Here is a 72,089-nt window from a genome sequence, read left to right as displayed (position 1 = left end):
TATATCCATTTCCACCCGGCCAATCTTCTTTCAATTTTTTCTAACACCCCATCCCAAATAGATTTTGTCTTGAAAGCAGCTCCAACGGAAGATCAAGGTATTTCAAGGGCAGGGAAGCAACCTTACAGCCCAAGATATTCGTCAAACCCTGAATATTGTTCACACCACCCACAGGAACCATTTCAGACTTCGAGAGATTTACCTCCAAGCCTAAAACCGCTTCAAAGCAAAGTAATACAACCGTACTGCATATGATCACGGTTCGGCTCACGAAAAATTGGTGTGTCATCAACAAATAGAAGGTGAGATAGATTAAACACCTCCCATAGAAAATCCAGCAAGGAAGCCTCCATTAACAGCTGCTCTCAACATACGACTCGATGCTCCCATAATAATGACAAACAACAAAGGGAAGAGGGTATATCTTTGTCTTAATCCCCTAGGGCTGTTAAAGAATTCTTATGGTGCTCCAATCACCAAAACCGAATAACAAACCGTAGTTATACAATGCCTAATTCAAGAAATCCATATATCCCCAAAACGGCACCTCCCAAGTAAATAACACAGAAAATCCCAATTAACATGGCCATAAGCCTTCTCCATGTCTAGCTTGCACAAGGGCCCGGGTTTACCCTCCTCGATTCTACAATCTAGGCAATCAACACTGAATCCAAAATTTGCCGCCTCCTCACAAATGCATTTTGAGATTTTGATATAATATTACTCATAACAGTACTCATTCGATTGGCAAGAACCTTTGAGATAATCTTATACGCCACATTAATGAGACAAATAGGTCGAAAATCTTTCACCTCCACTGCCTCAACTTTCTTAGGGATAAGAGCAATAAAAGACGCATTAATGATTTTTTCGAATTTACCAAAGGTGTATAGCTCTTGAAAAACCTGCATGATATCCTCCCCCACCACATCCCAACAATCATGATTAAAGGCCATCAAGAACCCATCTGGACCTGGGGCTTTATCCTTAGTCATCCCACGAATCACCCGAAGAACCTCCTCTGCTTCAAAAGGTCTTTGTAACCACATAGAGTTTAACTGATCAATAGTCCCAAAAGGCATACCATCAAGTTTGGGTCTCCAAGGGGATTTTTTCAGCAAGAAGGTCTTTGTGGAAATTGAAAATGTGGTTCTTAACAGCATCATAATCGAAGCGAACCTGTCCCTCAACCTGAAGCACCTTGATAGCATTATTCCTAGGATAAGAATTAGCCACCCGGTGGAAAAATTTAGTACACCGGTCCCCTTCCTTCAACCAAAGTGCACGTGACTTTTGTCTCCACAAAATTTCCTCAATAAGTAGCACCTTCTCCAGCTCCAAAGTGATAGCTAATTTCCTACAAGAGTCCTCGGAAAGAGGAGCGCTCACCTCCCTTTTCTCCAAATCCTTTAATTCCTCCATAAGGGGCCGTTTTTTACTATTAATGTGCCCAAAGACTTTAGCATTCCACCTCTTCAAATCCCTCTTCAATGCTTTCAATTTCCCAGCTAATATAAAGCTTGGTGAACCCTCTAAAGGATACGAAGACCACCACAACCTGACTTTCTCCACAAAACCCTCAACTTTCAGCCACATAATTTCAAATGTAAAGTATCTTCTACCCTCGTGAATGCCTCCAATTCGAAAGCCCTAGCCAGTGATGAATCCCCAATATGATTGGAGTATTGAATTCCTCCTCCCTTCTGTCTAGTTTGATCGAAAGTGAGCACCCGAAGTAGAGACAACGAAAGCGAGGCTGATAGTCAGTAAATAAGAGCTACTCGAGTAAAAGACGAGAGGAAGTGAGTGAAAAGTAATGATAGGGATAGGAAGATGACTATCTAAAGCCGATAGCCCAGTAGTTCCTTGTATGTACTAGTCTGAGCAAACTCAATCAAATCTCCTGTAGCAAGGTAGAGGCCATGAAAGAGACCAAAAATCTGGCCAAACGAGACCAAAACCAATTATTAGACGAAGTGTGCACGCCACGAACAAGGGGAAATCCAGCAGATCCGTATCAAAGATAAATTTAGAAAACTCATTCATTGTCTAGCTATACCGGACTTCTCCTGATCTTTCACTAGGGAACTAAGTGATATTAAAGTCACCACCAATACACCACGGTAAGTTCCACCAACCGCCCAAACTTGCAAGCTCCTCCCATAAAACCTTCCTATGTGTATCCACATTTGGCCCATACACACCTGCGAAAGTCCAACAAAAACCTTCCTCCACATTTTTAAACGAACATGCCACCGTATAATTTCCAGCACACTGCTCAATAGACTCAACCACCCTCAAGTCCCACATAATAAGGATACCCTCAGATACTCCTTCAGAAGCAAGGTACACCCATCTCACAAATGGATAGCCACAAATGCTAGTGATGATGCTACGACTCATAAATTCCATCTTGGTTTCCTACAAACAAACAATATCGAACTTCCAATGGTGTAAAAGATTCATCACCCGCAAACGCTTATTGGGATCATTAAGATCCCGAATGTTCCAAGAAAGAATTCTCGGATTTATGGGGAGAACCAACATTTCCCTTGGATCTTCCTTTGCTAGTACTCCCCTCCCATCCATCATAATTGATTGAACAAGTGAGATGCTTCAGCTCCCTCTTTTTCCTAGAAGCAAATTTAGGGGATTGAAAACGACCGCCTCAATAGCAATAAGTAATGCCTTGAATTGCTCCTCGAACCCATCACAAGAAATCCCCACACAATCCTGAATATCTTTCACTTTCTGAGTCACCCAATCCGTTGGTGAGCCTCCCGTTGTAAGCAAGGGAGATGAGGTGCATAACGGCTTTGGATCCACCTCGGCCTCCTTATACACCAACTAATGAGTATAATTCACGTCCTCTAACTTAGACAAGAAATCAAGAGGCATTGACTTCTCCTCACCGATTTCCATACTACTCTCTGCCAAGCTACCGCCCCTTGAACTAGCTGCCCAAAGACCTTTGCCGGAGAGAAAACCACCTGAGCCTCTTCCTTGCTATCCATTGGCCCTGTCTATGTATGCTACGCCAAATATCCCACTTCCACTGGTGAGAAAATGTTGAGATCCATCTCTAGATCAGCTGTCAGCGACTCCACGATCACCTTCTGAGCTACCGACTACTGTCGATGATTCCTTGGCCACTTGAGATCCCGATGGGTTGATTGGCTTGTGAACTATGGTCCTTGGCACCTCGGCTCCTTCATCACCTTCTCATGGGTCCTCCGTCATCGTCGATGAACTCAATACCATCGTCACCTTCTCACAAGTCCGATGGTGACTCACAAATCCGATGGGTACCTTGGCACCTTCTCCGGCAAGGTTGATTGACTCCCACCAGTAGAAGGCCTAGCCTCTCCACCCTCCCTAACTCTCCACATGGGCTAGGTTCTAGCCCTAAGCTTTTCTTTCTTTTGCCCCACGTCCTGAAGCCCAGCCGAATGGCCTATTTGATTTGGACCTAGCCCAGCCTCTTTTAGGCCTAGTTTGGATATCGAAGTCCTCTCAACTCATCCTATCTTATCTCATTTCATCACATCTCATCTCAATATCCAAACACCATAGGCACAAATACAAATACTTTTCAATTTCAAATCTTCAACTTTTTCATCTAATCATTACAACTTTCCCAAACTTCCAAACAAAATACAAAAAACAATCCAACTTTTTCAAATTTCAAAAACCATTTTACTACTATTCACAGATCATCTCATCTCACTATCCAAACGAGACCTTAATTGCCCTATCGAACGGCCCATTTGCTTATAGCCTAGCCCAGACTCCTTTAATTGCTTGCCTGTTACAACAAACTTCTTTAATTGCCCTCAAACCTCTTAGCTCTGGCCCATCTTATAGTCCTCCTCAACGCACCATAGTAGAGCATCAACCTTTTCTTGCATAGCTGATAACTGCATTTTCACGTCTAGCAAGATATAGTGCACATCCTCCTTTGCCAAACCCACAACAAGCCTGCCTCCTCCACCTATCCACTCTGCACTTCTTGTCACAGAGGTAGGTGGAGCCTTTCCACCCCTGTCGGCACCGTTTGCTGCACCAGAGCCGTGCGTCGGCACGTTTTGCTGCACCAAAACCTCTCTATATGAATACTCTATGGGTGGTTCACCGCCACCAATGGCCTCCGCACTACCCCTCTCCTTTGCCTTGAAACTCTTGCCCTCCCTCCATAACGGCCTCCCACAGTGCATTGGTCATTCTCCTCCAGCCCTTACCTCCCAACTCTTCAGGTATGAAAATGAAACTTCGTAGGCCACCACCACCATACTCCACCAGAGCAATGTAACGGTCATGAACGTTTGAACACCTCTGCGCGATGAAGCTTATGGTACCCTCCCTTGACGCTGTGTAAAAATCCTTCTTTTCTCCCATCACACAATCCTCCAATGTTTTGGCAAAACAGTAGGAATTCCCAACCTCATCTCCTTCACCACCCTCCTACTCCTCTCAGTAATGACAAGAACTTCCCATCCTTCAACAAGGCAAATGCCTTTGATTCTATCACCATAATCCCCCTAATCTCACTTAAAAACACTCAACTCAGCACTAACATCACCATTGCAACCCAAATAACCTCATCAGTAACAAGTTGTATGGAGAGAAAAACCAATCCTTAGGGAGTGAATTTGATAATTATACACTTTTCAGTATTTATTTTGTTTCTGCTCTCTCTAAAAGATTTATCTTCTTTTTTCCCCAGAAACAAATGATATTTTTCTCGTTGCTGCGAAGGTATATTAGTAATTTTATCAAGTATTGCCTTTGATCTTCCTGGTTATCTTCCCGAATCGTATTTTTGTATGAGCATTGCGTAGAATTAACCTAGCTACTTCATCTGTGCCACTTCCCAAGAAGTTGGAATATAACCTTATACCTCAAATCTTATTCTCAGGTTATCTCTTCCACCATACTAATGTATAGGAAACTGAAAGCAACTCGTCTTAAGGAAAACGAGAAGTGTGCCACACCTAATGTTTTGGACCATTCTGATATATCTTTACTGTTGGAGGCATGGAAGCCAATTTCAATGGGACACAAGAGAAGGTAGTTGTGAATCATGTTTCCTTTCTAATATTTTATCTTGAAAGAAAGATATTTAGGACAACACAAGGCTGTAATCGAGCCGAGCCGAGCCGAGCCAGTCTTTGGCTTGCCGAGCTCGACTCAACTCAAAATACTCAAGCTCGATATTTGTTTTTATTCTTTGTTCGAGCTCGACTCGATAAACTAAACTCTGAACTCGAGCTCGTCCCACAAACGAGTTCGAGTTGAGCCGAGCTCGAACTATTTATTTTTTTATTTTTTGAATAAGATTTAATAATTAATAAATTAAATAAATAAAAAAATAAAAAATCTAATATTAAATTTATACAACTAACAAGTAGAACCTCTACTGAATTATAAAATTTTAAAAAATCTATAAATAATTAATATCTAACTAGTTGATATTTATTCAAAATAACAATATATTAAATGCCTACATATATTATTAATACATACACTTAATATGATAGCATATATCTATTTCATATATGATTCACACATACTAGTATATGAAATTATTAAATTTTATCGATTAATTATTATACAAATTATAAAATATACTTATGAAGTATATTCACTATATAGACACAAGTAATTAGATTAATATTATATATTTAATTATAAAAGTGGTATGCTTATATTATTAGTTACCACATATATATATATGTGTGTGTGTGTGTGTATACATAGGTGTATGTATATATTTATCAATATATGAATGAGTTTTAATCGACTCGAGCTAATGAGTCGACTCGAGCATAAACGAGCAAGTCTTAACGAGCCTTAGCCGAGTCGAGTCGAGTTTTGTCGGGTATGTGTCATTTACAATTCAAGCAGGTATCTACTTTCACAAACGAGCTTTTTTTTTCAAGAGTCGAGTTCGATTTGAGTTTAACCGAGCGACTGCCGAGCAGGCTATCAAACAGACTGGCTCATTTACAGCCCTAAACACAGTGCATGTAGACATCAATAAAGAATGTATTTGAATATCAGAGAATTTATAATCCCCCTTCGAGATTCATGATGTTTGCCCTAGGAATTTGCAGTTTCTATAGTATATACAATATACCATTGGATGCATGGCTCCTATTGCATGTTAGTTCAGTATTACTTTTATCTTTGTGTGGACCTGAGAGGCTCCAGGACATGAATTAAGAGTTGTATAATAAGATTGTGGTAGAGTATCACAATTCCACTTGCAGACTCTTGCTTTCTAATTACTCACATTAAATCAGATTACATAAAGAGATTGAAGTATTCTTTTGAGGAAAAAAACTTACACATTGTCAAGGAATTTTTTTAAAGTAACTTTAGATATTTATTGAGGTAACAAATGTAGAATTTTCTTGCTCTGCAATCATTATAGGATATGCTTGATCTTTTTGTGATATCCAATTCACAACAAAGATGCTTGTAATGCTTGGCAAAAAGTTAGATGTCTTATGAACATTTATATTTGATTTGTTACAGCATAGCCTGATGTTTTGGTCAGAGATCTTATTGTTCTAAACATTAATTTCTGTTTTCTTTGGCATAGCCCTTTTGGTATCTCTCCTTTTTTCTATTGTTAAGACTGCATAGGAAGATACTTTGTTATTTGAAGTATATTGCTAGAATCAGTCAGATCTGTGTATAGGTGGTGGGACTGCATTGCATTGCCAGATGATGTTGATTCTTCTGATGAATCTGCTTTCAGGATGCAGATAAGAGAGCTGGCATTCACGGTAAAACTTCCTCGCATAACTTGGTGTATGTTACTTGTGAACATTCTCAATTTATGTTTAAGTGATTTGGTTGCATCCATAGACAGTAATCACCTAGGGCATCAAATGGAGAGATAATAAAGGAAAACAATCACTCAATATATTGAATCAGCACAACCTTCAATAATTTGAATTTCAGAAAACGAATAAATAAATAAATAATAAAGGAGTAATCTTGAAAATACCTGTAGCTGCACAATCAGTCTATCCATAACTAGATCGCATATCTCAATTGGTCCTCATGTAAAGGTTTTCATGACATAACCTTCAGGTCAGAACGACTCAAAATATCCTCTAAGAAGCTCTTCCAAAAATGCTCCTGTCTTTGGATAACTACCCTGCATGTCAGAAACTTTGTTACTAGATCAGAATCTGCCCACCAAGGTCATAAAGTCCCTTAGTTCAATACCTTTCTCTCCCACCTCAATATATGGGCATTTCTAGGTCCTACCCAAGATGCCTCTGAAGATCCAGTCTATTGGACCATTTTAATTTTAGTTTGGTTGAGGAAGTAGCTTTCTAGATCAGATGGATAGGGAACTTTGAGTCTAGAATTGTTCAGGTCGCTTGGGCGTTTGGATTCACAAAATTTTCAGAAGCTTTTTCATATATTTTTGCCTTTCAATCTAAAGATCTGAAGTTAAGAAAAAAATTTCAATCTCTCTTAAAGAAAAGAAAATCATCTAATCATTTACCTTGGCTTTTATGACAAATGAAAAAACAAACACAAAAACTTAAAGAAGTTTGACAAAACCCAATACAAAGCACATCAAAACAAATTTTCATCCAAAATACTTTTCAATTCTCTTTCCATTTTGACAAAACCAAATACAAAAGACATCTCAGGAAGTTTTTCAAAAATTCTAAAAAATTAGAGAACTTTTCACGCACCAAACGATTTAAACTTTGGATTAAATCATACTGACCAGTGGTTCATAAATACTTGGAGCACTTGTGATCTGAAAATATTAATAGTTATCTTACTTTAGAAGTGGCATTGCATAGCATCATTCCTATGAAATGGAATCTTTATGACTAAGTCCTATCACTTTGTCCAAAAGGTAAACTTTATTGAGAACACAAGCTTAATGCACTGTCCACTGATTAGGCTTTGTTTCATGAACACACCATATAATGGTGGGGAACTCTTTCCAGTGGAGTTCCAAATAGTAAATGCTCATCTTTGATTAGAAATTATAATGCAGACCTATTATGCTGCTATGTTGAATCCTAAATATTCAAATTGTATCTTGTATCATTTCAGTCACTGCAACTTCTCAAGGCAGCCATATTTGACAAGGAATGTGAGCCATGTATCCTTTTAAATGTAGAGTCTATATACTTTTGCTTTTCATTGTAACTATGCTTATCTATCAATGTTCAGCCAGCTCCCTTTTAGATAACAAGGCAGAAAACCCTGACCCAACATTCATTATTTGTGACACTCACAAGTTGAAGGCCTTAACTCTACCAAGTGTTTTCCCTGGAGACCTATGGGCACATTATTGGCATGTTTGAGCTGAATAATCTGTAAGAGTCATGCTCTCTCAAGGCTGTTTCTCTCATTATTCCAGCCACTTACATGCAGTGCTTCGAAATGATGCAGTGTGCCACTGTGTGACACTATTTAAATTAATTTATGTTTCAGTGATTTGGTTGTAGCATCCCCAGTGGAAGATTACTTTTTATACATCGATGATCTTCCATATACGGAAAAGGTTAGAATTCTGACCTTGTAGCTACTTTTTGTTCTTTATTTCTCTAAATTGTAATGTCATTACCTTATCACTGATGACAGCAAGAAGCAGAGCAAGTTACGCAACCATTTCTTGATGCTCTTGGAGATGACTATTCAGTTTGTTGCCAGGGTAAGATGATATTAAATGCAGAATCTGTCGATACGTTCAAACAAGTTCGTTACTTTCTCTTGCTTGTTATCCTTCTTATTTTTATTTTCCATTTTATCATTTGTTTGTAACTTTGTATTCTTATTCTCTAAGAACCAGAGCAAGATAATATGCTTCTGCAAAAGGTGTTGAACTAATCTATTCTGGCTTCTAAATGTTATTTTGCAGATTGCTTCAGAATTGGTTTTTCATTAACTCCCAGATTTTGATCATAGTATCATATTTCCTTCAACGTTAAGCAATTAGAAAAATTATAGGCTTTGATATGTCCTCTGAAAAAAGTGTCTTACACAGACAGGAACAGAACAATGCATTGAACTGCATTCCTTGTCGAAATTAAAAATCCATTAGTATTACATGGAATTGATACCTACTTTACTGCTTTGGGTTTTCTTCAATCTATATAAGCTTATAATTGAGGTTTATGATTCCCCTAAGATGATGTTTTCTATCCTATAGGAACTTTTATATCTAAGTCAAATAAGATTAGCTAAAGCTACTCAGATATTGTAATATCGTGGTGCTTGTAAATATCTGCATCTTACATAGAATTTTTTTCTTTTTTTTTTTTTCTTTTAGGGAACGCGGCGGGGGGTGGGGTGGGGGTTTTTGGTTAAATGTGCTTGACTAACATAAGTTTATTTATTTTAGGCACCGGCTTTTTTCCTTTGCAAAGTTGTATGAACCATTCCTGTTGTCCTAATGCGAAAGCATTTAAACGAGAAGAGGTATGTAAACCAGTGGTTACTTTTTTGTAGCTTATGAGAGGTCGCAAATTCTGGTGCTTTTTTTCTTTCAATTTTCTGGTTGTAGCTTTTGGAGATATGCCTGTTTTAGATATAAATTTATACAGAAAAATGAAGCTTGTTTTGTCTCCAAGTTCCAACTGTCCAGCTAACATGCTGTCATGTGGAGGCCAATGAATTAACATCTTAAACTTCCGAGAATTCTTTATTTTATTCATTGGTTATTGGCATCCATGCTCTGTCTGTCTCTTTTCTCCTGGAATTGTTCAATCTGATCCTGTATACAATGGTAGTACACACCTCAGCAACCTCCAAACAACCTGTATTTTTTTGGTATTATTCTTGTTTTTTATGCTGAATTTCATATAGGTCAGATGTTGCAGGATTATGATCCAGGCAGGTTCAGGTTAAGCTGCCAGGATTAGCACGAACGTTTGTGTTTAGACAAGTCTATCACAGGCACAAATGCCTAACAAAAAAAGGAAAAGGAATACCTTCGCCAACCTATTTAAGACCAGCAAAGATATATAGCCATCAGTTAATGTTTTTTCTATGTATTTTCTAAAATTCATATTTTATTTCACCTAGCTGGTTTCTGACAAGTTGAATTAGTGTCTTTAATTATGTTGGGACCTAGTCAGCTATAAATACTTCAATAACACAAGTTAGACTTGATTGAGCAACATGTTAACAGCCAGCCCATCCTTTTTTTACCATTGAGGTGGGAGCAATCTAGTTTATAGACAACACATGCTTAAATCATGCCATAGCATCTCCGTTTATGTGACACTCATGGGCTGGACATTAGTATGTGTAGAATTAAGAAACCACCTAGGATGATGTGTGATTATTGCATGTTTACAGTTATAGACTTGGGGTATACTTTTTTATCGGTAAAATAAGATTTGGGGTATTTTATTTTAGCATTCATGTGGTAGATGGAGTCATGAGTTGTTTCGTTGATCAAGAAATGTTAAAGTCCATAAGTATAGTCATGCTAGAAATTGACTTCATGCGCAAATGTACATTGGTAGCATATGAACAAATCAAGCATGGTTCAGCAAAGTCCATGGTAGTTTATACTTGGCAAGAAAGTTCAGTTTCCCTTCATGATTTTGTGCCTCTGTCATTCGTGTTTGTTCTCCATTGCAGGATAGAGATGGTCAAGCAACATTAATTGCACTTTGTCCCATCAGCAAAGGAGAAGAGGTAATTCATTTAAGCAACCTGGGCTGTTGTAGTTTTCACTCCTGCAATCAATTTAAAGTTACCTGAAATGGAAACCCCCATCTGTATATTTTTGTGCAAGAACTATTTAACATTTTGGAGCATTTTCAGGTTACCATTTCATATGTAGATGAGGACCTTCCATTTGAAGAGAGGCAGGCATTGCTTGCTGATTATGGTTTCAAATGCAAGTGCCCCAAGTGTTTACAAGAAGAGACGTGATCAAGACATTCCCAAATTTCAATCCTAGGATTCAGTCTTGACACTTGTACTGGAAACAATATTAATGACACTGCATTAAGCTGTCAAGAAGATTATTCTCTGATAATACATATGAAACCATATTTTTGTCAAGAAGATTAGGGTAGTTCATAGGTTTTTTGTGGCATCTTTTAACTTGTTTCTTCACTAATTTTGTCTTCTTTTTATAAGGTGCAACTTTTGAATTGAAAAATAGCTTGGAGACAATACAACGAGACTATATTTTTGTTATGAGAATACTACATACAGTTGTGGAATGTGCAAGCGTCGTGCAGTCACTTTGAAAAAGAGTAGGTTCCATTATTTAAAAATTAATTTTTTTCATGTGTCTCATATTTATCTATTTTTTTCAAAGTGATTACACGGCGCTTACGCATTCACGACTGCAAGTATTATTTCTCTTTTGTTATCTTGCTTTTTAGTATTGTTAGTTGTTTCGAAAACTGGTTTATAATTTGTTGCAGCTCATGTTTAGTTTATATTGGCATATTTATTTTTATTTTTTAAAGAATAGGGACAGTACTCCTAATTTTATTAATAATTCTCACTTTTAAAGGAGGAATTCCTTTTATAAGAAAAACTTGGGGGTTACAAAAATTTCAAAACCAAGGTTTAACAAAAACTCTTATCTATATATTATGCTAATTACAATCAAAATCTACACTTAAAAGAACAAAGTTAAAATCCACAACCATCTAATTATATTTTGCCTAAATTAAGGTAATCTAAAAACCTCCATTCTATACCCCCAAAACCAATGATGGCAATTGAATAGTTAAATAATAAGTGGCCGAAACACCTATTGCACCTTTTTTCAAGTTGATCATCATCAAAATTACCCCTTCTATATGAATGTTGAATAGAAAAAGATAAAACTTGTTGGAAAGTAAGAATGTCCTAATGTTATAAAACTGCCATGGTTGGAGAATGTAACACATGCCGCCGCTGATGGTGGAGAAAGAAGTGGACGGCGCATGGGAGAGGGGGAAGAGAGGAATCAATGGAACCCTAGCTTGAAGACAACTTACCTAAGTGAACTGAAGTGATCGAATTGGGAAACCAAAGCAGTTCGACCTTTTGGAAAGAAGAAGTACAAGTCGCGGGCTGGGCTTGAGAGGCATGAGTTGGTCTCCGGTTATTTACTTTGGTCTTATGTTTAATTTACTTGTTGGGTCTGGGTGTAATGGGTCGTAGCCCTTAATCTTTTATTTAATCCATGTCTTTAGTCTTTATTTCCATGCGGTCTAAGTTAGTCTGTAAAGCCCAATAGGGCCCAGTAATTTCCCTTTAATTCTGAGTACCTAAAACCTGTTGAGGTACTTGAAAGTTTAATCAAAGAAACCTTATTTTCTCATCTATATTCTCTAGAGGGGCCAACCCTTGAAGGAGGCATTTCATATGGTTATTGTTCCATTTCTTACATTATTTTCAGTAGTGTTACAAGTGGTATCTAGATACACTTTCCCTGTTCTCAAACATTACAAGAAAATGGCTAAAGGCACAAGAATAAACCAATTACAAGATGGTTTAAATGCTGTGAAAAAAAAAAAACAAACGAAGTACTGGAAATTGAAGTAATGACTATCAAGAGGTAGCTTGATGTTGTTGTACAACAGCTCATAGCTTTGAACTCAGAACTTTAGAAACATAACAGCGATAAAGCATCATCTTCAAACATTCACAACAACAAGAATGGTGGTCCACAACAAGGAGAGATCCATACCCGCACCATCAGACTTGATTTTCCTGTCTTTAATGGTGAACAGCATGTAGGTTGGATTTATAAGTTTAATCAATTTTTTAGTTTTCATAATACAATGCCCCAACACCGTTTAATGCTAGTATCATTCCACATGGAGGGTAAAGCCCTAACTTGGTTCCAAGATTTAGAAGAATCTATACACCTTATTGATTGAGACTCTTTCATTAAAGCCCTTTTAGTAAGATTTGGCCCTAATGCTTATGATGATCCTATAGAGACACTCACTAAGCTAAGATAAAGTAGCACTGTTGATGAATATAAGGCCAGTTTTGAGACCATGTCTAATTGGCTTAAGGGATTGTCTGATACCTACAAACTGAGCTGCTTCCTAAGTGGCCTTCAGGATGACATTCGTTTACTTGTCCGAATGTTTAACCCTCAAAACTTAACCTCAGCCTATAGTTTGGCCAAGATACAAGAGGAAACCATTAACTTAACCAGAAAAAACCAGAGACTCATCCCAAGCTACTCCCCTGACCCAGGTATACTTAAAAAGCCCAACCTGCCACCCTTCCACCAATCCAAACAACCAACTGAAACCAACAAAAATTTTTCCAAACCATCCCTGCCCATACAGAGAATTAGCCAACAACAAATGAAGGAGAGGAGGGAAAAAGGGCTTTGTTACTATTGCAATTCCAAGTGGAACCTGGGCCATAAGTGTGAGAGGCCCAAATTGTATGTGCTAGAAGATGTGATGCTGGAATGTGATATTGAAGTGTTGTGTGATGATGAACAGCGTGCTAATTCAACAGAAACTACAACAACCGAATTAATAGTAGCCTAAGGAGGTCCTAAAATTTCACTCCATGCACTGACAAGTTTTCACAACCCGAGAACCATGCAACTGAAAGGTAAAAATGGTGCTCAATGGGTGACCATTTTGGTGGACACAAGATCTACTCATAGTTTCTTAGATCCAGCAATTATAAAAAGGACCCAACTTCCACTAAATCTCAAGGAAAAGGTAGAAATGAGAGTTGCAAATGGGCAGCTGATTCCCAATGAGGGGAAATGCAATGGTGTGAGGTTCCCAATCCAAGGCACTGTCTTCAAAGTGGATGTGCATGTCCTAGTACTAGCTAGGTGCGACATGATGCTAGGAATTAATTGGCTGAGGGAATTGGGATGCATCTTGTGGAATTTTCAGAAGCTTGTGATGAAGTTTCATTACCAAGGGAGAGAGATTTCAATTCAGGGGCAGGCAGCAACAAGAATGATTGAAGAGGGTTTAAAAAAGTTGAATGGGTTTGAAAAGAAGGGAGTGTTCTTGCAAGTGATTGAAGAGGTAGTGGGCACAAAAAGTGCAGCTCTAGAAAAAGGTCCAGATTCCTTACAACCACTATTAAAACAGTTTGAGGATGTATTTTTTGAACCTAAAGGCCTTCCCCCATCAAGAAATCACGACCACGCCATAAATTTAATTCCTGGGGCAAAACCCATTTCTTTAAGGCCTTACCGCTATCCCTATTTCCAAAAAGAAGATATTGAGAAAATAGTACAAGAGTTGCTGTCCACTAGGGTTATTAAGCCTAGCCACAGTCCCAACTCATCCCTGGTGTTGCTTGTTAGGAAGGCCAATGGCACTTGAAGGCTTTGTGTGGACTATCGAGGCCTTAATAATGTGACCATCAATAATAGATACCATATCCCTGTAGTTGAGGAGCTTATGGATGAATTACAAAGGGCCATGGTTTTTTCAAAGCTGGACTTGAGGTCGGGTTACTATTCGAGTTAAGTCTGAGGATGTGCCAAAAACAACGTTTAGAATGCATGAAGCTTCCAAAGCTTCCTTGACTAATGCCCCGTCTACCTTCCAAAGCTTAATGAATGAGGTATTTTGGACCCATTTGAGAAAGTTTACACTTATTTTTTTTTTTTTAATGATATACTTGTGTACAACAAAACTGTCAAGGAATATAAGGAGCACTTCTAAACCACTCTTGGGTTGCTAAAGCAACACCAGCTGTATGCCAAGTGATCAAAGTGTCACTTTGGTTCAAGGAAATAACTTATTTAGGCCATTTAATCTCTGTTGAAGGTGTTTGGGCAGATTGTAATGCCCGTCCTTGTGGTGTGACTTCTTATAAAATGATTTTAGAAAAGGACGACGGGAATTACCGTTCGATTTAAAACTTTTTACTGCTATACCCAAGATGCAAGACTCTACGTTATAAAATAAAATGTGATTTGAGAATAAAAGAGGTTTACAGTAGAAAACATCAATTTTAACAATAAAAATGCCTCTCATACATTTAAATACTCATGCCTAGACTTCCGTGCTCTTCCCCTTGGGCCGTGTCCGTCCTGACGCATGCTGCTCATTCAGTTCTTGTGGGGGGAGGGATATATATAAAAACTAAAATGAGTCGATGATTCATAAGCATTACTTCATACAGTTAAAATATGATGACATAGGTTTTCATTCATACATTCATCATACCATACATATTATATGTACATGCATGGGTTCGTTCATTTGAAAACATCATTGGATAGTGTTTTTCTTTAAAAATGGATTTTCTCTTCGTAAAACGTTTCTCCCTTCGGTGCCTTCATTTCTTAAAGAATATGCATTCATACATTTATACATTCTTTCTTATCACTTTCATTGGCCGGTACACATTGTTGCGCCCCTTGTGTTGGGGTTAGCGGTCTTCCTTTGGACCCTTTTTCATTCGAGGGGCAGCATTGAGTGCACTACCAGTACTACTTACTCGGCATTGTAATCTGCTCATTCATTCGGTACCCTTTTTCATTCATTTATGTGGTCGTTACATATTTTCATACATTAAACGTTCAGTCATTTCTTTCAGTTCATTTTGACTCTATCTTTCATTTAACAGTTCGTTCATAAAAAATGTCATTTAAAAAGCATGGGCTTAAATATTGTCTTTCATGGCATCATTTAAAACATCGGTTCGTGGCATCCATAAAATATCATTTCATAGGAACATTTTAAAACAAAATACTTTCTTTACGTCGTTCAAAGCATCAGTTAAAGCATCAGGCATCAGCCTCAACGTTTCTTTTGGTGGAAAATACGGACAATAGATACAGCGTATAGTAATCCATTCACATACGTACAATTAATACTTTTGGGTGCATAAAAAATGGCTGACAATGAGGGTCGTACATACGTATACCTTTAAACACTTATACTTAACACGTTTTAGTAAAACATCTTTCGTGTCGTTTAGTAAAGCCTTGTAAGGGAAAATCATTTCCTTTTCATTTCGTATATTTTAGAAAACTCTAGAAGAATATGAACATAATACTTACCTGGACTTCATGCTTCTTTCATATTATCCAGTCCATTCATGTGGGTGTCAGATGGCAACCTATATGCATACACATAACCTTAACGTCATTCTCTATCTAATGCATATGCAACTTAAACTAGAAATAGAGCTACACATCACTTAGAACACTCTCCTTCTATCCCGTACTCTTACGTGCTCTTTACTATACTAAAACTTTCGGGATCTACTTACGGTCACTACCTCTTACAAACTCGACGTTATACTTCGAGTGCTCATCCCCTAACGTGAATCCATAATTCACCTTAGGATTAAGACATTAAGACATTCGTCTTACTCTTCTTGTTGACCACATTCCGACGCATGATTCCAACCGATAGAATCACGCATCCTAATCCTAGACAATATACCCATCACTGCCTCCATGCATCTTAGCTCACACTAAATCCTCATTCACATCCATACACACCACACGGCTCTAAGCCAACTCTGAGGCTTAAGTACCGTATAACTATGCTTAGAACAAATTACCCATTACATACGGTGAATCCGTCCGACACATGTGTCTCATCAAATTACACATGTACCTTACTCCTTCATCACCTAAAACCAACATATAACACGTTGATCACATGCTCGTAGGGACAAGCGTCATACTCCGATATCAACATTCTCTTAACCCGGCTAGCATGATTCTTCATGCTACCCGTCCATTTTGACAATTCATCCCAACACTTAACACGATAAGACTTCATTCACAACTACGTCTTACGACACGTCATATAGCTCGAGACTACTCCCAAGCTACACCGTGATCGTGTCACGTCACCTAACATCCCACTACGTCATTTCTACACCAACTCCTAACTCATCACGAGTACAGTCCCTCACGTACTCCTGTCACATCATGACATCTCGTCACGTTCCTACTACGTCATTCCTATATTAATTCCTTACCCATCACAAGCACAGCTACCAGTAACCATGTCACTTCGTGACATTCCCCAGTCATGCTTTCGCTGCATACTCTTACATTTGTCCTGCTGCTTCACACATACTTCCAGCCATAAGTCAAACACGGGGTGACACATGTCACCTTAGACTACAGGCCACGTCACAGCTACTTTGGGACATTATTCCACAGTTCTCGACACTACTCACCACGCTCTACGCCCATCAACTACACAACCATCTTTATCTCTGCGATACGCCACACGATGTGTCGCTGCACCTCATGGAGTACATTTCATGTGTACTTCATTTACACACTATGCCACATCACCACTACGGCATACATGCCATTAGGGCTGTAAACGAGCTGACCTCGAGCAAGCCTGGGGTGTGCAAGCTCGGCTCGTTCACTACTCGAGTCGAGCTCGGGCTCGACTTGTTTATCAGCTGGGCATATTATGGCATCCAAGCTCGGCTCGTGTAAAAGGGAAGTAAGCTCGAGCTCGACTCGAGCTCGATTTTGTTAACGAGCCAAGCCCGAGCTCAACTCGAGCTTGGCTCGCTTATGGCAAAATTTATCTATCAAATATTTAATATAAAATTAAAATAAATGCATCAGTAAAATAAAAAATTAATACAAATTTACATCATTAAAACTTCAAAAGTATTATGGCTATGGACCTATGGTACATTAAATGACATTTTTAATTTTTACTTCATAATAGAACTAGTGAATCAAAAAATACTTATACAAATTGCAACAATAAATTATGAAATAAGATACATTAAACTTTAAAAAAAAAAAAGGTTGTGAAATGAATGAAGTCCTCATTTGTTGATGAATGGAGCTAGAAATCTTGACATTGTTGCCCTGCATATACTAATACACTAAAAAATTTAAGATTATTTTTAATCCCTTGCTCAAGTACTGTTAACTTAGTAATACTGTCAAGGGATGTTTGACAAAAAATGCAAAACTTAATTTGCCTAAAAAATCAATGGCATATCTCTAACAAGTTACACAATACAATTATACAAGCAATCTCATAAACAAATATGTGCATTAGGGATTCAGACTCATATTCAAATCTGAAATCACCATGACAGAGTCATAGAAATCAGCAAGTTCCCAAAATCAAATAGAAAGATGTGCATCAGGGATTCAACTAAGTTACCAACTGCAGTTACCAAATGCAGTTGCCACCCACAGAACAGATCCAAAACAGCGACCCAGCAATAAGCATGACTCATATCAGCTAGACAACAAATTGTTAGGTAGACAAGTTGACAACTTCAATTGGCATAGACTAATACAATAGGCAGTTACCAGCTAGTCAGCCACAGGCCCACAAGAACAATCAAATTTACCAACCAGCAGGCAGCAGTATGCAATACTCAATAGGCATACACTAATACTACAGGCAATTACCAAATAAGTTACCAATGAAGTTACAAGTTCAGTAACAAGTTCACAACAAGTTACCATAGTTCAACAAAATCAGCCAGACAACTATAGTTACAAAAAAAAAAGTTCACAACAAGTTACCACAGTTCAACAAAAATAGCCAGAATAAATCAACCAGCCAACTTATTTTTTTACCAAAATAAGTTCACAACAAGTTACCAAAGTTCAACAAAATCAACCAGACAACTGAAGACTCTACTTACCAAAATTCATCAAAATCACAATGACAGAAAAATATCAAACTTATACAAAATTTGAGTTCACCATGATAGAAGTCAGCAAGTTCCCAAACTTTAAGAAAATCACCAAGACAACCTGCACACATTGATATAGTCAAAAATATTAATATCATTTTTATTCCCTTGCATCATTACTCAAGTACTTTTAACTTAATAATATTGTCAATAGATGTTTGCAATGCAAAATTTAATTTGTCATTTAAAGAAATTTAGGAAATTTGGATGGAGAGGAGTTAGAACTTAGAAATTACCTGAATTGTCATAACTCATATCATCCCAAACAAAATCAGACAGAACCAAACCCTCCAATATCAGATAGCAAATCATATAGATTAAACAATATAGACCAGATAAAACTAGAAAGCTGTCCAAATGCTCCATAGATTAAACATGATAAAAAAACAGAATCTGAGTCTGTATGGGCCTATGGCTATGGCAAGAGAATTTGAGTTTCTGATGGAACATCCTTCTATTGACAAGAAAGAAACAAGCATTGGTATTTTTGTAAATAAATTAATAATAGTAAGAATAAAATAGTAAAAGAGCAACATGCAGTTAAAATAAATAGATTATACTTACAGAATGTGTTGATGATCTTTTAAGCTCATATAATGCTCTAACCCAATCAGACCCACATAACAACATCTGGACAGTTTCAGTTGACAATGAAGCTCGATGAGGATCAATGACTCTGCCTCCTGCGCTGAATGTTGATTTTGAGCTGTGGTAATTGGTGTAGCCAATATTTCTCGGGCCAATTTGGACAAAGTTTGAAACTTAAGACTATTTGCTTTCCACCATTCCAAGACATCAAAACTTGCATCTGAACCCTCTTCACAGATATATATATTTATATATATATATATATATATATATATATATATATATACTCTCCTCTAAATAATTGTCCAATTCTGATTAATTAGACTACACGGTATCAACACTTCTAACAAAAGATTTAAATAATGATTGGCCACTCTGCATGTTTCTCCCAACACTTAAGGAACAACTGGATACGTTTATTCGAGCATTTTCCTGCTCTCTTTGTGCCTCAAGAGTCGAATTGTATTCATAAACATACTCATCATATAACTCATGCAACACTTGAGAGACGTGATCAAAATTCTTAAAAACGTCCGGCTCTTGATAAATTAAAGGAAAACAGAATTGGATCAGGACCATTTTGAATCTAAGGTCTAACACCGTAGCGACTGCCATCAATAGATTACACTCCCCCCAATATTTGTCAAACTTAGCAATCATTTTCCTTACCATTGATTTCATGTATTCATTTTCATCTCTACTCTTCTTACCTAAGATGTCTTTCATTCTCCATACTTCAGAAAGAAATAAGTTTGTTGTTGGGTAATCACTTCCGGATACAATATTGATTACTTCATTGAAAATAGTTGACAAACATTTTCAACTTACCCCCAGTCTTCAACAGTTGGAACCCATTCAAAACTACTATCTCTATCACCATATCTAGGAAAAACTTCTTTGAACTGAATTGCAGCATCCAACATTAAATATGTGCTGTTCTATCTTGTAGGCACATCTAAAATCAGTTTTTTTTAGGGTAATTGCAACTGTTTTGCAATTTCACTAAACTGTTTTAGCCTATTCTCTAACGCTACCAGATATTTTATACTATCTCTCACACAATCAAAAATCTCCCTAATCTCCCCAAATCCATATTGCACAAGTAAATTAGTTATAAGCGCACAACAACGTACATGAAACAATTTCCCTCCTACAGATAATGTTTTCTTTAATCTAAAATTATCTTTCAAGATCCTAATGGCAACATCATTAGAACTTGCATTGTCAACTGTAATTGAACTAATTTTATTCTCAATTCTCCAACCTTGGAAACATTTTTCTAAAGCATCAGTAATAAGAATGCCAGTATGTGGAGGTGGCACATTACAAAAGTTCAAAACACGCCTCTGAAGATGCCAATCAGTATCTATAAAATGACATGTCACTACCATATATGAAAGTTTTTGACAAGAAGGTCACATGTCAGTTGTGATATGAACTTTATTAACAGATTTAAGCAAAACTTTTAACTTTGTCTTTTCAATCTCATAAGTTATCATGCATTCCTTCTTTGTAACAGCCCCAAGATATTTTTTTTCAATATGGAGTGTTTGCACTCATGAACTTATTAAATACCACATGCTCCATTAAAGAAAATGGATATTCATGGTAAAGTATCATATAAGAGGCAAGCTCTCGAACCCTACTACGATCATAGGTAAAGTTTGAGACAGTGAAGCCACCATATTTCTGCTTAGACTCAACTACTAAGACTTTCTGTTTTTTCTTAGACCCCATTTATGGCAAACAAGTTAGCAAGTGCCTACGTAGTGTAGTTGTAGAACTTGATTGAGATGCTTTAAACAAAGATTTACACCACTTACATTGAGGTTGTTTAGTCCCATCTCGTTCAAGTTCGACAAAATCATTCCATACATTGAAAGTCCTCTTTCTTTTTTTTTTCTTTCATTGGCTACTGTTTGAACATCTGTTGGGACCTCAATAAAGACAGTATTAGGGGCATCAATATTTGCAATGTCTCCACCATCATCATATATGGGCTCTACATGGCTAATCTCAATAGAGTTTTCATTTTCATACTCCTCCATCGGATCAACAAAATTCATACGATCATCCATTTGCTAGGGTCTAATATTTTTAAAACACAAAACCAGAAACATAAAATAAGCATATAAACATTGACCATACAAGTTATATTAATCAACTAAAATGAAAACAACCTTGTTTTGATGGCTTAAGGTGCCTCCAGAAGCAAGGACACTAAAATATGTTAAAGTAAAAAACATTTGACTCCAACAGTTTTGCCTTGGCAGCCTTGTCTTGATGGCTCAATGTGCCTCCAAAAGGCAAGGCTGATACAACTTATATAATCAACCAAAAGATGTTAGAGTCAAGCAATTTTGACTCGAACAGTTTCAGTAGACTCTTGCCTTAGTGGCTTGATGTGCCTCCAAAACAGATTGAAGAAAGATTAATCAACCAAGACATGTTGAAGATGGCATAATTAAATAGTTGAAACAAGAATCGTATATGATAATTTATAATAAACCAAAACAGGTTTAAGAAAGCATATTTAAAGACTTGAAGTAAGAATATAAATATAAAACAGATTGAAGAAAGATTAATCAACCAAGACATGTTGAAGATGTCATAATTAAATAGTTGAAGCAAGAATCATATATGATAATTTATAATCAACCAAAACAGGTTCAAAGAAAGCATCATATTTAAAGACTTGAAGTAAGAATATAAACATAAAATAGATTGAAGAAAGATTAATCAACCAAGACATGTTGAAGATGGCATAATTAAATAGTTGAAGTAAGAACCATATATGATAATTTATAATCAACCAAAACAGATTCAAAGAAAGCATCATATTTAAAGACTTGAAGTAAGAATAAACACAAAACAGATTGAATAAAGATTAATCAACCAAGACATGTTGAAGATGGCATAATTAAATAGTTGAAACAAGAACCATATATGATAATTTATAATCAACCAAAGCAAGTTCAAAGAAAGCACCATATTTAAAGACTTGAAATAAGAATATAAAAACAAAATAGATTGAAGAAAAATTAATCAACCAAGACATGTTGAAGATGGCATAATTAAATAGTTGAAGCAAGAACTATAATTGATAATTTATAATCAACCAAAACAGGTTCAATGAAAGCACCATATTTAAAGACTTGAAGTAAGAATATAAATACAAAATAGATTGAAGAAAGATTAATCAACCAAGACATGTTGAAGATGGCATAATTAAATAGTTGAAGTAAGAACCATATATGATAATTTATAATCAACCAAAACAGATTCAAAGAAAGTACCATATTTATCAACCAAAGCATGTTAAAGAAAGCATTATTTCATACTTTCAACAAGAACATAAAGATTTAAAAGAAATAATCATTTATAATCAACCAACATATGTTAAAGATGGTGCTTAAGACATAGTGATAATTTATAATCAACCAACCAATACATCTTTCAATACTTAAGACAATAACCAAACATGAATAATAAAACATCATTAAATACTTCAAGCAAGAACATAAACCATTAAGCAAGAACCAGAGAGGATCAGATTAATCAACCAAAACATTAAAGCATATTTAAATACTGGGAGCAAGAACATACAGCCAGAACCAAATCTCCACACTCCACTCAACAATATACACAAATAATCTGAGACAACTTAGAGAAGCAAATTAAAAATTGAAAATCTATAGTAAATAAATATAATATAGCACCAGGTAGGAGGGGAAATAAGTTAAACTTACAGTGGGTTGTAAGCATTGCTTCAATCACAGATCTATAGGCAAGCTCTTCAAAATGCTTTTTTTCCTCAGTTCTCATATATGAAATATAAAGTTCAAAACATATATTTGTAATTGTAAACAATAGCAAAACAGCCTAAAGCCCTAACAGTAACAGGGCATATTCGCCATTACAAAATAAATAAAAAATAAATCAAAGTGATAGACATTGGACAGTCACAGACTCACAAAGCTACAAAAGCATGCATACAGCATATACGACTGGGGATGTTACTGATGTATGGCAGAACAATGTCACACCATTGACCACACAACATGTTTGGAAAACAGTGAACGTAGATGATTAGATCTAGATCTACAATGTAAAAACTAACAATACTACAATGTATAAAGAGTTAAGATAGAACTACAATGAATCCTCGAAAATGCTCAGATAAAACTATAACTAGATGAGATCAATCAAATCTATCAAGTTAACAAATCCCAGCCAAATGCTTAGAAACAAGAAAAAAAAAGGGTAATCGACTCATAGACGGATGAATCGACGAACCAGAGAACCACGAAATAGAGAACCACGAACCAGAGAACCACGAACTATAGAATCAGAGATTTAGTTGGTTGAGAGTCATAAATGCATGCATTTAATGACCCATGTGTCGAGGACAGACTGCGATCTCAGAGGTTGAGATTACAGCCACGACTCCCCAAAAATACGACCGTCGGCTGCATCTGCTAGGGTTTCTTGCAGTCACAGACTCGCAACCAATATCACAAGATTCACAACAAAAGCCCCTCGGGTTCTTGAATCTTAATGGCTGCAAGCCTTCAAGAATCAAAAATCAATTCAATGCTTCATTCCATGGCAATCGCGAGGTAAGCGACGAAGCCGTCGAAGCATAGATGGCTAAGGTTTCACGCTGGCTTTGAGAGAAAAAGTGAGGAAGTGTGAAACGGCTGAAGGAGAAATGAGAATCGAGATACAAGTGAGTGGGGCGGCTAGGGTTTTGCGATGGATCAATGGCTCAGATTTAGATATAAAGATCCAAGGGCCTCAATAACTCCAAATGTCATACGGGTAGCCTCTCTAACATGTAACACATTACAATGTTATAACTTATATCCTATAAAACTATATTTTAAAATTTAAGTTGTAACACATGTTATATACTATAACATTATATATTAGTATATTATTATAATTTAATATTTAAGTTATATACTATATTTAAGTTAATATTTAAGTTATATTTAAGTTATAGTACAAAACAGTACAATGTTATAAGTTATAAGTTATATCCTATAAAATTATATTTTAATATTTAAGTTGTAACACGTGTTATATACTAGAAAATTATATGTATTATATACGATAAAACTATATATTTATACTTTATAGTATATAAGTTTATAACATTGTCTAACTTTATATTTTATCAAACATTATAATTTATTACTCATGATATAATATTATAGTTCTATTATATACTAATACTATAATACTATTATAATAATATGATCAGGAGATGGTGTAATTTGTAATGTTATATATTATGTAAGGCTATACTACTAATAAAATTAATAATACTGTATAGTTATTAATACACCACTAATACTGATACACCACGATATGTATATACTAATACTAATATGATATGTTAATATTATCCATCATCATACAAAGTAGCATATACTAATATCTTATACTAATACACCACCATATGTATATACTAATACTAATATGATATGTTAATATGATCCATCATCATACATAGTAGCATATACTAATATCTTATACTAATACACCACCATCTTTCTTTCATATTAATATTAGTATATTACCATATTAGTATATCATACACCATCATAACTTCTAGTTCCATAAGACTATAAGTTAATATTATAAATTTATATATAGTAGTGGACTATAAGTCTATAATAATAACACTAAGTCTAAATACTTAATTATGAATATTATAAATTTTATATATATATATATATCTAAATCTTGGTTATTATATATAATATATTGTATTATATATGTATAAATATATACGAGTCGAGCTCACAAGTCGAGCCAAGCTTCATACGAGTTTGTTCACAAACATTAATCGAGCCGGTCGAGCTTTATACGAGTTTGTATCGTTTAATAATTGAGCCTAATTTTATGTTTACCAACGGCCCATTTAATATTCGAGTCGAGTCAATTTCGAGTTTAGTTGAGTGGAATTCGAGCTGCCTGTCGAGTAGCCTGTTCATTTTACAGCCCTACATGCCATATAGTGCATCACTCCACCACATTGAGTACACCCCACGTGTACTCCCTTTACTCACGCTATGCCACACAGAGTACACTCCAAGTGCACTCTTCCTATTTCACATGCCACGTCACCAATACAGCACATACTTCACAACCACACTACACAGTACAGTCCACAACACTTCACAGTACACTTCCCAACTACGCCCAACACTTCACATGCACAGCACAGCACATCTCCATACTACACAGCGAACTCCACAATACTAATAGCACAGTCCACAATCTAACCAATCAACTAATAATATAAATAACGAGGGATAGAGGGTTATACCATCGACGGGATAACTCATGTGTTGCCTGCTGATCGTCACGGTCGATGACGTCGGAAGGGTCGTATGTGGCGGTTAGCCATGCACAGTGGTTGTCCACCACGTAAAGTGGCGGTTTGGGCTTAGGGCTAAGCTAGGGGAGGCCAAGGGAGGCTGAGGGTGGTCTTCATGGTGGCTGGGGTGGCGGAGCAAGGCGAATCTGGCCGTGTATAGTGCACCCAAAAGGGTGAGGGTTCATGTGAAGCTAGGGGCGGCTGGGAACTACGGCTGGCCATGGAAGGGCTTAGGAGGTGCCATGGAGAGGCATGGTGGCGATGGAGTGGCGGCACGGTGGCTGGAGGCAGTGAATCTAGCCGTGAGGAGGAGGAACACCTGTGAGAGAGTGAGAGAGCGTGCGGGAGGAGGGAGGCTCGGCTAGGCATGGGGGTGGCTAGGGGAGGTCGCAAATGGGAAGGGAAGCCTTTGGTGGTGGTGCGGTGGCTGTGGGAGGCGAAGTAAGGCCATGGGTATGGAGAACCCGTGCGTTGGAGGAGTTTTGTGTGGCTGAGGAAAGGGCTATGGGCTTTGGGCTAAGGAGAGGAGGAAGGGGGAAGGCTCAGGGGGCTCATGGTGGTGCTTGCTGGCCGTGGGTGGTCGCGTACAAGCGACGGGGAAGGTGGCCGCAAGGTGGAGGCTGGGTTTGGTGGTGGGGGCTTGCTGGCTTGAGATGAGGCTATTGGTGGTGGAGGTGAGACCGGGCGGCGCACGATGGTGCCGGGTTGGGCAGAGGAAGAAACGGCAAGGAGAAGGGCAGCGTGCTGCGACATAAGGGAGAGGGAGGAGATAGGGAGAGAAGGAAGGGAAAAGTGAGGAAGAAAGAGAGGGGCTTGGGTATTTAATCCAGGCCCTTCATATTGGGGATCTACAAAACGATCTAACGGTGGAGGATTAAAACACTGATTTGAAAATGCGTAAACATGAACTTAATTAAAAGCACTGAGAGGAATTAAGGTAGAATATTATTCAAACTAAACTTTAGTTTATAAACTAATATTCCTTCATCATTAATAAATGATGAAGTCTTATTTAATATCTTTAAAAGGATAAAACCATTTAATTAATTAGAGTTTTCAACATAATTCAAATTCCATAATATTTTAAATAGCTGAAATCATTTTAATAATAATTAAAATGATTTCCAACAATTAAAATAATATTAAAATGATTTCCGACAATTATAATATTTTTGGAGCTCTTACATAATTTTCGTCCTCGAAACTTGCTTACATCAGAAAGAATGAACGGAATGTTACACAGATCCCTCTAAGCTACAAGCTATGAAAGAGTGACCCTTACCTAAGTCCCTTAAGGCTCTAAGGGGATTTTTGGAATTAACAGGGCATTACTGCATATTTATATGGGGATATGGCGAGATTGCTTCTCCCCTTACTCGGATGTTGAAGAAAGATGGTTTTACATGAAGCGAGGAAGCTAAGCTAGCCTTTCAAAGGCTTAAGGAGGCTGTTACACAGCCCTTGTGTTGGCCCTTTCGGATTTTTCAAGGCCATTCACTAGTGAATGCGAGGCCTCGGGAAATGCCATTGAGGCCGTTCTTATTTAGCAAGGCAAACCCCTAACATTTTTCAACCAAGCTTTGAATGGGAGAGCACTTATGATGTCAACCTATGAGAAGGAGTTGTTCACCCTAGTCTCCGTTGTGGTTAAATGGAGGCCTTACTTGCTTGGGCAGGCGTTTGTGGTGCATACTGACCAGCAAAGCCTCAAACACCTTTTAGAACAAAAGGTGGGAACACCAATGTAGCAACGATGGATTACAAAGTTGCTTGGGTAAGATTTTGTTATGGAGTACAAGAAGGGATCGGAAAATAAGGTTGCTGATGCGTTGTCAAGGAAATCTATGGAGGGAAATGGGGAATTAATGTTGACCACGTTTCCCAATGTACAATGGATCGAAGAATTAAAGGCTGCAAGTGAGTCTAATGCACAGGTACAAAGCCTCATTAAACTCTACAATGAAGGGAAGCTAAGTGCTAAATATGCAATGAGGGAATGACTCCTACTATACAAGAACAAGTTATACATTTCCCAAAATGCAGATTTCAAAAACAAGCTGTTAAGAGTTGTCACATAGCAGCCCGTGGGGAGGCCATTCAAGGTATGATAAGACAATGCACCGGATAAGGAGGGATTTCTATTGGGAGGGTTTAAAAAGAGATGTCAAGGCATTCATCAAAAACTGTGATACTATGATATATGCCAGCGAGTCAAGGTTGACAATATCCTGCCAAGTGGACTATTACAGCCACTGCCATATCGACAAAATCATGGACACACATCACCATGGATTTTGTGGAAAGGCTGCCTAGTTCACAAGGGTTCAATGCATTGTGGGTCATGGTCGACCGGTTGACCAAATACAGTCACTTCATTCCCTTGAAAGACCCTTATACAACTAAAGGTGTTGCTGAATTATTTTTTAAACATGTCTTTAAATTGCATGGGCTACCACAATCAATTGTATATGAAGTATGCTAGAGTTGTGTTGAAGTATATTGGCTGTGGATTTGTAGTGTTTTTGTTGGGTTTTATTTGTAATTTTTTAGTTGGAATTGCTTGATGGTAACGGATGTTGGTTGGAGTTGTGCTGGAGCTTTTTCTACTGATTGTGGTTGTTTCAAACTTTCAATGCTTTATTAGCTTTTAAATCAGCTATTTTAGCATTTTGGAGTTTTATTGGCTGTTTAGTTATTTGTAATTCGTTAAAGCTAAATATTAATAGTTATCAATACGTATGTTAAAAAACTATCTTGTATGCCAAAAATTTGATATGCATCCTTTAGAATGATTAGATCAGGTTTCACAGCACAAAAGAATTTATTTTGGACTCATGAGGATTTAAATAGAACCCAATGAAGGCCCAAGATTGATTTAAGTGGTTAAAAGGCCTAAAGAAAGCCGTGGCCCAATGAAGGCCCAAATCCAACATCCGCTTTTACATAGTCGAAGATGGAGTGGGATCCCAAAAATTTCGGTGCACAGCCCAAAGCCCATGATGCTGCATGCCGAGGTAAACCAAGCCTTCACGTTTGAAACTTCGCCAAGTTATGATAAAATAAAATTTGAAACACGATGGCATCCAATAACCGAAAGAGTAATGCTATATGTACTTATAATTTTATTTACAATACTCATTTTGTTAGTTTTCTTTTGAAATTAATATTTTAAATTTTAAACTTAATGATTTTCAACATATCAATAACTGACACGTGGGAAGTAAGTTTTTTTATAAGTTTTTCTTTTAAGTACATTTAGCATTTCCATAAGCAAAATATCACGTCCACAGAGTCCAGCTTTGTACATGAATGCTCCACGCTCCACACTCCACACTTCTACTAATAACACACGACCAACTACCAATTATTAAAAGGGCTATGTATACTAAGATAACCATCAAAACTCTTACCGCTATTAAAAATTTTAAATAATGTCAACATTCTCAATCTCTTCTTCGAGCGCATCCACATCTACATTCTCATTGTCACCCTCATACTGCAAGCCAAAGCCAAAGCCAAATCAAACCTCTCATATCAGATGTCAATTAAAGAAACAAAAAGTGGAAAAAGGAGTAAAGTCTAAATATGAAATTAAGATAATATAATGCCTGAGAAAGTTTGCAATGATCAAATGACAAACCAGCAAATAACCATTCCGACGGATTGGAGGTGGTGGGGGAAGTTGAAATGGCAGCACACCCATGATCTCATTTGCAGGTCCTTTCCCAATTCCTGTAGCTGCAGGTTCATTTACCTCAAGTCTGTCCAATTCAATCTCAACCTCTTCGTCTTCTACATGAGCAGCCATGCTGGTCGATGGTACAAGCACTGAATCCAAAGCCTTCATCTGCATTGTTAATTATACCAAGGATTACAATGCAAGAACAATAATCATGGTACATTAACACACACAAACAAGCACAGAGGATTAACCCCAAAATAGGTATGGGGTGACAAGAGAAATCCATACACTTGGGTCTGGATTAAAACAATCATAAGATTATAGAAACTTTTCATTGATTTATTTTTCTTTGCAAAAAAGGACGAGAGGGGATGATGGCACCCGCTATCCACGACCCCAGCAGAGTAATCCCGTAAAAGGTAATACTCTTTGACCCCATAAGCAAGGTATCACCCCACCACAACATGAGCATAGCAAAAATGTGGAACCAAGTATTGAGCCAGGATAACAAGTGCATTAACCACTAATCCACCTGCAGCAATGGGTATGTTGAAATTAGAAACTAGGAATACTATACTAAAATAAAATATGAGCAACCATTTGAAACGACAAATTTTATTTAGAAAAAATCTATTTGTAAGCCTATGTAATGGCAGACTAAACACACCACTGATTTGGAAGTCTGGCACATAAGCTAGCATAAAACCACAGTGAGTGGTTTGTTAATACACCGGCTTATCAGTAGCACAACTCTTTTATTTGTAAAGGTCGATTTTCAAAAAGAGAGATCAAACTTGATATTCGCACCCATGCAATATCTGGAGGTAAAAGTCCAAAACTTGGACACTGCTCATCACTTTTTTTTTTTTTTTTTGGCCAGTGGCTTCACCAATCAAAGGTCCCGCATGAAGATGAAAGAGATGTACCTTATCTGCATTGAGGATGCTTGTAAGAACAGTCTTTCCTCGCTTATTCTTGCCTTCCTTTGCTAGGCTCTTAGCACTGTCAGTTCCATTATGCAATGCCTCAACTTCATTACTTTCATTTGACTGGACAGGTTGCAGATTCCACCTAGAAAGCTTCTTGAATCTGATTGTGTCGTCCAGATGTCCTACTCTTGTTGAATCAGCTGGTTCACCGAAGACACGTGAGGATCAATACGAAAAGATAATGGTACAATGATCAGTAATCACCATGGAAAAGTTTCAGGCTGGAAAAAAATAGCACAGAGATTTTAAAACACTTTGGACATATATGTAGGGGAAAAAAACTGGACAACTTGGTCAGCATTTAATATGAGAAGTCCATATAAAATGTTTTGTTATGTAGTTTCCACAAAATATTTTACATCATTTTCCTACGTTTGGGAAGTAGACACTAGTATGATAAGTTGAAAATTGTCGACTGATATCAAATATTGGATGGACATGAGATGTCAGATATGCTAACTCTACAACTTAACAAAGGATTAACAAAAGGGCAAGCATCAACCAGGCTAATGAGCTTCGGCATGCGGAGTTCATGATCTTTGGAAAGATAAGTGCTACTACAGGCAGTGTGATATGTTAAGTTCTATCTTGAAAATCAATCCATTTCAATGGGAAACAAAATTCTCTAGTAATACCAATGAGATACAATATGACGTATTGGCACCATATGTTGTGGCATTTCGATCCAGTTTCTGAAATTCCTGTCAAACTTTAGAAAAAAACTTCGTTCCTAAAAAAGGACTCTCTCCATTATTATCATCACAAACTATTGTTCATGAAACTTCTATTTGCACAAGAATAACAGGGAGTTTTCCCTCTTACTACTTATAAAAAAACATAATAGGGAGTTTCCTATAACTGAGGATGCTTCTCTCACATATGGCTTCTGGAGAGCACTTGTTGAATCACACTTCACCATTTTGACCAACGCCAAGAACACCTCCAAAATACTCCACATTTCTTTTACGCCAAGAAAGTGCTGAACAAACACACATACCCAAGGCCAATCTACATTTTGCAAAAGTAGTCCAAAATTCTAATAGCACCGAACACTAAAACCAAGGCCTGAAAACTAAAAGTTTCACAGCAATAAAGTAGCACAGGAAAACATCATCCGCATAGAGTAAATTAAATCCTGTGAATTTTAATTACTCCACAAAATATATGCGTGAAAAAAATATTAATTAAAATACACCTTGTTTTGCTCCTTCAGAAGGATCCCAATTAACACACAGCCTTTTCTTGCCAGGAGAAGCATCATTCTGCAAATCATTGTGTGGATTGGTTACAGGAAAACCATTAGTTTCTCCATCACTCACGATATTTATGGAATCCTCTTCGTTGGCACCATTTCTAGTAATATCTGACCCAAGCTGATCTCCCAGCTTTTGAAGTCGCACTTGTGACCTACAAATTAAAAAATAAATAAATTAATTAATTAAATTACAGGACTATAAAACTCCAATGCTTCTTAAGATCACAGAATAAGACAAACTTTAAATGCTTTAATGCACCAAACGGATAAGAACCAAGGAAATTGCAATTTTTTTTTTTTATAAGAAAGAACCGAGGAAATAACATAAAACATATACTTGCCTCTTCAGTTCATCTTGTATCCGTGAATGACGATTATGTACCTTCACAAACTTCTTCATTCTTGAGGTGATCCTGAATTTTTAATAGCAGCCCCACCCAGAAAACATTACAAAAATAGAGAGAGAGAGAGAGAGAGAGAGAGAGAGAGTGTATGAGAGGGATCATGAATTGGAAAGGAACAAAGTCATTGCATCTGAGATTACCTTTTACATTCCTCTTTCTCTTTGTATAATTGAGCCTTAAGCTCCTGAATTCTAGAAGTAAGACTATCTGCTTCCTGGACCCCCTCTTCTAGATAGACCTTTAAACAACATACATTGTATGTCAAACACCACACCTCGATTGTGAATTAAATAAACAAAAAATAACACCAGTATAATTTTTATTTTTGACAACTAAAATAAAATTTTATCGAATCAAGTAAACGGGCGTTGCCCAACACTATACCAAGAGTATATGAAAGAGAACACCTAGTTCCAAGTTAGGAGCCAGAAAATGATACAAAAAAGTCAAAAAGGTTTGACCCATTGAGTACAATAACAGAAACCCAAAGGAATAAGGTGTGAGAAAAGAAGCTTCTAAGCTCATCTAAATAGCGCTCCCAATCATCAAAGCACTGGCCATTCTTAGGCAGAGGGACACATGTCTGTATGTCCACTGCCTGCCATGAATGGATGTGGGGTCAAATCTTGTCACTCCCTCAGCCCAGACATTTTTAACCAGAGGGCAATGTATAGATTCTTCCAATCTAAAACATAATATCCATAAATATATCATTCGTCCTTCTTTATATCAGTGGTCTTCCTTCACAAGTAACTGAATATGAACAGCTCTAGAACATCAGAAATTGTAATAGACTATGACAACTAGATTTCAGTGACCAAATTAACTTCCAATGAAAAGAAATGAAATAATAAAATCATCTCACACATATGGTGTAACATCATCGCACAATAAACACAGGCATTTGTACAAGTTGTCCATGTGTCTGTGTGTGCTGTGTGTGCACATGTGTGTGCGTGTCTGTGTACAGTTGACCAATAAGTAACCGCAACAAGGATGAAACTGACCCCTAGCTGAATTTTGTGATGTTCAAGCATGTTAATATCCGACTGCATTTTCTTTAACTGCACATAATTCCCACAAAACAGAAAAGAAAATTGTTAGTTGAGTAAGAAGATTCTAAACAAATTCAGGATGAAGCTTTTAGAAGAAATTTTCAAACCTGATCCTTGAGATCATCCCTGGAATCAGTGGATGCAATTTTTCCTTCTTTAACTCTATCTTCAGTTCGCTCAGAGATTCTCAAACTTCCAGAAAAATCACCTTTGCCTTTGAAGTGTTGTTTTTTCATACGTTTTCTAGAACAAGTATTTTGAAATCATATACATGCACTTTACATGAAAAAGAAAGGATAGTAAAATGAAATTCCATAGTATTTTATCGAGAATCAGTATGGTTCACTCCAAAATAATAGAGCGCATTGGTTCAATCCGAAAGATACCCACATGGTCCAATCTGAAAGCATTTATATGTATATGCTTTGAGCCCAATATAATAGTCCAAGTTGGGTTTCAAGATGAATTGATATTTGATTGCTTATGTTAGCATTGAAGCCAATACCTATATAATTCTTGATTTTTTTTTTTATAAGTATGAGAATATAATTCTTGAAATTTTTGGTCATGTGCTTTTGGGTATATATTGATTCAACCGTGTACTTTAACTTGATTATGGCTATCAAATATTAGATGTGCATATTGAGCAAAGCACAAGAGAATTATATAAAATGTTATGTTTAAATCTTATATAATATTAGCATAATACTCTATTAAATTGAGCTAATATGCTAAATACATCACCATCTTGCTTTTTAAACCTTTTTATTACATTTATGGATTTTTTTTGTTATTATACATCATCTTTACAAATGTGTGCATTACTTCAATCAAGAATGCCCTTTTGCTTTGTGCATATGCGCTAGACAGCATTTGTGGTTAAAGTGTGGTTAGCGGTTTCACCAACAATTATGTGCAAGAGAAATAGGAATCCGTGCTTATGTTAGCATTGAATATCTATTCATCTTCTCTTAGTGGAGTCTTCTCCAAATCGTGGGTTGGTTTGGCTTGTGTAATGCCAAGAAGAACGGTGGAACCTTGCTACACTTGGAGGGGGTTAGATTGCAGTCTACAAATTGCAGTGTTGTGGAAAATGTTTCCTACTTGCTTCATATGGTGTATTTGGGGAGAAATGAACTATAAAAACTTTCAGGACCACGAATGGACATTTAAGTTTTCATATTTTTTTTTTTAAGGAAATAAATACATCTATTACCCCTGGGAATACCTGTTCCACGCAATTATTTCTCAGAATAATGATTCCTCATTTTGCAGAATGGCTTTCCCTATGAAACGGCTATTCCTCATAAAAAACCCAAACCAAACTATGGAAGAGCCAAGAATAGATATTCCATTCTAGGGGTCTATTCCACAAACCAAACATACCTTAAAAGACCATCTTCAATTCAGTCTCTAATAGTCTTTCAAATGTCCGGACATCTCTTATCACCAAATAAACCACATAGGGCATATAGGACCACATCCAAATCAATTTGATGCCAGCTGACCCAACACACACACACAGATATATATGTTTTTGAGGAGTTCACAGTAACTCACCTCGTCCGTTCAATTGATATGGAAGAGCTATACTCTGCAAATTCAATTTCAGCCAGAGTAAGTTTAACAAGCTGAAGGTAAAAGATAAAACTAAAAATATATTTATAACTTAATAGTAAATTCATAACCAAAAGTGGCACAAAAATGATTAAACAAAAAAAAAAAAAAAGAAAAAAGAAGAAGAAGAACTGTAGAGCTCTACCATCTCTTTTATGATAATAAAACAAATAAAAAATGAAAACCATCTCTGACATGTAGACAAATGCTAAATAATGAGAAATCTTTTTATAGGTAATAACAAATATTAAAACTCACGTATCAAAAAAATATATATTAAAACTCTAGAAAATGTGGAAAGTGAGTTTGAAAAACATTATGTCTGACCACGAAGTGTTTGTCGGCCTCTTGCATCTCTCACTGGAGAATACCTTCGTGGTGGAGAGTGCCTCCTGTCAAGCTTATTCCTTAAGTCACTGCCATGATATTCTCGTTGAGCTGCAATAACATAGAAAAGAGTTTTCACACAGCAAACTAAGTCAATACGAATTAATTTCTAACTGAAAAGCAAGTAGAAGACAATGAGTTCATAATGAGGCTAAGCTTACCACCTGGAACACCATGAGAAACATAATAATGAACATTACAAGCGTCTTTGTGCCAGTCTCAAAATGAATAGATGTAATAAAACCCATTTTGAGCTTATAACATTGAGAAAACCTTCACATCACTATATGAAATCTGATAAAGGAGAACTGATATCTCCATCTTCTTCTTGAGCTATAAGATACATAATACAAGCAGATACTAAGGTGTCCATTACAAGGACCATCATGAGAAACACACTAATGAACAGTATAATTGCCTCCATGACAGTCCCGAAAGAGCCAAAGAAATCCATGCTGAGCAGATAAATCCAATGAGAACACACATCATTGAAATATCCTTCACACTTCAGCGTAGTATCCAATAAAGATGAGGAGACATCCTTGACTTTGTCACAACTAAGATTATAACACAATATGAAGAGTAGAGATTTCTTCAAACTGCCATTTGATGATACAATAATAATCTATCAAAGAGCAGTAGAATTAGGATTCTGATATTATCTCCAACTAACTTTCATTTTTGCTTCTCAAGGAATCCCATCACAGTGTCATTCAAGCAGAACTAACAGATGAACAAGGTCCAATAAGCTTGTTGAAAAAGTAGTATCAAAAGTTGCTGCAATTGCATTTGAACCTTTAACCAAACCTCCCTTTGTGGTTAACATGGAAGAAGATATATCTGGTCCGTTAAGAAAACTTTGACGGTTTGTAGATGCATTATGGCAATGATAAAGCTCTCCAAGTAAACACCACAATCGGCGTTAAGATAAAACAACCAACCAACATAATCCGTTCTGAAGAAGAAAGCCACTAACCCTGTCAATTGCCATAAACATGCCACTTTCATGAAACGCCACAAACTACAATTAGTACCATGTATCGCTCAACATGACATTTTGATATATTATTGTCACATAATGTCACTTGCATGGCGTAAGCCCTCTTGCTCCGGCTTATACAGAGGCAATTGGTAAATATAGGTATCAACATACAAATACCCATAAAGATTTGGACAGGAAAGCAAAAAATTATATTGATAAGGAATACAACCCAACTTTTACATATGACTGTACCTGTATATACATACACGCATAATCTATTCATATATATAACGTGTACGTAATGCGTGCAAATACTATTGGAATGCTGGCTTAAAGTTCATAAGCAACTATTCCACAAACCAGGGTTTCTCAGTTGTGCATTCTTCCAACATGTGTTCCACTCAATAATATATTATATTATTAACCAATTACTATACCTTTTTGTATAAAAATAAAAAATAAAATAAAAAAATTGATTGGCACTCTATGGGGATGCATAACGGTAATACCATATTTGAGTTGCAGTGCAATAGCAAGTTCCTTTTTCATATATCAAGGAATATATATATACCAGTATAGGAACCAGAGAATCCCCGGAGCTCCGAGTCGCCGTGCGCAAACGAGCAACTCTGGCGCATGCAGCGGCCCTTCTGGTACAAAACGCACAGCTTCGTCTTGAATAGTTTCCTCTCGACCATAGCGGAAAAATGTAGATACTCTCTCTAAAACTCGAAATCAGAGAATCACTTTGCGAGACAGACGAGAATGAAAACAAAGTATAAAACCAATGAGAGGTTTACTAATTAAGAAAAGTCCCTGGCGCTGCCATGGATAAGAATGAAATGAGAATTCCTGCAAGGGAAGGTAGCCCTACACTGTTAGAGCCTAGCCGAGTACCTAACGAGGAATCTGGGTGATGAGATAAGCTTTGAATCGCCGACAGAAGGCAAGACCCAAAGACAGTATACTTCGGTGAGTTCAGTCTTTCGTTTAGCTTTTCTGGGCCGAACCCCAACCAACCTTAAATTCTTTCTTTTTTTCTCTCAATTTAGTGAGGTCCGTTGGGACAGTTAGACCACATAATTCTACAAGAAAGATAAAAATTAAATAAAATATTATTTTTTAATATTATTATTATTTTAAATATTAGAAAAATTAAATTATTTATTATATTTTATATAAAAATTTTAAAAATATAATAATAAAATGAGATGAGATAAAATTATTTCTATATCTGAATACAACTAACTGTAAATTCATGTTTCGCTTATCATTTATTATTTCTTAAAATTTAGACAAAAATTTTGACGCAACCCGTACACCCATCCGTGAAGAGTGATAATCACTTATAATTATTTTTATAATTTTTTATATAATTATATTTTAAATAAAAAATATTTTTATAAAATTATGTTGTTATATAAATTATTTTATACGTAAAAAATTAAAAAAAAATTATATGTGTATGTTTTTTATGCGTCAATATGCAATAAATAAATATTGTAAGTCTCTCACTTCTCTCCATCTTTGTATCTAAGAGCATTTTCATTGGGTTCTCCATAAAATTTCTTATAATTTAACTAAAAATTAGATTCTCTAAAATTTTTTTCTAAATTTTGGTCATCTTTTAAAAACCTCCTACATCCCTATCTATGTTCTATTAAATAATATTTCTCTATTCTTTTTTTATTATTTTTTCTCACTTCCATTTACAATCTTAATTATTAACTCTTTTGTCTTATTATCTTTTTTTTAAATATCACATTCTACTAAATACTTATTAGATTTTGATTGCCGGATACACTATTATTTTTCAAATTGAAATTCGTTTTATAAAAATAGTAATTTTTTTTTAATATGTACATTTTCTAACGTGATGGTATTTTTTAATATCTACTCTTTATCAGTTTCTCTAATGATAATACCTAGCCACGTATTAATGATAAATTTTTTTGTCATTTATGTAATGATAACATTTTTTGTCCTTTTGCTAACGGTAAGATTTTGAAGACTTTATCTAACGGTAACATTTTGAACTCTTACCTCCAACGGTAACATTCTTTATTTTTTCTCCAAATGCAACTTTTTTTGTATTCTCTTAAATGGTAACATTTTTTATCATATATGTAACGGTAATTTTTTTCTCTATAAATACGTATCCTGCTTACATTCACATTCTTACAAACTCAAGTCTCATTTGATCTAAAGAACCGTAATTCAACAGTCTCCCTTGATCTCACATTCCTTTCATCAAATGGCTCGTACCTTATTTCGCAAATTGCTCACATACTTATTCTCTAAAGATAAGTTGGATGTTGTTCTTAATGACGAGGCCGATAGACAGTCATCGTGGCAATCGCCAACTCCGTAAGTTTTTTTGGCGTGATCATATTCTAGGGCACGAGTGTTTATTTCGTAATTATTTCGCAAAAAATCCAATATATCCCTCGAATATATTTCGAATGAAATTTCGAATGAACCATCCCCTATTTCTCTGCATTCTAAATGAGGTAGAGTCTTACGAGCCGTACTTCGTCCAGAGAAGAGATAATGCCGGAAGACTCGATTTATCTTCTATGCAAAAAATAACTACAGCACTTAGAATACTGGCGTATGGGATTACTGGAGATTTTATGGATGAATATATATGTATTGGTGAAAGTACCGCAATGAAGAGTCTTAAAAAATTCTCTTAAGAAAATAATAAGTATTTTTTCAGATGAATATTTGCAATCTCCAAATACCAATGATATTGCTCGATTACTTGTGGTTGGTGAACAACAGGGATTTTCAGGAATGCTGAGAAGCATTGATTGCATGCATTATAAGTGGAAAAATTATCACACAGCCTAGAAAGATATGTACTCCGGCCACATTTGTGAACCAACTACTATTTTAGAAGCAGTTGCTTCATATGATCTATGGATATGCCATGCCTTTTTTGGTATGCGTAGTTCACATAACGATATTAATGTACTAGAGAGATCTTCTATTTTCACGAAACTTGCTCAAGGGCGTGCTCCTTCAGTCAATTACACAACTAATGGCAACCACTACACTATAGGGTATTACCTTGCGAATGGTATTTATCCCAAGTGAAAAACTTGTGTAAAGACAATTTCATCACCACAAGGGAATAAAAAGAAAAATTTTGTGAAAGCACAAGAATCTGCAAGAAAAGATGTCGAGCGTGCATTCGGGGTACTTCATCAACGATTTGCAATCATTCATGGACCTTCCCGAATGTTCAAAGTCAAGGAACTAACAAATATAATGAAAGCATGTGTTATTCTATATAATATGATCATTGAAGACGAGCATGATGATAGTAAAAGTCTGAACATTAAGTATGATCAACTTGATGATGAAGTCCTAGAATTGATGCGCAATCATACAATTGAGCTTACGGACTTCATCCAACGTCATCATCATATTAGAAACAGCTTGGCACATCATTTGCTCCAAGCAGATCTAATTGAACATCAATGATTATTATATTCCCAACAGTAGACATATCGCATAGTTGATTGGTATTTCTTTCATGTTAGTAGTGACTATATTTGAGTTAATCAATTTTTTATTCGTATTTTCTTCATGCTAGTATAAACTATATTTGAATTAATTAAATTTCCATTCATATTTCCTTCATGTTAGTAGTAACTATATTTGAGGTAATCTGTAATAGTTTTTGAAATTGTAATGACTAATTTCTATATTTCAAAATATCAATTTAGACAATCTAACTAAAAATTAAATTGTCTTAGTACCACTAATATTGTCATCCATCATTGTCTGAAACATAAAATAAATAAATAAACTTTTTACAGAAAAATTTAATCAATCCAAATGTGCTGCAGCATTGCGTCTCGCCATGATTTCCCTTTGCAGTTCTTGGAAATATAACCACTATAGTCTTGACATGGCACTCACGTCCATCATCATAATGCGCTGATCCGCTTCCTTCTTGGCAAGCTCTAGTTTCTCCACCTCCAACCTCAGTCTTTCGTCCTCTTGACGGATTTTGTTTAGCTCTTTTTCCTTGTCATATTCCATATTCTTGGTCTTGAGGAGAAAAAACTCTTTCTCTTGAGCACGTGACTCCTCTAAAAGTCTATACTTCATCTTGCTGAGCACAACAATCTTCTTTGTTGGCATGCCTTGCTCTTTCGTTTTCCTTTCTCAACTTTCCTTTCCATTGGTTGGTCTAATTCAATCACGTTATTATCCATCACATTATCCGTCCCGAGATAAAAAAAAAAAAAAAGAATCTACCGTAGTGCCCGAACATCGAGTCGGGGTTGGGGACGGGGACATCGTCTTCCTTCGTTTTAGATTCTCCTTTGTGGGACGTCAAATCCATTTAGGTTGATCCTTTAACAGGTGCCAACAATGCTCGAACTGGAAGGAGCATTTCTCTAACGACTGGTATATAACCTTGATTTTGTCAAACTTGCGTGTAAACACAAAACTTTATGTTCAACCAATATACAAAAAAATTAATTATTCGTAAAACAAGTAAGATTATGGATATTCTACCTTATCTTGCTCGGTCATGTTACTTTGATTCAACCCTTTAATCTGGACTAGTTTCACACAAAATTTGTTTGTCACCTTTTGAAAACCGACCACCGATGTATTAAAGACATTATAGTCCAGTCATTTGTGGTTTTTTTAAATTGCTGAAAGTATTAAAAAAAATTCTCAAAATTGGGAGTGTCGTTGGTATGTTCCTTGGACGAAATCAAGGCTACAATTAAGCCATGTGGAGACAAGTAACTTGTATTCTTCAGGAATGAAGTTCGCACCCCTAATTGATTTCCTAACGCTGATAGGATCGTTATGGGGTAGGGGTGGATAGTCATCAACAGTCATATGATAGTTTCCACTTTGCCCACCGTAAGTGGGGTCTAGTTGAGGGTCTTGACTTAGGAGATTGGTGAAGTATATATGTCCAGGGTTTTGTGAATCCATCTCTAAAAATGCATTGAAATGTTAGACACGTAATTATAAAGTTTGAGGTTTTTCTATCGCCGGCTCAGGAATCGAATGTTGACATCTACGAAATTTGGCCACCCTCTCATGACTACAACAACCGGTCGGCACAACTTGCTGGCCGTTCGGGTTACCTAGTCATTGAGAAAATGACTATAAATTCCCTATATCCCCACCAGACTTTGTCATCATCACAGCCAAATGGGTTTAATTTATTCATTACTTCTCTATCACAATATAACACAAAGCAATGACACAACATAAAGCAATGTAACAAAATTGACCAATTCACATATTCACACAAAACAACAACCAAACAGCATGCAAATCACAATAATGCTAAATAAGAGTATTCTCATCTATTGCATTTATATCGAATGTATAAATAAATGAGACTCAGAATTGTGAAAATATTGACAATATGCGTAAGCAATGAGTCCTTCACATCGAATGGTTGCAAAACCCCACCCGAACCCTGATTACCTTTTGTGGAAAGTACCACAAACTGCAATATGGTCATCCGGGTGAGGATTTCTCCGCCATATCGATGAGATCCATTAACACTTGTGAATTAACCCACACTATAACACCATCATCACAGCCTAATAACAACCCCTCCCTCGAGAGATATGAAACACTGCAAAGGACCTTACAACACAACAAATTACCCATAGAAAGAGCAACGAAAGTGTACATAGCTAAAAAATTAATTTGGGGAAAAAACGAATGCAACAGCAAGCAAACCATTTGTTCTAAATCTGGAGGGGTCAAAATTTGGACATGCAATAAATTCACCCAACACAGCAAAAAACATACAGAAAAAACCTAAGTATAAAAAAAATGATTCGTCAATTCCTCGAACAATACCCAAAATCTTCAACGTAAACGAGAGAAATATCTCAATTCCACCAGCACAACACTTTCAATCTCTCTATCCAAGAATGATTTACAAATTCTGTAACTACAAACTCTACCAAATTCTCTTTAAAACCAAAAACCTAACACACCAAATCCTAAAAAAGTCACAATCGCAAGCCTCACTTTTTTCTCTTCTCACTCAATGAATGTATCGATCAAGAAATACAGTAAAATATGAGAAAGACAAATTTATAAAAAAAAATCCGTGTGAAAGCATCTTAACCTTTTCGGCAGCCAAACAGTCTCAGCGAGGATGAAAGAATCAAAAAAAGTAAAAGTATAAATCAGTAGAAGAAATCCTAATTTGTAGAGATCGCCGACGCAGAGAGAGAGTTGTATGCAAACATCTCTCACACACTTGATCATAGCGTTGGGAGGAAGAAAAAAAAGAAGAGAAAAACATAGAAGGAGAGAGATATGAAAAGAAAAATAGAAGAAAATGAGGAAAGAGATAAAGATACGACGGAAAATAAACCAAATTTCTTACAAAAATTGCTGACGGAGAGGTTGCAATCGTTGGTGTTGTGTTGCGAGGGAGGGGCTTATGGTTAAGTGTACACCCTAGCAAGAGAGGAGAAGACGCGGGACGAAAGGAAAACTGAATAGGGTTTGGAAATGATGGGATGTACAGTCGTTCTTCAAATATGAGAAATTCCTGTACAAACCGTAAATCCGAACTGTTAAATGAGGATTGAGATGGGGAGGGGTTTTGTTCAAAACCTTATAATTATTCCTATATTATAAGGATGGAGGGGAGATATGCTGATCTGAAGGAAATACTCTAACCACATCTGTGTATCTAGCCACTGATTTTTTTTTTTAATTTTTTTACTTAGTGTTTAAGTAAGTGTTTTTAAATGAATACATAATTATTATTTTTTAAAATATCTAAATAGTTTAATAAAATGATGAAAGTAAAAGTAAAATTAATAAAAACTAATCGGTAGAAGATTTCGGTCTGTGGACGTAGCAACGTCCTGAGATATGATAGGACAAAATTGATAGTTAGTAGTGCATTGAAATAATAATATTTGATTGTGAATTGATGTTTGTATAATGTATACACGCCACACGGCTTATTGTGAGATAATAATAATAGGAATACACACATAAAAATAATAACACTTTACTTAAATATACTATTTTAAATAATAATTATATAAAAAATTAAGAAATGATTCAATTACCACCCTATTGAAATTAAGGATAGTTTTGTAAATTAAATTTTTTAATAAGTGACACAATTATATTGATCAATTATAAAATGACTTATAAAGTAATTATAAAAAAGTTATATGTGTATCGTTATTTAAAAAATTATCAAAAGTTTTATGTATAGTCATTTTACGTATTCTTTAACGCACTCTACTATGTGATTAATTACGTCATTTTTTTTAATATGAGATAACTATTTTGATTAATTATATCAATAAAGTGTGAAAAATATACAAAAATAAGAAAAATTCTATTTGTAATCTTCAAATAAAAATTGTACGAGTAAACTCTTCATTAAATAGAAAAAAATATATAAAGATATTATCATAATTTTAAAAAAATTTAAAAATAAAATTAACTAAATTTATAAATACATTTAGAGATTGTACGTATCTTTGCTCCAAAAATAATTATACAGCAGAATATAATTTTCTATCATTTTCTGTAATAATATTACATAGGCCTAGGCTTTGTCCTTCCTCGGATCTCTATCCCAACGGTACTTATTCGAGGCTCCGCCGCTCCACTCTTCCCCCTGGTAAAAGAAGGCACCTAAATTTAAACCCATGCGCCCCTTATTTTTCTTCTAAATTTAAATCCATTTGCTCCTGATTTTATGATTCGTCCGACTCACCTGGTTTCTCTACCCAACTCGGTCGGGTCACTCCGCTTATTCGGCTTCGCCTCTGGCAGTGCTAGACTCTCTGTCCGTCGTGCCCAAAACGCCCACACTCTCGCAAGCCTCGTACACTTCTCAGCCTCGCGACAATCCAAAATTACCTTCTCTGCCTCATCCCTCGACCGTCGGAAACCACCCCACTCGTCCCATCCAGCGATGGACGCTCACGCCACGTCCGCCAACGCCAATGGCGAGGACTTTGTCCACATCGAGAACCCTGGCGCCGATGAGAGCTTGAGTGAAAGCATCGTTAATATCGAGGAGGAGCCGCCATCGGGAGACGACGACGACGATTCTGAGTCCTCGGAGCAGACGAAGGCAGTGCTTCCCGAGGAGCTCTCGAGAAGCGTGGTGGCCCTCACGTGCGATTCCGTCGCCAAGGGTGGTGTCTGCGACGTGTACTTGGTTGGCACCGCTCACGTGTCTCAGGTAATTCCTTTCTTGCTTCTTACATAGCTGGATTTTGTCTGTGTTACGGGTCCTTCAATTCACAACACAGAGCCACAGAACACAAGTAACAAGAACAACATGCAGAGACTCAGAAACACAGAACAAGAATTGAGAAAGAAACCCAAGAATCCAAATCTTGATTCTTGGAAGAGGCTTTCGAGGAACCTTCCAACCTCCAGAAAAGAAAACTTCAATTATCAACAAGTCTGAACAAGAGTCCTCTAGGGCCTCTTCAATTGTCTCAGCTTTTATACTTTCTAAGCTACAAAGTAAAACACAGTCGTTTCATTACACAAAACGCATACAATCGCATCGTATAAACCTCTTCCCGCACAGCTCCTACTAAGCTCGAAACGCACCGCTTCATTTGGGCTACCTTACTTGCTGCATAGGGGTGTGCAAGAGGAAAGAAATGTCGAAACTTGGGTGTCTATCCACTACTGTGAGGATCACTCTAAAACCACTAGAAGGAGGCAGACCTTCAATAAAATCCATAGAAATATCTAACCATGGAGAGGTTGGAATAGGCAGTGGCTGCAAAAGTCCAGCTGGATGGACAGTTTCATGCTTACATGTCTGACACACCTCACATTCTCCGACTAATTTCTTTTTGTCTTTGTGCATCCCTTCCCAATAAAAGTCCATCTTGGCTCTGTGCAGTGTTTTGTAATAATCCACAAGCCCAGCTTGTGGACTATCATGTACATGATGAACACCTTATTCTTGAATGGTGAATTCTGAACCACTACAAGCTTTCTCTTTCTCAATAACAAACCCTGCTGTAATGCATAATGTTTTGGACCCTCCAGGCCCTCTTAAAGCTTATTAGAATAAATGTTACTGATTGTAGGAGAAAGTTGATAACTTTGCTTCAATTCTTCAATCCAAACTGGAGTTGGAAAAGTGATTTAAGGCCAAAGTAGCTGCTTCTGCCTCTTTATTTTACTTCCCTCTTTTATAATCAATAGTGAAATAATACCCCATTAATTTGGACAGCCACTTTTGTTGAGCTTATGTGCCAACCCTCTGCTCTAACAAATACTTAAGGGCCTGTTGATTAGTCTTCACTTTAAAAACTCCTCCTAGCTAATAAGGTCTCCATTTGCTCACTGCAGAAACAAAAGGTAGTAACTCTTTCTCTAGATAACAACAATGCGTTCCCCTTGAAAGCCTTGCTGTAGAAAGCAATAGGCTGGCCCTCTTGCATGAGAACAACCCCCAATCCCACACCAGAAGCATCATAGTCAACTTTGAAGCTCTTGGAGAAGTCAGGTAATCTGAGAACAGGAGGTGTAGTAATAGCATTCTTAAGTTGTTGGGAAGGCCCAAGATGCTTCTGCAGTCCAATTGAAAGAATTTTTCTTTAGCAACACTGTCAATGGAGCAACAATTGTTCCATAATTTCTTATGAACTTCTTGTAATAGCCTGTGAGGCCTAAGAAACCTCTCAGTGCTTCCAAGGAAGTGGGAATGGGCCACTCTATCATGGAAACAATCTTAGAAGGATCAGCCTCGACGCCACAACCAGAAATGACATGACCCAAATAATCAACTTCTTCCATTGCAAATTTACATTTTGACATCTTTGCATACGAGTTGTGCTCTGCTTTAATATCCCCAAAACTGATCTGAGATGTCCCAAATGCTCCACCAAATTTCAGCTGTAAATCAGCATTTCAACCCCTTCATCAACCCCTGGAAAGTAGCAGGGGCATTAGTAAGGCCAAAAGGCATTACTAAGAACTCATAGTGGCCTTCATGAGCTCTAAAAACTGTTTTCTCATTGTTCCCTTTCTTGACTCGAATCTGGTGATAACCAGACCTCAAATCCAGCTTGGAAAAAACCTTGGCCCCAAATAATTCATCAATTAATTCACCAATGACAGGTATGAGAAGCTTGTCCCTGATTGTTACTTGATTTAATGCACAGTAATCTACGCATATTCTCCATGAACCATTTGATTTTTTTATAAGAAGCACTGGTGAAGAGAAAGGGCTTTGACTGGGCCTCACTACAGATTTTAACAAATCTTGGACAATATTCTCTATTTCAGTCTTTTGGTAGTGTGGGTATCTATAAGGCCTCCCTAAGACTGGGGCAATTCCATCCTTTAGTGGAATATGATGATCAAAAGATCTTCTTGGAGGCAACCCAACAGGTTTTGCAAACACCTCCTTAAACTCCTCAATCAATTTTGCTACTTCTTTTACCTGACTTCCAGGTTTTTGCTCTTGTTCCCCAACCACCAATTGTAAAAACCATCCCTGTTGTCTTACCAAAGAAGACTTCAAGCTGCTTTCTCCATTCTGCACCTTCAAACTATCAGACCTCAAGCCATGCAAAGAGACTCTTGAATGTCCAACCACTAAGCTCATTGACATAGAGTTAAAATCCTAGTTAATGGGACCCAAGGTTTTTAATCATTGAACCCCCAGCACAATGTCACTGCCACCTAAGGTCAGAACATGAAAATGAATTCTGAACCAATCAATTCTTCACATCTGCCCTTACTCAACAATTTATCACCATTGGCCACTCTTACTTGTAAATTTAAATCATCCTGAACCTTTAACTTTGCTGCCTGCACCACTAGTGTATCTAGGAAGTTATGTGTACTCCTTGAATCCACTAAAATTTCAACTGCACAACTCCCTATCCTTCCAAGCAATCTCATAGCATTATTATTAGAACACTCTGAGATTGCATGAATGGATATTTCTAGCCCTTCATCCTCAGCTATTGTCTCTTCCACCATCACATGAATCTCTTCACTGAACTCCTCAATTTATGCCCTCTTATTAACAGTGTCATCTACTTGCAACAAGTACACTTTTGGATTCTTACATGTGTAGGATTTCATCACAATGGTAGCATATGTCTTTCTTTCTTTTCTCATCCATTTGGGAAGAGAAAATTTTCTTGGTAGAGTAGGTTTCTGCATCCTACTCCCTTCCACAGCTGAGTCAATGTTTACTGCACTACTCCTCTATGGCCTCTTAGGCCTCGTTTGTTTTCGTAGATGAAATGAGATGAGATGAGTTGAGATTAAGATTAAAAGTTGAATAAAATATTGTTAGAATATATTTTTTTAATATTATTTTTGTTTTGAGATTTGAAAAAGTTGAATTGTTTATTTTATTTTGTGTGAGAATTTGAGAAAGTTGTAATAATTAAATGAGATAAGATGAGATAAGTTGAGAGTCGTTGTAAAAACAAACGATGCCTTAGCAGCTAATAGGTATTCTTCTTGGGTTTTTGCCGATCCAAAAGCTGCATTGAGATTAATAGGATTGAGCATTCTTACTAGTAATCGAATCTCATCCTTTAGGTTCCTTAGAAAGCAGCTCAATTTATGCCTCTTGGACAATCCTTTAAGCCTATTGGACAAAGCCTCAAATTGAGCTTTATACAACACAACCATAGATGAGGATTGCTTGAGGTGTGTCAAAGCCTCCTAATCTTACTTGCCTAAAGGAAGCCCACCAATTAAAAACAGCACAGTCTATGGCATCTTGATACCAAATGAGAGCCTCACCCTCCATATGATATGATGACATAAAAAGCTTCTGACTTGAAGGTGTCTGTTGAAAATCAAAGTATTGGGTGGCTTTGAAAATCCACCATCTGGGTTATTCCCATTGAAATGGGGAAAATCTATCCTCATGCCACAAGGTATAGAGACCCTTTCTTCATTCATACCCAATCTAACATCATGAAAATGATCCCCAGGTGAAGCTACTTGTCTTGACGATTTTCTACCAGAGTTTTGATCATATCAGTGAGCATGTCTAACCTGTTAGTAATGCCATGTATAGCATTCTGGTGTTCATCCAATTGTCTTTTCAGAGCCTCTTGATGTAATTTCACCGTAGCAGAACGTGTGCCTTCTGCCATTGTAGGATTGCCTTCAAACTGATACCAATTGTTACGGGTGCCCTTCAATTCACAACACAAAGCCATAGAACACAAGTAACAAGAACAACACGCAGAAACTCAAAAACACAGAACAAGAATTGAGAAAGAAACGATTTAGATTCTTGGAAGAGGCTTTCGAGGAACATCCAACCTCCAGAGAAGAAAACTTCAATTATCAACAAGTCTGAACAAGAGTCCTCCACAATTGTTTCAGCTTTTGTACTTTCTAAGCTACAAAGTAAAACACAGTCATTTTATTGCATTGTAAAAACGCATCGTATAAATCTCTTCCTGCACAGCTCCTACTAAGCTTGAAACGCACCGTTTCATTTAATCCCCAAAATGCCCCGTTTCAACTTTCATTCCGTTAATACCGTTTCTTGCCATAAAACGCACAGCTTCATTTAATCCTCCCAAAATGCAGCGCATTACTTAAATATCACCCCCAACGCACCGTTTTGCTTGTTTCAGTTAAAAACCATTGCCCATCTCGACACCATCACAACAAAACTTGAAATCCCTTACACTCTGTTTGGCAGGCAAGAGAATTCTTAATTGGTTAATGTTTGGCTGTCAAGAAAATTCTAAATGCCATCTTACTCTGGATTAAACTTCCAATGATTGGATCAACATATCCGTGAAATTTCATTAACTTTTTACATTGCTTTCTTTTCCATTAAGATTGCTTTTGTCAAGAGTTTGATTGTCTACAGTGATGTATGAGAGTGATGTATAATCAAACATGTGTGTGTGGATGGGTGGGTGGGTGTGTAATGTTATGTTTATTCATTCATACGTATTCATTTAAAGTGTCCGAGAAGAAATAACATCCTCTAGGTTTACGCGTGCGAATGATACAAAAATGTTGTAAGCTAAAGACGAAGCTATGGATAAGGGGTCTCTTCCTTTAAATGTACTCAAAAGGACTAGATTGCGTATTAGTGAAACAGATAATTACAATTATCTTGTACTGACCTCACCCTAATGTGGAAGAGTCAAAAGGTTATTTTACATTCAATTGTAGTAGAAACTTGCTTGTAAAAATTACATAGGGGTGGGTTATCCATGGCGCTGTTCTTATGAATATAAAGAATCAATAGCTATGCTGAGTTTTCCATGTGCGTTGCAGGAATCATGCAGAGAAGTACAAGCTGTAATCAGTTTTTTGAAACCACAGGTTCTTTCTCTATCAGAACTCATTAAAATCATTTGATTGATGGATGGTTCATTTTACAGGTGGACTTCCTGCATTAGTATTGTTTTGTAGACGTAAACATCTTGAATGTTTGGTTTGAAGTTTGTGTACATTAACAAATATGTGTTTCTTGACTACAGGTTGTTTTCTTAGAACTATGCTCAAGCTGTGTTGCAGTGCTTACCCCTCAGAACATAAAGGTCAGTGTGTTGGATGCTCTGTAGATTTCTGATGTGGTTTTTAAATTTTTTTTTCCTAATTATAGATTTGACCTGCACTCACTCCCCCCCCCCCCCCCCCCCCCCCCCCCCCCCCCTTTTTCATGTGCCAATCCACCACTGAGCTCTGAGTAATGGTCTTTATATTGCTTTTGTAGTTCTTTTTTCAGCACACTCTAGTGTGGTGTGTTTGTTGTTTTTATACAGACACACGTGTGCACATTCTCACACATGTGTGCTTGTTAGGAAATTATCATATTTGGGCTCTTTGCCTTCGTTACTCGGTTGCATAATTATTAAATCATTAAATTTTTGACTATTTTTGTTTGACTTGAGGGAACTTGCTTATTAAAAAAAAACTCAAGAGACAACCCCGTATTTCTCTGACGGCTGGTTATAATTTGTTGAACACGCTTTTTTGGCTATGCAGTTTCTTCAGTTTTCGCTTCCAAGATTCTACATGTTTGTATGCTCATTGTTAGTTCTACAGGTACCAACCATGGGAGAAATGTTAGACATGTGGAAGAAAAAGCATAACATCTTTGGAATACTTTACAGCTGGTTTCTTGCCAAGGCATGCTTCTATTTCTTAATTTGCATCTTGATCATCACAATAATAATAAAAGAGAATGCATCTCAGTCACACCGTGTTCTGCTCGCTTGCATCTCAGTCACTGTGTTCTGCTCACTTCCTCATTAAACATTTCATAATTTCTTAAATAGGATGTTTTATATTCTATGCTCTAAACTGTTTTCATTTTTTTCCTAGTAGGTTGCTAGTAAGCTCGAGGTTTTTCCTGGTTCAGAGTTTCGTGTGGCGTATGAAGAAGCAATGAAATATGGGGGCAGGGTGTTTCTGGGGGACATTCCGGTTCAGGTAAGGTATTTTTGCTTTGAGTGTTTGTTAGATGAAATTGGTCCATGGATCATCTTTCTGCTTCAGCCCACCCTATTACCACACCTGCCGCTATTCTTTTCTGCTTTCTTCTTCCTCTTTCTCCTTCGCTTGATTTGGTGTTTATCATATCAACCCTAGGGTCCAAAACCCACGCAAACCCAACCCATTCTACCCTCACTACTGAATTCCTGTTCTACCGTGGTACATTTCACCCTTAAGGTGAATATTTATATATTCCTTACAACTGTTTCCATGGATGAATATACCTGATTTTGTTTCTGAGTATGTTGTTAGTCATTTTTTATTTCCAAGAATGTAACAATTCTCTTTGTGAAAAAGAAATACGTGATAAAATCCCTGGAAGCTAGGGCATGAGATTTAATCCTTTTAAAAGAATCTGGTGCGCTTTCTGGTTATTACATGCTTTGCTTTCTGTTTGAGTAGCTTGTTGCAGGCCTCACCGAGAGCCATATCAAGCATCTCTCTCTCTCCATAAATGTCTAGTCAAGAAATTTATTAAGAAGTCGAAAATTGTCGGTGGATTACTTTTATTCTTGCTTTTGCAAAATTTATGGCACTTCTATAATTTTATTTTCAAATGAATGTTGAAGTTATTTACAACTTGTATACTCCCCAGTTTTTTTGTAAGTTCTTCAATGTTCTGCTATTAGCTACCTAAATCTTTTATTCATCCTCTTTGGAATCAACCTTATTGTGTGGATGAGTTTGCTTGTGCATTGAGTGTTCTTTTTTTTTTTTTTTTTTTTTTTTTTTTTTTTTTTTTATAATTAATAAGAATTTTATTATCACGAATAGGCATAGCCCAAGTACACATGAAGTATACCAAAGGAAATACCTACTACACTCTAGAATTGAAATCAAAATTTGAATTGATCTATTTTATTGATTCTTTTGCCACAGGTATTTGAATATTCAGCAGTAAGACTTGTCTATCTTTAATCTAATGCACTTTCATGTCAAAGCTTGATGGGGAACCCCCACCCTCTTTTTTCTCAAAGTTTAAGGACTAATTTTGTATGACTGTGAAACTGGCTGAAGCAGATTACAATACGAAGGACTTGGGCAAAAATGCCATTGTGGCATAAGATAAAACTACTCTATACCTTGTTTTTTCAAGCAGTATTTTTACCAAGCTCTGAAGATCTAAATAGAATGGTGAGCTCTCCTATCTTCATTTTTTATTGACATTAGTAATTTTCATATATTCATATTTACCGTAATTCGCAGTAGCAGCAAATGATATCTACCCATATGCATCTAGAAAAGGGGCATTCATTTTATGTTTCTAAGTTTAGTTAATTGTTATTTGTTTTTTCTTATCTTCAGTTAAAGGAAATGGATGATGTCGACATGCTGACTCTTGTTATTCAAGAAATGAGCAAGGAGTTCCCCACTTTAATGGAGACCCTTGTACATGAGCGAGATAAGTTAGTATCTTTTACCTTCATATATGCTATAAAAAGTAGTCGTTTATGTCAAAAGATGATATCATGATATAAATTGCTCTGTCCTAGTTAAACATTACAAGTGAGATGGAATAAAGAATTTAAATCTATGGTGAAATAATTTTGAGATATCGTAAAGGGTTGACTTGTAAAATAATCTCTGTCGTCTGCTTTCTGGAAATCTTAGTCCCTATATACTCTATTTTTGAAATCTTTACTCATTGTGCTTTAAACTTTGATCAAATCAGTTCTTCATTAGTAATACGTTAAGAAAAATTCTTCTCATCAGTCACTATTCACCACCCCACACCCAACACCCCACACTCTCATACCCTATGAAAAACACATCTACACCCTAAGAAAAAGTTATAGGTGTGGGGTGTGAAAGTGGATAGTGGCTGATGCATAGTAAATCCCAATACATTCGTACTTTGTTGAAATGCCATGTCAGCACCAATCACTAGATGTCATGTACCATTTAAGAAAATTAAAAAAATCTATGAGAAAAAAACCTAGATAGCCTGGCTTGATCTAGGTGTGACTGCTTGGATGCATCTAGGCACTGCCTAGGACACTTGGGTGCCAATCTAGGCGTCAACCAGAGTCGCACTAGACAACCCAAGCCTTCCTGGGTCTGTCTAGGTTTTTATTTTTCATATTTATTTTTTAAATGACACGTGACACTCAGTGATTGGTGCTAATACAACATTTTAACAGATTATTAATGGATTACTAATGGAAGGACCGATTTAGTGATTTGATCAAAGTTCAAAACACGAGTAAAAAGCTCAAAGTATAGGGACTGATTGGGGTGTAAATGAGTCTAGTTCGAGTGAGTAGTGGGTGGTCAAGCCTCATTTGTTTAATTTTTATTCAAACACAAGTTGACCTCGAGCTTTTCATTGAGTTGGATTTTATGTTCGTGAACAAATCATTTAATAAATTCGAGTGAGCTCGAGCTTGTTCACGAGCTGCTCCATTTAGATAAATAGATTATTTATTTATTTATTTTTTTTGTAACTTAATCTACAATTTTTTTTTTTTTTTTGGATAAGTAACTTTATCTACATATTTTGACAAACAAACTTTAACTTTTTGCTAATATCCTTATGATGTTTATATATATGTATATAAATAATTATATTCATAAAGTTCAAGTAACGCGTTTAGTATTAGTAACATCATATCCTCTTATCTTTTTCAATATTTAAAATATTCTCATTATAAATATAGAGATAAGACTATGCAAAATAATAGATACTTCAAGTTTACACGAGCTTATACAAGTCAAGTCGAGTTTTATATTAGTTGTATCGTTTAATAATTGATCATAACTTTGTGTTCATGAATAACTTGTTTAATAAACAAATCGAGCCGAGTTCGACGAGCCGATCTCGAGTGGCTTGTCGAGTAGTATTGTTTATTTACAGCCCTGGGGACTTTTCGAAAGCAAATCACAGGGACTATTTTAGTATCGAACCCTATCCTAAATTTTGTTGTACACAACTATTGCTTGGCAAATCTACAGTTTGCACTGACGCAGAATCCATAGGACTATATCTTTCTTTTCTTTTTCCCTTTCTTTAGGGGGCCATCGTTTTATCATTCATTCGGTCTTTGTTATTGTTACATCTACTGGAAAGAGATATGAAATTACAAAAATAGAATAAAAGATAATAGGAAGGATTTATCCTAGACAACCATTATTATGTTCAGGAGAAATGATACTTGTAGTCATGAGTGTGCAAGCGCCGTGCAGTCCTTTTGAAAAAAATGAATAAATACGGGACCCACATGAAAAGAAATTAATTTTTTAATAGTGGATCCCACTCTTTTTCAAAGCGACTGCACGACGCTTGCGAACTCCACGACTGTATATAGCATTACTCTATGTTCAGTAGTTGAAAGTTGCCTGTTGGTCTTGGATTAAGTGGCAAGAGTTATAGTGGGATTGGGTAGCAGGAACCTTACTAAGGAAAGTTACTAAGGACGGCACCTCCCTTTGGCATTAAAGGGCATGTTGCGTTTGGAAAGTTCAGGTTTACCATATATTCATTGTTAGTTGGTCCGGGTTTGATTTGTTTGTTTTTTTTTTTTTTTTTTTTGGTTTTGGTTGTTTGATTGTTTAGTTTGTTGGTTTGTTTGGTATTCCTTCGTTATAAGTGAGGGTTTTATTTATCAATAAAATTTAGGAGGTGCCGTCCTCCTTTTACTAAATTTAGCCTCGTTTGATTACACAGATGAGATAAGATAAGAAATATGTGAATAATAATGAGATAATTTGTGAGTAGTAGTGAAATAGTTTGAGTTAAGATTTTTATGAAATTTTGGAAAATGAGAGAAAAAGTTGAATGAAAAAATTATAAAGTTAAAAGATGGTTAGAATATAATTTTTTTAATATTATTTTTGTTTTGAAATTTGAAAAATTTGAATTGTTTTTGTTTTATTTAAAAGTTTAGAAAAGTTGTAATGATTAGGTAATGATTAGTTGAAAATTTGAATTTGAAAAATGTTTGTATTTGAATGGTGTTTGGATGTTAAAATGAGATGAGATGAGATGGTTTCAAAAGTTTGTGAAACCAAACTAGAGTCTTTCTACCTCAGACATATTCTCAATTTATTCATATATTAATGAAACTGTGATCAGTGGTTTCAGTTTAACGGATCATACAAAACTCTAGGTTGTGAACATTTATATTGGCAGTTGAGAGACTTTCCACTCAAAAGTAGCAAAAACCATGTTTGCTTGAAGAAATTCATGGTTCTGCATTTGTTTTTTTTTATTTTTTATGGTAATTAATATTTAACGATTTCTCTAAGGGCAACTTTTTTTTTTTTTGGGGGCAAACGTCATGTGTTTCAAGGTACATGTCGTCCAGATTACTAAGAATTGCTAGTGAGAACAGCTTAGTCGTAGCAGTTGTTGGGAAGGGACATCTGCAAGGAATAAAAAAGAATTGGAAGCAGCCTATTGGGGTTGGTCTTTTTTTCCCCCAAGAATTTATTTCTTATGATATGCCTTTAAAACCAGTCCATGAGCGTTTCATATCGGTATTTTATAGAGAGGCCAGTCATTTTGGCATGCCATGTCTTATTTTAAATGGGAAATAGTGCTTCGTTGTATTGAAGTAGCTTTTCCATCATCTAACCTCAAAGCTTTGAGAGTCTATCCAATTTTTTTTTTTTGCAGGTGAAGGATCTTTTGACAATGCCACCACAAAAACCAGCTATTTCAACTGTGAATATCCTCACATCTCTTGGTGTTGCAGTTGCTGGGGTCGCCATTTTGTCTGGCATCTATCTTGCTAACAAGAAATAGCTCCACCGGAGTTTGTTTCTTGGCGACGTGGTTGGAAATGGGAAATTACCGGGGCGAGGTGTGGAAGGCTAGTTTGTAGCTAACGATTCTTAATTGCTGAGAAATCACAATGAACACAACTACATAATCAAAGTTCCCTGTACTTCGTTGAGCCGATCTCACTTTCTTCATGTGAAACTTTGGCAAAGGAAAGTCATGTCGATGGGAAGGCGAGGAAATTCTTAAAATCTCTGAAATTCATTCAATGCACCATGACGAATAAGAAACATAATATTCATATATCTCAACGAGGGATCTCTGTACAGATGTAATTGATTCAAGGTGCTTGGTTATGGTTGCTTATTCAGGTTTTGTTCTCTAGAAATCTTTAGTGCTTTTACATACCAAATGGTTTTAGTTCATCTTCTTACTAATTTGTTATTTTTCCATCAATAAGAAGCATTAAATCAAATTGAATTTTATTTCGGGCTTACAGTAGTTATCTTCTTTTGATGAACAATACAAAGGATGAAAAGACATGGAAAGCAACCATTGATCAAATGTTTTGATGAACACAATCCAAATATTTCAGTACAATGTAAAATATGCATGGAAATGAAAGATTATATAGAAGAGAAGTAAGTCACTAATCCTCCCTCCTTTCCTGGGTTTTCCATAATTGCCCAAATTAGGCAGTGGGAAGGACCTTCTTTACGATATCCCGACTGAGAGCAGCAATCTGGGAATCAAGGGCCTTCAGGGTCTCTTCCTTCTGCAGCTCCAAACTGACCAAAGCCTCCTGCAATTCCGCCTCCACTTTCTTCCTGCCCTCGGCCAGCTTCTCCTCCACCTCTGCCTGCGTCTCCTTCTTCATCTTGTTGAGGGCTGCCGATATCTCGGCCCTGGCGGCCTTCATGACGGCCGCGGCTTGCTCCTCCAGCTGCTTCACCTCTCCCGATGTGTCCTTCACGCTGTTCAGCTTCTCTCTAATGGCTGCGTCTCTGTCATCCATGAATTTTCCCAGAGGAGAGAAGTAGAGCTTGTCGAGGGCGAACTGTAGGAACAAGAACTCGGCCACGATGATGGGGAGGGTGAGGTTGAAGTCGAAGAGAGCGGCCTTTTCAATCTCGACGGCAAGGGAGGGAGGGGCAAGGGCGAGGGAGGTGGCGGCCACGAGGGAGAGGGATTTGAGAGTGGAGGAGGAGAGGGTGAAGAATTTGGAGGGCTTGATTGTGAGGTTGTGAAGTGGGAGTTGGGGAATGGAGAGTTTGGGTTTGGTGGTGGAAGAGGAGAGAGAGGTAGAGGCTATGACGAAGGGTTTGGAGGAGGACATGAGCATGTTGGCCATGGCTGCTGCTGCTGCTGCTGCTTGCTGACAGTGGTAGTGAATGTCTGTCGATGGAGTTTTGCTGTGTTTGGAGGATGTGTGTGAGAATCAGATATTGGTTGTGAGAGATTGAGACTGGGAACGGCTATATCTCATTCTTCGCCACACAAAAAGCAGATAAATAGAGTTTTTCCTATGGCCCCAAAACAATAAAAAGACATCCAATAATAAAAAAACAAACAAACTCATCAAATGAATGGAATGTTTTTCCTGATGTATTGATTTATTTAAATTCTTTGTATTTGATTAAAGAAAAATAAATAAAAGTTCTCTAATTAATTTTTCCTAAAATAAAATTGAAAAGTGAAAAAAATTTAAAGAATCGGTACATGTAACAATCGGCCTACGGCCAAGTCTCTAAAATGGAAGTCTTAGATTTGAAACTCCTCAAATGTATATATATAAAAAAATAAAAAATAAAAAATAAAAAATAAAAGTTCAAAGACATTAAAATGTGAGTGAGATTTTATACAATCATATTTTAAAGAATATATTTATAAAGTAATATTATTTTTATTATAATATTATTATAACCAAAGTCCATCAAATCGTGGATATTCTTACAATTAATAACGGAAAAACAAAACAGTAAAATAAGAGTGATTGGGAAGGGAAAGTGCTGAGACAGGCAAGGGGTTTGTTAATCAGATTCCGAGAACTACACCCAGATCAGAAACTCTATTCTACAATATGCACTTTATTTGGAGAAAAAAAAAGCCACATTGACAACAAAGCAGCGAGCATGAAACACAGAGAGAGAGAGAGAGAGAGAGAGAGAGAGAGAGACAAAAACATCGCTATGGTTTTGGACCTAAGAAAATCCCACGAAATGCAGAGCATGTACTTATAGGAAGTGCCAAGTGCATGCAGAAATTAGGGTTTGAGACAGTAGTTGCGTTTTGGGTTTTGGTATGGGGGCTGGACCTGCTCCAAATTAAAGCGTTTCAAGCCCACAAACCCAACCCATTCAAGCCCATTGACCCAGCTAAACATTTTTTCACACTGCCGTTTGGTGAAATTTCTAAATGCTAGTGTACCTTGTCGTGTTGGGCAAGATTTCTTCTTCTTCTTTATTTTTTTAATTAAACTGCAAATAAATTTCGTTAGATCAAAATCAATGAATACACACACAAAATGAGAAAATCTTCAAACTAGATTTGGTGTAAAGTTTGATTTTACACCCTCCAATAGCAAGTGGACAGGTAAGAGATTTATGCTGAACGTTGTAGTACCTATTTGAGAAAATCATCCTCCCGCTGTCTCCCTAGTCCCTTCAGTCACTCTCTCCCTCTCTCTCTCATCTCGTTTCAAGCCCGTCGCCTCAAAATCGAAACCCTTTTGTTGCCCCCAAGCCCATCCCCTTCATCGTCGCGAAGCTCTCTCTTTCTCTCTCCCTCAATAGGTCGACAAATCTTCGTCACGAACCAACCCCTCTCGAGTCCACCTCTTCTTCCTCAATGCCTTTCCCGAGAGTGATCTTGTTGAGCTAGCTTCTCTGTATACTTCATTTGCCAAAAGGGAACGAGCTTCCTATCAAAGAAAAACTCGTATGTGGTTAACATTGTTTGGCTACTTACATTGCTTGACAGGAACTCAAATTCATCATTTCTTGCTTTATCTATTTCTTTCTCCATTTCTCCGTCTTTCTCTCCCCACGGGTTTGGGCTAACGGAGATGAAGATGGTTCAACGGATTTAGGATATATTTAAATCATCAACTCATTATTATAATTTTTTTTAAATTTTAAAATAAAATATAATAAATAAATTTAAACAAGTTTATTGGGATTCAAGTTTTTGAGTCTTCCAGCATTCTTAGATTGGAACCTGGGGCTTCTGACTTATATAGAAGAATATCTATTTATTACAATCCTAATAAAAACCTGATCGAGGTTGAAATCTTTTTATTTTTTCTGTTTATATATTTCATTTTCAAGCATTTGTTTCTTTGAGAAAGATGTGGGTTAGTACAAATTCACAGAGAGAGAGAGAGAGAGGAGAGAGTGAGACACTGAGAGCGACTGAGGGGAGAGAGAGTTTCACTAAAACTGTTTCCATGTAGTCGGTTGTACCATAATTATATTTGTTAGCATACGAGTCACCTCTCAATTGGAGGGTGTAAATTTCATATAAACACCACGACCAATCCCCAGCGTCTCTTATACATAATTTGTCTTGTAGGACATCTCCCATAACAGCAACAAGTTCATCCTGTATCCAACCTTGCTCCTCATCTAAGGTGAAGGCAATTTTTGGTAGGTGATGTGCTCCTTTATTACATTCTCTATAAGCAAATATTATTTTCCAATCTGACTCACCTCCAAGAATTTCTTTGATATCTTCTATTAAATGCCCATACCATGACTAGTTTTCTTTTGTTGTTGATAGCTTTTGTCACCACTTGTGCATCCTCTTCAAATACTATATTTAGAAAAGGGAGAGCCTTCGAGCCGGTCGGGTGTTTCTCTTCACTTTACACCCGCAAATTAAAAGCTGTCGCATAGGCGTTACAGCAAAATACATTTTACAATCGAACACAGGTGATTTTTTTTTTTTTTTTTTTACAGCTCTTTCCTTCACTCCCTCCTTTCTCCCACCTTGTCACCTGCTCTCCCCGGGACAGACTCCCCCACCCTCCGTCACTCTCTTTCTCTCCCCTATTTCACTCCCTCTCGTCGATTGTCTGCATTCCTCCAATACAATATATCATAAGATAAATAACTTTATATGTAGAATAAACAAATAAACAACTTACGGAGATGGGTTCGACAGAGGGCAGGGGAGAGAGGCTAGAAGGAGATGTAAGACTAAGAGGCTTAATAATTTGTCTTTGCAGTGGGCTTGATAATTCTGAGAAGACTACGATTGTGTTGAAGATCAAATGGAGAGGACACCAGCATAATCAGTCCCTAAGGGAGGTTTGCTGGAACAAGATTTACAAGGATGAGCCTTTCCGTAGTGACCGTGGTCATGAATCATGATTCCGTTTCTTCAACTTTCAATCCCTGCCGCCACCTTCAACACACTACCTATTAATTCCAACACTAGTTTAGGTAAAGCCCTCTCTCAACTTTTTTCTCTCCCCTCTTTTACAATCTCTCTCTCTCTCTCTCTCTCTCTCTCTCTCTCTCCCCCCCCCCTCGGGTTTTGAAATGAGGCTTCAAATCTGTTGAAGGAGATGACGATGGCCTTTATTGAAGGAGATATAAGACGTAGATGGCCTCTGTTGAAGGAGACGAAGATGAAATCTGAAGAAGGAGGTGAAACACGAAGATGGCCTCTGTTGAAGGAGACGAAGATGGGTTCGAGGAAGAGCTTCGGGGAGAAGAGAGAAGGTAGAATAGATGTGATTCTACCTGATTCTACCGTAACTTTAATAAGTCTACTACGTGTCACAACTTTACTGGCGGTGTAAAAGTGACATCGACACCTGACCGGTTTGAAGTATTTCCCTTTAGAAAATTAAGCTCAACACAAAGTTCCAAAGCCTTCCATAAAGCCGTAATTTTTATTATAACTAGATGATTAATTTCCTTCATACTTCATACTTAGGGTTACCAGTATTTCCCGACAACATCTCTAACAATTACTCCAGCCCCCATCCGCTTCCTTTGTCTTATGCATTTTTTGCTATCTTTTGTGCCTGTTGATACTCTTTTTATGCTATCCTAAGTATCCTTTTGCTTGTTTCATAAATTATTCTAAACCAAATTTTCCTTATTGAATATGCAACAACTGCCAGGTCACCTTGATGCAGTTCCATATTCATCTGTTTCCAGATAGTTGAGAGATTTGCTTCATTGCTGCTCCATTTTTGCACAAGAATAGATGACTATGCCCACACATCAATAGCTACTACACAACTCCATAAAGCATGGCAAATGGATTCCTACTCTCTTTCACATATGAGGCATAAATGATTTTCAATTATTCTCTTATGTGTTAGGTTTTACCTTGTCGAAAGACAGACATTAATAACTTTCCATATAAATGTTTTCACCACACCTAGGACATTAAGATTCTATAGTATTTTCCATCCCTTATTGTCACTTGTCTGTCTTGATGATTCACCACTATCATTTCTTTTTTTTCATCTCCAGATGGCATGCACTCTCCTCACACTAAAAACATCAGATTTGGTGCCCCAGATTAGCTTATCTATGCTGCCACTTTGACTAATTGGGATTTTACATATCATATATGCTTCATCTTTGTTGAAAGTTCCCTTTATTATTTCTTTATTCCAGCTTCTTCTATCTACATCAATAAGTTCCTTTACTCTTGAACCTTTATCAAAATTCTTCACTTGAGACTTAATACAGAAAGTTGATGGCTTTGGAAACCATCTCTCTCCTCATATTTTGATTTCCTGTCCATTCTCAACCCTTCAAATCAATCCTGCTTTCAACAAATTCCAAGCACTCCATATATTTCTCCAGATCATAGATGGACCCTGACCTATTTTAGCTTGAAGAAATTTTGTCTGCTCGAAATATTTTTCCTTGAGAGTCTTAGTTGCTAGGGGATTAGGAGATGTGAAAATTCTCCAGCATTGCTTAGCAAGCCTGGCCTGGTTGAAACTCTCTATATTCTTGAATCCCATCCCTCCATGTGCTTTTGACACCCCCATCTCCAATTTCTCCAATGTATTTTGTACTCATTATGTTTGTGCTCCCACCAAAACCTAGTCATTATAGACAAAATTTCTGTACGAAGCCTCTTTGGTAATTTAAAAACACTCATATGATAGGTGGAGATTGCTTGAGTGACAACCTTTAGGAGAATTTCCTTCCATGTTTGGGATAGAAATTGATTCTTCCAATTATTTATCTTTTGCCATACTCTATCCTTAATAGTTTTAAAGGTATTATATTATACTTTGCTTTCCCCACCATTGTAGGCAATCCTAAATAATTTTCATAGCAGCTACTATCTCTTGCTCCTACTGTCCTTAGTATCTCTTTTCTCTTTTTCCTTTGTATTTGAGCTGAAAAATATCGATGTTCTTTACTTGTTTTAGATATTGCCCTGATGCATGTTCATACATATCTAATAATTTACTCAGTCTTCTCCATTCATCCAAGCTAGACCTTCCAAATATAATATTGTTATCTGTAAAAAGTAGATGTGTAGGTTTTGTTCCTCCCCTAGTCACTTGCATATCCTTTATCTCCCCATTTGTTCTCAGCTTTATTTATCAAAGTGCTAAGACCTTCAGCACACAGTAGAAATACCCAACCAATTATCATTATTCAAAATGAGATAGATATGGTATGTGGATCTCATCACAACATTAAATTTTGGAGTTCACATTTACGGGCAATATTTAATGTACTGGAGCCCACATACTATTTCTATATTTCTTCGAGCTTTATAAAGTTGATTAGTTCAGAAAATTATAGAAAAAATTGAGACTTCTAATAGGATGTATAGGAAATGAAATTAGACGAGGAATTTATAAATAGTAACATAGTTTGAGTTATAATATTTTATTAAGTTTTGGAAAATGAGAGAGAAAAAGTTAAATAAAAATATTATAAAGTTAAAATATTGTTAGAATATAATTTTTTTAATATTATATATGTTTTGAGATTTGAAAAAATATTTTTTTTACATTTTATTTGAAAGTTTGAAAAAGTTATAATGATTAAATGAAAAATTTAAATATTTGTAATTAAAAAAGAATTGTATTTAAGTGATATTTAAAAATGAGATGAAATAATATAGAATGAGATAAAACGTTTTCCAAACAACCCCTTACAATTTACAGACCCACATACTTTCTATAATTTCAAAATAGATAGACATGACATGTGGATCCACTGCATTAAATGCTTTCAATAAAAAATTTGGATTCAAATATTAAATGCAGTGGAGTATATATGCTGTGTCAATTCTTCTCTAAATGATAGAAAATGCTCAATGAAAAAATTGCAAGAAAACTTAATTCTTGTAAAATCATGATCTAAGATCTTGAGCATGACATTGGCCTCGTTTGGTTACATATATGAGTTGAAAGTTAAATAAAATATTTATTAACGTCACGTTTCACACACTTTTAGGCTAGGTTCTAACAGTTTAGGTCTTTTGAGCTAGGTCTCGATCGGTGTTGTGTGGAGCTTTCAGTAGTGGTCTGGTGCGTTCATCCATGGCAATGAACATTATTTAAACGTAGATAAAATAAGAATAGATGAACACAAAGATTTATGTGGCTTGGCACTACGTCTACGTCCATGAGGGCTTGGAAATGGGAGATTCCACTATAATAAGCTTGTTTACAGTCTCTCATAGCCTATTGTTTCTCAATGTACAATGGAAACTATAGCTCTATTGGCTGGAAAAAAAGTCATCTTTGGAGCTCTTAGGTTAAAGAAGAAGTTGAAGAAGAACCCAAAAGTTGGAAGAAAATTAAGCGTGCCCCCAAAAAAAGTCACAGTCCCTTTTATCTGACCCTCTGCTTGCGTGTCCCTTGATAGTGATGAGGGACGTCTGTTTTTGCGTGTCTGACTCCCTTTTATTGGCTTTAAGTCACTTTATTATTTTTCTCTCCTGACACCTTACACTTTGTCTTCCCTTACTTTATGTCAAATCACTAATTTTTCTCTCCTGATATTACTTTCTCATCTCTGATATTGCACTTCCCATGCCTTTATCCCATCTCTTCCACTCACTCTCATTTCTCCTAATGGGTTCCCCCCTTCAATGGGTTGGGCCCAAAAAATTCCATGGGCCCGGGAAAAAATTCTCTTACAATTATCCTGCCAATTCTAATCGAACCTGTCTGATGGGAATTTTTAGCCTGTTTTCTATTCGCCTTGCCTCATTCTACCGGACCGTCAGTTTTTTTTCTTACCAGTCTTTTGGTGGGGTTTTACCTTGCGAACCTTCTTGCTGTCGCTTTGTCCTACTGATTTCTTTTAACATTCTTTTCCTTTCCTATTTCCTTTAACTATTTCCTTTAGCCGCATTTCTTTTCGCTCCTATATCCTTTAGTTCTGTTCCTTCAGCTCCTATTTCCTTAGCCGTCTTTCCTTTCGCTCCTATTTCCTTTAGCTGCCTTTTCCTTCTCTCCCATTTCCTTAGCTGTCTTTCTATTCCATTCCTATTTCCTTTAGTTGCCTCTCTTTTCACTCCTATTTCCTTTAACTCCATTCCTTTTGCTTCTATTGGTTTACCCCGTCGGGCCTTTTTTATTCCATTTTGCTTTCCTCTTCATTTGCTCCTTCCTACATTCTCAGAGTGTTAGTTTCTGTTTGTAAAGATTCATTTGGTGGAAATTCTGTTGATGAAGATTTCGTTGTTGAGGAATCTATTGCTGCAAATTTTGTTGATGTAGATTCTGCTGATGAAGATTTTGTTTATGAAAATTCTGCTGATGGAGATTTTGTTGGTAGAGATTTCGCTGATGAAGATTTTGTCTTCGAGTGGCCAAGGGCCAACTCGCACTCCTCTGCGAAAGGGATAAGACAACCTTTTAGCCTACCTTTCCTTTTTTGTCTCACAGGAAGGTAAGTTACTGATGGCGATTTCGTTGATGTAGAGTCTGTTGGTGGAGATTTTGTCTTCGGGTGGTTAGGGGCCGACCCGCACTTCTCCGTGAAAGGGATAAGGCAACCTTTTAGGCCTGCCTTTCCCTTTTTGTCTCGCTGGGAGGTAAAATGCTGATGGCTATTTTGTTGATGTAGATTCCGTTGGTGGAGATTTCGTTGATGATGTCCGCGCCTTTCTCTTCATTATTCGGGTGGTCCATAGACTGGGCTTGCTCTCCATCGGGGAAAGGTCGGAATGCCTCGTGCCAGACTGCCTCTTTCTCCCTTGAGGAGGTAATTCGGACTGCGATGTGGCTGGTCCGCTCTTTCACCCTAATAGGGGTCGGGATAAGTATTCAAGCAGCCTTAGGACTGAACCCGCTCTCCTTCGTGGAAGGAACAAGAAGGCCGCTGGCTCATCTCATCCTTTTGTTCCCCGTGGGAAGTAAGTTATTCGGACAGTCTGTTTTGGACTCGCTCTCGCCTGTTGACACTACAAGAAAGGGTAAGTTTGGATCACGCTGATGCTGATCCCATACTTCATCGTAGCGGAGGCCGATGTAAGTTATTCGGGTAGCCGTAAGGCTGATCCTGCTCTCCACTGTGGCAGGGATAAGGCAACCTTAAGGCCTACCTTTCCCCATGGTTTCTCACAGGGAGGTAAGTCATTTGGGCAGCTTGCTACTAAATCCGTTTCCGCCCGTTGACGCTAACGAGGAAGGTAAGCATTTTCTTTCAGGTAGCTGAGGACTGATCTGCACTCCGCCGCAGGAAGGATGAGGAAACATTTAGGCCTACCTTTCCCTCTGTTGCATGGTCGAGGGGCCACTAGGGTCAACCTGTCAGGGACCCCGGTCTTGTCCTTAACACTAAGGTCCACTAGCTTGCCTTGGTAAAGATGACAACCGAGTAACCTTGCCAACTTGCTTGGCCTTCCACAAAATGGTGGTGTTTGGGTGATGGAATGATGATGTATTTGGGTAGGCTAAGTGTTTAGGCTAAGACAAATCAATGTGGGTGGCTAGATTTGTTCCTGAGTGAAGTGCCGAGATGATGGAGGCTAGGGTAGAATGGATGAAATGAGGTTATGGTTCGGGTTGGAAACAACTAGGGTTGCCGTGGACTATGAGGAAGATTGGCTTAAGATTATGGGTGTGTGATGCAATGGGAATGACCTAAGGTTTACCCTTGATGTTTGGGCCACTTGGATGGTGATTTGGGTAAGTATGGTGTAGTGTAGCTAGGGTTGGGGTGACTAAGATGGATTTCGAGATTAGCAAGAGATGGCTTAGGGTTTGAACTTAGGATGATGCTAAGGTTTGGTTGGCTTAGGAATGGATATGGTAAGTTGGAAAGATGGAAGGAATCTTTGAGTGATGAGGAAAATTTGAATTTGAATTTGAATTGGATGAAGTCAAGTCTCCTAAAAGGAAGGAATCACCTTAGGGAGCCTTGAGAGATTTTAGGAATTGGATGAGTGATTGGAGGGATGGAGTGATTTTAGGGAAGTTCCTAGAATTAGGGGATTGGTTGGGATTGAGTCAACTTTCCTTGAATTAAGGAAGTTGCCAAAGAGGACTCTTGATGGATCGCTAGGTCAATGGATTAGATGATGGACTTGGCTAGGGTTTGTGTTTAGAGTTTTGGAGTTGGAGTAAGGATGTGGTCGGCTAGTGTTGGCTGAACAAGGTTAGAGAGTGATTCTAGGAAGTTGTTCCTAAAATCTAGGAACTCAATTTGGAAATGATTTCGTCGAGAATGGTGAAGTGTTTGGGTCAATAAGTTTGGCAAGTGGAATGGGTGGCTAGGGCAAATTCAAATAAGGCAAGTGATTGCTGAAATTTGAATTTGAATTCAAATTGGGAGTGTGTTTCGGCTGGGGCAAGTTTGATGGAGGGAACAATTTATGGTAAGTTTGACAAACTTATGGAAATGATGACAAACTCTACGGTGGTCGAAATTTGTGTATGGCTTGGGTTGAATGGATGACACCAATGAACAATGGATGAACACTATGAATGAATGGACTCAACAAAGAATATGAAGACTCTTTTTATGATTTAAGGATACTTTGATATGCAAGAAAATATATGAACAAGATGAAGAACATATATGGACAAGGATAGATAATGGATGAACAAGATAACACTTCAACTATTGATTCACGGATTGCACAATAATTGAAATAAACCTCATATATTGATGAACACAACTTGGATTCACGAATTGCACCAAGTTACAAGAACAAGATAGATGGAATGAACCACACCTATTCACGAATTGCAAGGTGTGATCCTCTCTTTGGGATTCACGAATTGCACCCAAAAAGCCCAAGTGTTCTAACACCGAAATATGATCTCAAGAACAAAAAGTCTACCCACTAGGGAATTTGCCAAAAGATGTGAATGCAAAGACTAAGGGTCCCATTTATAAGGATTACAAGTTGGAAACCCCCAATAGGTCCATTGGAAAATAAATAATTAAATAAAAATTAATAATAAGAAATTACATAGTTGGCATGGGCCAAGTTGACCCGCATGCATGAGCCCATGGGTGGGCTAGGTTGGCTGATAGGGCCCTGGGCTGGTCTGGGCGCTGGGGTGCTGGGTGCTGGGGCGCTGGGCGTGCTGGGGCGCGCTGGGCTGCGCTGGCCATGCTGAATGGGCTGGTTTGGTCACCAACCTCCTTAGGCATCCTGGGCATGTCAAGCCAGGCCCCATGGCATGCCCGTGGGCCTGTTTTGGGACTGTCCAACCTCATCTTGACTTGGCTAGTGGCTTGACCATGGGCCACAAGACATGGGTTCCTACCACAACCACGGTGGTTGAGGTCCACCCCTCATATGGTAGAGGATGCCGGTGGTCCAAGTGGTGACTGTCGGCAGAACCAAGGGGCTAACGACGGTCCGCAGTATGCTTGCTACATGCTCGGATTACATGGCCTTAAGGCCATTGTTGCCCGCCATGCGTTGGGGCGAGTCGAAAGTACTCAAGCCGAGACAAAATTTTTCGGCAGAACACATGGCGGTGGAGGGTAGCTGCCTACTAGAGCCACAGGAAGTGGGGTTGCCTTTGGGGTGCACGGGGGAGCACGCACTCGTTGCCCACTGCGCGCGGCATTCCTCGTAGGGGCACTTCGTGGCTGCGGCATAAAACTTTGGCAACCCTCACGGTGGTTGCTGGTCTTTGCAGTTGGGCCCACGGATAGTGGGTCATTGGCTCCTCAAGTGTACGGGGACATACATTTGAACGTCGACGTGAGCACAACCTCCATGGCTAGAGATCGGCACGGTGGAGATAGAGACTTCCGGTGGGTCAGTAGGTCTCGCGGCGAGGATGCAGCGAGACCCTTGGGTGCACGGCGTCATGCACCCCTTGCATATTGTGCATGGTTAAGTGCACAGTGCCCATACTCTGTGTATGTGTATGCGACCAGTGTACTCTTAAGCTCAAGTGGCCGGAGAGTTTGAGACCTCGGCCCTACATGCTGGATATATCTAAAAAATATTCAAATGCAATGTATTTTTAATTACCTCTTTCCTGCAGTGGTGCTTTTCATAAAAATAAAAGTGGAAAGGTTGAAGATACTTATCTGGAAAATTTTCATTTGCTCTTTCAGATATGAGCTCCTCGTTTTCTTTGCGAAGCATTTGCACTTCATCGGTCAACTTCGTTACCCATTCCTCGGTTTTCAGCTTGCCTCCATTGCTTTCTCTGTATCTCTTCTAAGTTGCCCAGAACAGGTTGTCGTAGGCATACAAAATACACGTAAGATCTATAACAATATCACATACGATGTCACTATTGATGTCGTGTTTCGTACTCCTTTGGGCTAGGTTCCAGCAGCTCATGTCTTTTGAGCTGGGCCTCGATTGGTGCTGTGTGGAGCTCTCGGCAGTGGTTCGGTGCGACTATACAGTGTTGGTGTATTCATCGATGGCGATGAACAGTACTTGAATGCAGAGAAAATAAGAAGAGATGAACACGCAGATTTACATGGTTCGGCACTAGACCTACATCTACGAGGGCCTGGAGAGGGGAGCTTCCACTATAATAAGCCTATTTACAGTCTTTCATAGCCTCTTATTTTTCAATATACAATGGAAGTTGTAGTTCTATTGGCTGGAGAATAAGTTCTCTTCGGAGCTCTCATGTTGAATAAGAAGTCGAAGAGGAAACCAAATGTCGGAAGAAAATTAAGCGTCCCCTCAAAAAAAAGTCTCAATCCCTTATATTTGACCCTCTACTTGCGTGTCACTCAATAGTAGTAAGGGATGTCTGTTTTTGCTTGTCTGACCCCCTCTCCTTGGCTTTAAGTAATTTTCCTACTTTTCTCTCCTGACACCTTATACATTGTCTTCCCTTGCTTTATGTTAAATCACCCATTTTTCTCTCCTGACATTACTTTCTCATCTCTGATACTACGCTTCCAATACCTTTGTCCCTCCTCTTTCACCCATTCTCTCATTTCTCCTAGTTGCTCCCCCTCCCACAATGGGCTAAGTCCTGGAAATTCTATGGGCTGGGTGAAGAATTCCCTCATAATATTGTTTGAATACAATTTTTTAATATAATTTTTGTTTTGAGATTTGAAAAAAAATAAATTATTTTTTATATTTTATTTAGAGTATAAAAAAATTGTAATGATGAGACGAGATAAAAAAATTCATAAAAAGAAACTAGACTTTTTTTTTTTAAGGTAAAAGAAACTAGACTTGAATCTTGTGTTCTAATTTTAAAAGTTGAGAGCCGGACAATATTTTTTTAGATTTCATTACATTAATATCAAAGAAAAATGAAAAGGGAAAAACTTCTAGATGGATGGGATTAAAACCTATTTTTACACCGACCAATCGTATTATGACACATAAGCCATTCAAGAAAAGGGATGCTGCATCTCAAAAACACTCGATCCCTCTAATCTATTTCCTGTACTGATAAGCCTCCAACCGGACTACAACCCGATCGGCATGTCATTTCAAATAAGCAAATGATGTAATTTTTAAATGGAAACTGCTACACCCACATAAGATTGTTACCGAAATCTTCTACCGAAAGGCAAATGTTTTTTTTTTTTTTTTTTGCTTTTTTTTTCAATCATTTTTTTAAACACTGTAAAACATTTAAAAAAAATACAAAAAAATCACAAATTTATTTAAAAACATTTTTTTAATCATTGAGTAAATAAAAATAAAAAATAAATAAAATGCAATTCGGTAGAAGATTTCGGTAACAATTTTATGTGGAAATAGTATTTTCCTTTTTAAATATTATATCATGTAATGATTTTTCTCTTTCCTGTTTAGACTTTGAACTTGGCAAAAACCCATGCTTTAAGGTTTTGAATTTGAAAATTGAAAGGTTTTGAATTTGAAAATTGAACTGGGTTTTTGAATTCAGGTTTTGAATTTGAACCTGGCACAAACCCATGCTTTAAGGTTTTGAATTTGAACTTATGGCAGCGTGAAAAGATCACTTCTCAAGAACTGAATTCCGTAACTTTGCAGCTAAACTTTTCTTCTTGCTCATTTTTTATAGCATTTTTTTTATCAACTCTTAGATAGAAAGTACTGTTGAGAAGACAAAAAAAAAAAAAAAAAGAGAAATAAGTTTTGAATTTTCCGGGTAACGTTGCCTCTTGGATTTGACATGATTACGGATTCTTTCTTTCTTTTTTCTGGATTGTCTCAATGTAAACAATACTTCTGAAATTGAAAAACGAGATTCTTGTGTTTTCATTCTTTTTCTATTGTTTTTGGGTTTATTGATCTATTGTCACTTGATTGAGCGGCTCGATTTTATCGAGTATTTTGGAGAAAATGAAAGACAGCAAACTGATTTTACTGGCAGGGTTTGATCAGCTTGGTTTCGTTTTTGAGAAAATGAAGGAGCGCAAGCTGATCTTAATGGTTTGATCTTAATGGTTGAGTTTGAAAAAGTTTCGTTCCAAGATCGCTGACAAAGACAAGGGAGGGAAGATTTTCAATAAAATTGTGTGTAACATACGGATCCTCAAATTATGACATAAAATAGTTTTAATCTATTTACTTGTTATCATAAATACTTTAATTCGGATTACTATTATTATTTTAGAGAATAAATATAGTTAAATTATCAGTTTAAATTTTTACTAAGTTTTGAATATTCCAAATCTATTGATCGAGTTTAAATTTTTATTAAAGTCAGATCTTTAAAAGTTAGTGTTTATATACCACATATATCATGATATTTGGAAGCACGTCATTCATCATATTTCATTCTGCATATTATAGTAATGAATGTATTTTGCATCTCACGTTACATAAGACATATAAGTTCTTTTTTATGCTCAAGTAGAAGATAAGATCAGAACAATTAATAAGATGATAATTTAGATGCATAGTACTAATGCAATTTAAGGATGAATGTGCAAGCCACAGAGCTAAGCGTGGCCTATCATGGTATGCTAGAATACTATTAGCGACCTCTCTTGCGACAACGGGATGTGGGGCTGGTGCCCTACCTTGTACACATGGTTAAGTGTGTGGGTCAGCAAGATAAGTAGATAAATTATATAATTTAAGACAAGTTATGCATGTCATAGCATACGTATGAACAATCATGATTTTAAATTCTTAGCATGAAATATTTTATAAAAAACCTTATGTTACGTATGTTTACATTGCGATGAGTTTCTTAATAAGTCTTCAATTCATTTTAGTTATTTTTTTGTTTTTAACCCATCCCAGATGAACGTGATGATAAGTACGAGCAGATGGGCTAGGTTTAGATGGTGCAGTTGATTAAGTTCCAAACTTGTTAGAATAAATTTATTTTTATGATAGACAGTTTATTTAGTTATTGAATTATTTTATTTAATATTGTTGGGACATGTTTGATTAAATAATTCTCTTATGAAATAAATGTTTATTTTATTAAAAAAAATGAGATCTCTTGCTGAGAAATTTTATTTTATAAAAACACATGACATCTCTATCCTACAAGAAGAGGTGATACATAGTATCATTTCAAAATAATATTTTTTAATCATTTTATGAAGAATAATATACCCTTACGCTTTATTTACTACTATTTTACTATCTAATTATTACTTTTTCTTTTTGCTATTTGAATTTGGATTAAAAATTCAAGAACACGATCTTCTTGTATAATCTAAAAATAAATAAATGCAATCAATCAAAATAATTATGTAATTTAATTAAAAATAAATTAAATTTTATAAACATTGACTCAAAGAGAAAAATAAAGTCAAGTTTTATAAAATTTAAATTAAATAATTATATTAATTGATTGAATTTATTTTCTTTAAACTATACAACATTTGTAATCTAAATCTGAAAAGAAAATACAAATATTAAGTAGAAGAGTAGTAGTAGAAGAGGTACGGTGTATTAATTACCCTTTTATGAAAGCCCAACTCATCCTATCGCAAATAATGTAACGTAAGCCACTTCACATGCAGGTAGGTCAAATTCAAAGCAAGTAGTTGAAGTAGTGATAGCTGAGATTGCTCATCCGAAATCTCTGTGCCCATTGACACAATCAATGGGAGCTGGTTCTGCCCTCACCAACAAATTTCAAACACACAAAGCAACCCAACCATGCATGCGACCCTTGACCTCAATCACACAGTTACACATGTCACTCACATTAATTAACTCGACTCTGATAGGAGGAACTACCTACCCTGCATTAATAAGTTTTGTTTTCCAATTAGGCACTGGATCATGTCTTTCAAGGCTGGGCGGTTCCACTCGAGAATTTGTCGTCATTTGGTTTTTAAAATATTTTGATATAAAATATTCTTAAATATTTAAAAATAATTCACAATATTATTAAAAAATAATTTTTAATTATTAAATAAAAAATATATAAAAATCCACTGTCGGGACATATCATTTGGACAAGCATTTTCATTC

General features: G+C 36.8%; 4 protein-coding genes across 6 annotated transcripts in view; 2 read left to right on the top strand and 2 right to left on the bottom strand.

Moving 5' to 3' along the window:
• Nucleotides 1–11,202, top strand: part of LOC121250226 (histone-lysine N-methyltransferase ATXR2) — a 15,090-nt gene extending 3,888 nt beyond the window's left edge. For both annotated transcript variants that reach the window (XM_041149257.1, XM_041149258.1), the window contains 10 exons: nt 4,724–4,755; nt 4,916–5,067; nt 6,704–6,791; nt 8,095–8,143; nt 8,306–8,360; nt 8,479–8,548; nt 8,629–8,698; nt 9,389–9,465; nt 10,636–10,692; nt 10,822–11,202. In XM_041149257.1, the coding sequence (XP_041005191.1) occupies nt 4,724–4,755; nt 4,916–5,067; nt 6,704–6,791; nt 8,095–8,143; nt 8,306–8,360; nt 8,479–8,548; nt 8,629–8,698; nt 9,389–9,465; nt 10,636–10,692; nt 10,822–10,932 (761 nt within the window). In that variant the 3' untranslated portion in view covers nt 10,933–11,202. The remainder of the gene's footprint in view (nt 1–4,723; nt 4,756–4,915; nt 5,068–6,703; nt 6,792–8,094; nt 8,144–8,305; nt 8,361–8,478; nt 8,549–8,628; nt 8,699–9,388; nt 9,466–10,635; nt 10,693–10,821) is intronic.
• A 17,828-nt stretch (nt 11,203–29,030) lies between these two features.
• LOC121249319 (zinc finger CCCH domain-containing protein 40-like) lies at nt 29,031–37,024 on the bottom strand. The gene is made up of 11 exons (XM_041148028.1): nt 36,582–37,024; nt 34,969–35,079; nt 34,585–34,618; nt 33,132–33,267; nt 32,977–33,033; nt 32,110–32,207; nt 31,907–31,978; nt 31,506–31,717; nt 31,222–31,289; nt 30,248–30,472; nt 29,031–29,486 (listed from the first exon to the last, which is right to left on the bottom strand). The coding sequence occupies exons 1-11, from the start codon at nt 36,706–36,708 to the stop codon at nt 29,181–29,183; spliced, it is 1,446 nt and encodes a 481-aa protein (XP_041003962.1). The 5' UTR covers nt 36,709–37,024; the 3' UTR covers nt 29,031–29,180.
• Nucleotides 37,025–43,663: 6,639 nt separating this feature from the next.
• On the top strand, nt 43,664–55,619 carry LOC121249091 (traB domain-containing protein-like). 2 transcript variants are annotated; one of them, XM_041147754.1, is made up of 9 exons: nt 43,665–44,243; nt 49,310–49,357; nt 49,516–49,575; nt 50,084–50,167; nt 50,366–50,470; nt 51,554–51,667; nt 51,839–51,939; nt 54,823–54,934; nt 55,149–55,619. In XM_041147754.1, exons 1-9 carry the CDS (start codon nt 43,752–43,754, stop codon nt 55,275–55,277), a joined length of 1,245 nt encoding a protein of 414 aa, XP_041003688.1. In that variant the 5' UTR covers nt 43,665–43,751; the 3' UTR covers nt 55,278–55,619. The 2 variants fall into 2 exon arrangements, with proteins under 2 accessions (XP_041003689.1, XP_041003688.1); XM_041147755.1 differs by lacking the exon at nt 54,823–54,934 and having other exon boundaries at nt 43,664–44,243.
• A 178-nt stretch (nt 55,620–55,797) lies between these two features.
• On the bottom strand, nt 55,798–56,768 carry LOC121249093 (ATP synthase subunit b', chloroplastic). The gene has a single exon (XM_041147756.1). It carries the CDS (start codon nt 56,602–56,604, stop codon nt 55,945–55,947), a length of 660 nt encoding a protein of 219 aa, XP_041003690.1. The 5' UTR covers nt 56,605–56,768; the 3' UTR covers nt 55,798–55,944.
• Between the last annotated feature and the right edge of the window lie 15,321 nt (nt 56,769–72,089).

The sequence above is a fragment of the Juglans microcarpa x Juglans regia genome, chromosome 2D (genome assembly GCF_004785595.1).
Source record: "Juglans microcarpa x Juglans regia isolate MS1-56 chromosome 2D, Jm3101_v1.0, whole genome shotgun sequence".
Lineage (NCBI taxonomy): Eukaryota > Viridiplantae > Streptophyta > Magnoliopsida > Fagales > Juglandaceae > Juglans > Juglans microcarpa x Juglans regia.
The sequence above is the reverse complement of the archived record's forward strand: the minus strand, read 5'-3'. Positions and strand labels throughout refer to the sequence as shown.

Bases quoted from the DNA above. Each gene is read 5' to 3' on its own strand.
- LOC121249093 (XM_041147756.1), bottom strand. From the start codon at position 56,604: ATGGCCAACATGCTCATGTCCTCCTCCAAACCCTTCGTCATAGCCTCT.
- LOC121249091 (XM_041147754.1), top strand. From the start codon at position 43,752: ATGATTCGTCCGACTCACCTGGTTTCTCTACCCAACTCGGTCGGGTCA. The intron at 51,668-51,838 runs GTGAGCTCTCCT...TCTTATCTTCAG, and splicing joins CTGAAGATCTAAATAGAATG to TTAAAGGAAATGGATGATGT. The intron at 54,935-55,148 runs GTTGGTCTTTTT...TTTTTTTTGCAG, and splicing joins ATTGGAAGCAGCCTATTGGG to GTGAAGGATCTTTTGACAAT.
- LOC121249319 (XM_041148028.1), bottom strand. From the start codon at position 36,708: ATGGTCGAGAGGAAACTATTCAAGACGAAGCTGTGCGTTTTGTACCAG. The intron at 32,208-32,976 runs GTCAGTTTCATC...TGTTGTTTAAAG, and splicing joins ATCACAAAATTCAGCTAGGG to GTCTATCTAGAAGAGGGGGT. The intron at 31,290-31,505 runs GTGTATTTTAAT...GTGTTTGTTCAG, and splicing joins TTCTGAAGGAGCAAAACAAG to CACTTTCTTGGCGTAAAAGA.